This window comes from Falco cherrug, chromosome 8, assembly GCF_023634085.1.
Source record: "Falco cherrug isolate bFalChe1 chromosome 8, bFalChe1.pri, whole genome shotgun sequence".
NCBI classification, from domain to species: Eukaryota; Metazoa; Chordata; class Aves; order Falconiformes; family Falconidae; genus Falco; species Falco cherrug.
Window position 1 is genome coordinate 19,789,423 of NC_073704.1, and position 72,089 is coordinate 19,861,511.

Sequence of the window (72,089 nt, forward strand, 5' to 3'; positions counted from 1 at the left end):
TGTTCTCTAACGAGCTGGGAGGGCAGTTAGTGTTTCCCGATGTAAAGCTTGCCGTTGCAGGGACTTGGCTCCGGAGCTCACAGGAGGAAGGTGCGTTTAGTGGGCCAGGGCGGGGGGCTGGATTAAAGTATTTAACAGCTTGCTTGGGTTGACTTCATCTATCAGTTAAAAGCTGAAAGGTCAGTTAACAGACCCTAAAAGGGTCAGTTAAAAGCCTGCAGTCCTGTGGCAAGGTGCCAGGCTTGTCTGTCATTTTAAATTGAAGCTTTTTAAAGAGGTTTATGCATGTTGGGGGAGGGTTTTCCTTTTTGACTGTTTTAAACCCGAGATTTGGCCCCTATGTTGAAGGCATTGCCACGTGAGGAGGGAAATCTTGCCTGGCTTCGCTGCAAACCCTGTTTCCCACCGCTGCCCCCACAGCGCCCTCGGACTCCCTTTGCTGAACCTCAGCTCAGGGGGGGCTGGGGGGCTCCTCAGGGGCTGGGGTTCCTCCGAGGCTTGCTTAAACCTGATTTCAGCCCAGCTGAGGGTGCACGGGTGTGCCAAGGGTCCCGAGGAGCAGCTCGCCCCTGCCAGCGCACCAGGCACAGGCATCCCCACCCAGGTGAGAGTGTCCCACAATTGCCTTCCCACCCCTGTATCCCCTGGCTGATGTCCTCAAGGGCTGGCAATTCTGGGGTGGGGGGCACTGCCTTGTTTGGAGCACCCATTGCATCCCAGCTGTCTTTATCCTGTGCCCGAAAGCAAGGGCTGGTTACCGAGCGGCTGGAAGTCACCCGTGGCCCTGGGAACGTGGATCTGCTGTAAGGCAGGCTGTTGGACTCGCGTCCCCGTTCCCTGCCTTGGCCCTGCCAGGAGCCGGCAGCCGCTGCCTTTCTGCTCCCTGCAGCTCCTGGCTTTGTGAACCACTTGGCTACCAGAACACACAAATTCCTGCACGTGCCCTCTGCTTTGCAAGGCACAAATTAGAAAATAAGTAAAACTCCACCTGTCTGTTCCAGCCATCACAATAGCGCCCACAAAGCATGGATTTTTGTCCATGCTCACAAATATTAATAAAAAAACTCTCTTTCATATTTGCCCAGAATGCAAGCTGGAGCTCATTACAGCTGCATGCTTTATGGGAGCTTTAAAACTGGTAAGTACAAGATACCTGGCAAAACTTTAACAACATATAATTAGATCAGAGTTGCCTATTTTCTGAAAAATATATTGCATTAGTTGCCAGTTTTGGCCCTGAGATTAGATGTAATACAGAGTGCTGAGTGTTTTGAGAAAATTTAGGAGGGAAAATACAGAACAGCTCCATGCAGACTAATAGAAGAAAAATAAAAAAGGCTATCTTAAATGCTGGTGGCAGGCCAACACCAGTATTTAGAAATTAATTCCTAATTCTGATTCGTGGACTAGCAGCAGCTTGTGACGAGTGCTGTGGGCAGCAAGGGGCAGCTGCAGGTTCCCTGCAGGGTCCTGGCTCTCTGTGGGCTTTGCAGGTGCCCTCCTCGGGCCAACTCCGCGGGCACTGCCCCAGGGGTGGCCAGGGAGCTGGGGGAGGGCTGCTCTGCCCTCTGCGCCCCAAACCTCCCAATGGGTTGGACAAGTGGCGAGAAAAATGAGAAAACTGATGACACAGCTGTGGAAGGATTAAGGCGTCTGTTGATGCCCAGCTTGGCCATGCAGCTACAGCTCTGCTTTCAAAGCAGCTGAGGCTCTGCTCCACCAGCCGTGCTTCCCTCCACGGCTTGCAGGCACGCAGGTCCCACGGGCTCCCATGTGTCAGAGGAGGGTGAGGATCTTGGGTCTTGAAAAACCGATCAGGAAAACAATTTAGAGCACCCCTGACATGTATATGAGCCCACCTACAGCTGGTTGAGGGATGCGAGTACTGAGAAGAAAACTAACTCATCCCGTGGGAGACGCAGGCAACAGCAGATACAAGGCTATGAAAGCCGTGAGCGGGTCGCCCCGGTGCCCAAGGAGGCCAGTGCGGCTGGGGGCCTGGCACACCTGCGGGCCACCAGGCCTCTGCGTGGTGTGATGCTCCCTGAATCCCCCCCCTGCATTTCCTTTCACTTCCACCACTAATTGGCATTTTTAACCCATTTTTGCATGTGGAGTGTGTTAGTATAGGGTAGGGTTATCATCAAATTAATTAGGAGCTCCCCCAATTATTCCTGCTGTGCCTGACAGGCTCTCCCTGCTCCCCCCACGACGGGTGGATTGGCTACCATAGACTCTCCGGAGCGGTGCCCCGGGCTGGTTAAGGGCGCTGCCTCGCTGCCCTCCCCCACCCCGTCACCTCCCCATGGGTGGCCACTGCCTCTTTGTCTCCCCGGTGCCAGCAAAGCGCCCCCAGCGAGCCCTTGAGCCCGACGGGTTCAGATGCTGCTCCAGGAGGTGAGGGCAGCTGCCCCGGCTCTGTCCTGGGGAGCTCAGGGACAGTGCCGGCCAGTGAGTGACCCTTCCCCTTGTGCAGGCAAACAGGGTCTTCAGGGTGGTCCCACGCCCTGGCAGGGGCAGCTGAGCAGCATGGCTTCAGCTGGGGGATGTGACGGGAGGGGGATGGCAGGGGACAAGGGTGGAGAGGTTTATCCCAGCACCGGCATCACCACCACCAAGGGCCAAGCTGCAGTACCTGCTGTTAGGATCAGCCAGCTGCAGCTCTCGGGGAGGGGACAGGGGTTTATATACTGGATCTTGCGACGTACAAACCCACAAAAGCAGCTAAAGCCAACCAGGATGCAGAGATTTGCTTAATTGAGAAATAAGCACATAGTTGTAGGTCAGTGACTACACAGCTGATTGGCTGAGGCTATTTTATTTTGGAATAATTTACAGTTGTTAAATGGATTTGGAAAAGCCTTAATAGTGGTTATTAAACTATTGACTTAGCCTGACGTGTTTAGTGTAGTAATCCGTGTTTGTGTTTGTCGCTGTGACGCGGCTGCGGAGCTGGGGAAGGTGCTGGAGCGCTGTCAGCCCAGTCAGGGAGCAGTGCAGCTGGCGGCAGGGCAGCTGGGCAGGGCTCCTCCTGCGAGCCAGGGCACATGGCAAAGTGCTGCAGGTCTTATCTGGGGCAAAAGTGATGCTTTGCTTCCCCATAGTTACAAATTCATTATGTGCATCTCCATCATCACCTGCTGAACCCAATTTAATGTCAAAACCCCCTCCCCTACAAAGAGTGGCTTTTCTGTACCTGTGCAGAAGCAGTCTCATTTCTGACTCGTCTTTGCAATGAATAACTTCAAGTGCAGTACTGCCAAGTGGCCTTCTGGCCAGCAGTTCAAATGTTATGTCTTTCTTTATACCACGGTGCAGGATACGTCAGCGGAGGACTGCAGAGCACATGTTTTATGATGCATAGAAGAAATCCCTGCAAATGAAATAAGTATCTCCAGGTCATCACGTCTGCTGTCCACAGGTGACTGACAGAGCAATTCTTATTTTCTTTCGTTGTGTTTTCTTATTGCATGGTGGTTAAAAAGATAGTGGACAAATCCTCTTTTTTTGCTTTGTTTAACTCCTACAATGTGCACAGTACTAATGTTGGTCTCGCCTGAAACAGTGTTCTGTGGGCGGGTGGCTGTGTGGTAACTACAGAGGCTTTGTTAGGAGGAGTGGAGCTCTTGGATATATTGCAGAAAAGCTTGTTTCTCCAAAATGTCAGTTGGTGACTGAACTCCAGTAGATGTTAACTAGGAAGAAGGAATGCTAAGCGGTCAGATTAGAAAAAAAAAAATAATATGCATTTCCCCCTCTAGACTTTCATTCCCTCATCTCAGGCAATATTATTGTTTCATTAGTTGCTTGGTTAGCCAGAGCTCCCTTCAGGAGAGACAGGACCCACATTTCGAAATGAAAACAAACAAATAAACAAACCATCATGCAGAACGTCTCATGTATCCCCGCTAGTTTTCAAAGAAAAACATTTTCAAGACTCCTTTAAAATATGATAAAAGGGCAGGGGAGGTCAGAGGCTTGCGGGCTGCTGTTGGAGGTCACCTTTGAGGGCTGCTGCGCTGCTGCCGAGGGCTGCAATGTTTTTATTCCCCATCCTCTCTTAAGATTGCTGTTTTGGAAACATGCCTTCAGTGTGAACAACTCGCTGGACTGAAAGGGGATTTTTAGGTTGCAGGGGAGAAGAAAAAAACCACCTATTCAGTTACAATTACAGAAATGGTGTGAAGCCTGTTGTCAGGAGCGCTGCAGTGAAGTGCCCGTGTACAGCCATGTTGCCAGCTTCAGCAGACCCTGGCCAGCAATGGGAAACTCCCCGTCGTGGCCCATTTACAGCTGGGATTCCTACACCAGCCCGGACTGCCTGGCACGCTCATTGGCATGCCAGCGATCACGTTATTGCTTTTCCAGCCATTTCACAGGCCCAAGGTCAGATCAAAAAGCTCCCTTTCTGGCAGCATTCCCAAGTTTTCGTGTGTGCTTAGCAATGCAAACCCAAGTAACAGCAGCGACAAAGCTTGCCACAGCCCGACCTGGCTTTTGCACCTAAGCTGTCACATCTCGATGTGCCCTGGTGATGCAGGCACCGCCAGCTGAGAGCTGAGCACTTTCTGCAGTAGCTTCTGGAACACCAACATTTCTTGGGCTGCAAAAAAGTGGGGAAAAGGTGTTTTGGGAGTCAGCAGTGAAAGTGCGTGTTTCCTCAGCCCGAGCCCCCTTTTCTCTTAGTCATTTCCTGGCAGCATGGATGACAACTGAATGTGGGCTTTGGGAATAGTCCCGAATCTGGACGTTTCATCTTCTTTTTGCTTTTTGAGCAGTGGTCATTAGTGTTTCTACTTTAAAAAGCCCATGTTCTCATTTAAATTATGCTGCAATTGGTTTTTAGTCTTAGAGTTGAGAGATATTTCTGTATTTTTTATATTTAATGTACACACATACACAAGTATACCCTACAGATATACATACGCTACTGCAAATGGGAGCTGCTGTTTTTCATACATACTTAGCTGTTCAATAGTAAGGAACAACGTCATAGTTTTCTATCACAAAATGAAAAGCACACACAAATTTAGGGGCTCCATGTATTTTCAGAACTGTGTAATGTCATTGTATTTACCTCCAAGTACTCTGTGAAGTATCCTGTGAGAGAGCATGAATCTAGATAGTTTACATAAGACTGGAAATTCAATTCCAGAAATGAACCTTTGCATCTCTAGGAACAGCTGGAGAGGCTCAGGTCTACTCATTCTGCTCAGAACGGACGTGAGGAATTTGGATTAGATGCAGATGGAGTGGGGATTTCGTTAATGACAGAAAGAGGCAAACATGTTGAGGCATAACCGCCTGAATACAAATGCAAAATATTGTGTGTACATATTTCTGACTTTAAACTATGAACACCGTAAATATGCTATCATGCAAGAGGCAAAGCATATGCAAGCATAACAATATCCCATTACCTCTCCAGCAAAAAAGAATTTTCATAACTCATTCATACCCCATTGAATAAACGCTAAGATTCACTGCTGGCTGTTAATTATCCTCTACAAAGACCTGGTTATTGTGTTCAATCTTAGTAAAGGCGCAGTTGTTATTGTAATGTACATAGAGAGAATGGTACCTGAGGGAGTGGGGAGGAAATATGCTTGTGCAGGATTTTAACAAGGAAAGCTCTGTTGCACAGAAGGGATTCACAGGGTGGGATTTTGATATATGTTTCAGGAAATTAAGCTTTTTCAAGACAAAAACCTTGCTGTGACTCTCTGAATACATGATATCACTCAGTATTTGAAAGATGACAGCCACTTAAAAATTGCTTGCTGTTATTAAAAGGAATTTCTAAGACTACTTTGACTGAAGGGGTAGAAAGGAGGAATTGGTCTGCTTTTCCCCTGAAGTCTACAACCCCATAATCGTATCAAGGTAGGTGTATGCAAGAGTTCACAAGGCCTGTTCATCTCCCTGGGGCTTTTGAGGAGCACACGGAGGCCACCGGCCAAAGGCAGCAACCCACTTCCCCCACACCAGCACGGTGGAGGAGCTGGGACCTTACACGGGAGCTTTCCTAGCAGGTCCCAGTGCAACAGCACAGTAGGAGAGCGCTGACTGGAGCTGTGCTTTGGGCTGGGTGCAATGCTGAGGCCACCGGGACTCATCGGACTTCAGAAATAGAAGAGCTGGGAACAAAGGTGACTTCTCCCAGGGAGCGTGTATATTCTGCCCTGGACTGCTGGAAACACAGCAGCTGCTTGGCGTTCCAGCAGGTCCATGAGAGATCCACCGAAGGTCTCATTTTAATGGGTGAGTTCCACTACGTCCTCTGCTATATCTGAATGTCAGGCAGAAGGAGGCAAAGCCTTGTGACATTTGGGTTGCTAAAGCCATTGCTTATGGTATGAAGCGGGTTGGTGGCTCTAGGCTACTTGGGAGGACTAGCCTTGCTCAGGGGCAGCATGGCGGCTGCAAGGACATCAACCTCTTTCTCTATTTCTTTTTCTCATTTCTACTTGGTGCCCCTCCTCTCCTTGCTTGTGCTGGGACAAGTACAGAGCTCACACAGTTATGCTGCTTGTTCCAAATGTGCATGTTGAAAGGAGAGAACAAAATATGTAGCTTTGGGTGGAAATACTGAGAACAAGAGAACAGGATAGACAAAGCTGAAAAAAAGAGAAGTATAAAACTTCTATAAATACGAAGCATAGCTAGGAATGAAGGGAACAGAAAGAAGATATTGTAGGTCATGAAAGTGAAGCAAGAACTTCAGAGGTAGGGTATGAGAAACGATACGGCATCACGGGATGATCCACGGTTTGTCTGGCTTAGGCACAACCGCGTTGAGCTGCCCTTCCCTGCAGGGCCAGTTGGGTATGACTCTGGTAGTCCTGCCAGTGCTGCTCGACTGGGCTTGAACACAATGGGACACCTTCTTTTGCAGTCCCTAGTGGCTAAGCCAGTGCAGCCGTTAAGAAAACAACACCAGGAGACACAGTTCTCTTAGCAGATACTTGGATGATCCTTGCCTTGTGTTGAAAGGGAAAGACCTGCGTAGGCTGCCCCCAGAATCCCAAACTTGGGCTGACTGTAACAGTAAATGGATTGATTTTACCTTCTGCTCATCTGTTAGCACTGTGTTCAGCAGTAAACCCTCTCTGACCTTTGTGCAGATACTGGTTTTCTTTGCATCACTGTAGTTGAGAAGACTAGGATCAACTCATGCTCAGCGACCTCCAACTCAGAGCAGCTAGGAACAGTCATCAGCTAGAAACAGTTCATTAATAAGAAGCTAAGTAGTGTGATACGTTGCTTCACTCACTTCTTCTAAGTTCTTTGGAACCAAGCTGCCAGATGGCCAGCAGGTGCTGTATAGTGTCTCTCCTATGGTGAGACCCGATATTTAAACCTGATGTTTGCTGCTCGAATGGTGTGTGTGAACAAGTGGGATCCCAATGCGCTTCCACTATTCACAGCTTGGGAAATGTTGCAAGACCATTTTGTCTGTAAATGTTCTTGTTACCAGAATTATTTTTTTTGCATTTTGGCACACCCCTGGGTTAGAAGGGAAGACTATAAATATGGGGGTTTAGTAGTGTTACTACAAACTGTGTAGTGTTCTAATAGCTACTTGCAAAGTTCTTCTTTATTTGGGAGCAATTTGTATCACATCTGTATAACTTTTAACGTTTAATATTAAAACATCTTGAGGGGATTTAAAAGATTTTTTTTCTCCCTCTGTTGCTTTTTGTGATGAGTCAGAAAATAGTTTTGATGCCCCTTTGGCCTCTGATTTTCTTGACCCCCAGCTGTTGTCCTGCAGCTGTAACAGACACACTGCATCTCCTGGGGTCTCACTGGCAGCACAAGGGGAAAATAGCCCTCAGCAAAATTCCATGGAACACATGCTGTGCTCCATGTGTGAAGCTGGTGGATCAAAGATGGAAACTAGGAGTATGTGGGTTTTGGTTGTTTGTGGGTTGGTTTTTTTTTTCAGTTCCTGCAGGGGGGTCAGACTTGCCTTAACTAGATTTACCTTCTAGAAACCCAGTATCAATGTGGAAGAATTCTGGGTCTTCCTGTTTCCTCAATGTCCGGATTGTATTTATCAACTCTTTAATAAAAGGATACCTACCAAAATGAATATGCTAAACGTTGCAAGGCAGAAGCGATCAGCTGGCCAGCGTCTAAGGGTTGTATTTGTATTCGTGTCTCAGAACCGCGAGCGTAATAATGTTCAGGTACTCAGGCAGAGCAGCAGCATGGGCAGACTGTCAGCGCTCCGACCCCAGAAGCGGTAAGTGTTTGCTTTCCCTCCTCCCCTCTATTTTTTTCCTTCATTCAACCAAGCAGCATAACCACCCAGAGCTGCAGAACTTAAGTGCTATTTTGCCACAGATGCACACAACCCAGAGCACAGGCTTTTCTGGTATATACATTGCATCTCGTTATTATGACACTCCTAATCTATTCCTAAGTGGGCTACTCCCAGTGAACGGCTGCTGTTTTCTTAGGGCTCAGTTCATACTGTGGTTAAACATTACGCAACAGATGAACTGTCCATTTACTTGTGCAGCCTTCAGTTTTGGCCTGAATAGTGGCTTAAATACGGTTAGTCTTTACACACGAGGGAAAGAAATGCCAAGGCAATGTTATTGGCAAGTCAGAGAGCTGTTGAGATGAGCTGGGACCTCTGAATGTTCAAGCAAATGTGCATCAAAATACAGTGCTTTACACACCTTGTGTTGCAACAGCAAAGGGTATTTGCTCTAGGGTTGCTGTTTCCTGGGAATGTTGAGCCTTAACAGGATTCTGGGCAGCTTTGTTGGGAAGGAGCAAAGGAGCCCAGCTGGGACCACCAGCTCTGAAGGGTTTGGACCCCCACAGCAAAGCCTCCATCAGCTCAAAACACCCGACTCCTCTCCTGGAGGAGACTGTGCAGAATTGGAAGAAGAACTAGAAGGAGAAGCTGTACCCCTACTTGAAGAGTAGGGAAGGACGTCAAGGACACACATCTGAAAAGACAGAAGTCTAAGCAGGGCTGGCACACAAGGTGGGTGACTGCAGCTTCGGGCTACCGATACACAGCTGGTTTGTGCTGCATAACAGCTCGCTCAGGGCTTCAGCATGGAAACAAACGCCTGCTGAAAACAGACTTGTGTCAAATGCACAGGTGGTGGATGGAGTGAGTAAGGTGAGAAAAACATGGAGATAGGTGAGAAAAACATGGAGAGATCAGCCACAGCGGAAGCAGACCAGAAACTGGGTAGAACTGGAAAAGAGACAAAGGGAGGGAGAGCTATCCCTCTTTTTTTAGTATCATAAAACTACTTAGGTTGGAAAAGATCTCAGATTGAGTCCAGCCACTAATCTAGCACTGCCAAGTCCATCACTGAACGGTGTCCCTAAGTGTCACATCTATACATCTATTAAATACCTCCAGGGATGGTGACTCCACCACCTCCCTGGGCAGCCTGTTCCAATGCTTGACAAGCCTTTTGGTGGGGAAATTTTTCCTAACATCAAATCTAAACCTCCCTGGCGCAACCTGAGGCCATTTCTTCTTGTCCTATCACTTGTTACTTGGGAGAAGAGACCGATCCCCACCTGCCCGCACCCTCCCTTCAGGTAGCTGCATTGAGCGGTAAGGTCTCCCCCGAGTCTCCTCTCCAGGCTAAACAACCCCAGCAGTTCCCTCAGCTGCTCCTCATAAGACTTGTGCTCCAGACCCTTCACCAGCTTCATTGTCCTTCTCTAGACATGCTCCAGCACCTCTATGTCCCTCTTGCAGTGAGGGGCCCAAAACTGACCCCAGGATTCGAGGTGTGGCCTCACTGGTGCAGAGTACATGGGGACAATCACTGCTTAGTCCTGCTGCACACAGTTTTTGGGACTGAAACAACTGTCCAGTGTAAGCACTGCATCAGAAACACTTTTTTCTTGTTTGTGTGAAAGAGACTGGAATGTTTTTTAGATCAAGAACTGCCACTAAAATGCAAGCCTGCTTCCTGGAATGGAAAAAGGGAGACATACAGCAAGAAGGCGGCTAAAAAGCAGCAGGAGGAAGGACTTTATCCTTCTGAACATCTTTAACCTTTTCCTGGGAACTACTTTTCCCAGCGGAAGGCTCTATCATGTAAACCATGCAAATTGTTTTTTTGTATCACAATTTCACTTCAAACGTAAAAACAAACGTGCTGCTCTGGGCTCCTTCTGGGCTTCTTGGGCAAGTGTGTGTGCCTAAGGCACGTACCGCTGCCTCACCCGCTGCCCTGCAATGCTCGGCGTTGCAAGAGCAGCCAGAGAGCAACTGGGCAGAAAGGCAAGGGGCTGCAGGGACACTGGGTGCCTAGGTCTGGAGCCCTGCTGGGAGGGGAGGAGCTGGTAATGCTATTTTGGGACAGACCATTTCTGTGACAATCAGATACGATGACAGAGAGAAGCAGCAACTGTGAGACCCACAGTGCATCTGAAGAAGGGAATGTTAATGTCTTTGTTTTGGTTACTTTTAGTATCTTCCTGTTCTTAACAATGGTCCTACGGCATGCCCCTTCCTACATGCAAACAGGCTGCTTGACCGCAGGTGTGCCAGCGCCAGCGTAGTCTGTCACATAGCTGGTGGTGTACATGTGTCTCTGTGTGTGTGTGTGAGAATAAATACCCCCTGGCCCTGGAGGAGTTTGGTTGTATCTTGTTCACCTGCCTGGGTGAGTAAAGTGAAGGTTCCTATGGCCACCAGGTCAGGCTGTTGGGGTATTTTGATTTAATCACATCTCATATATGGCAAGGGGTATCATTGTATTTTTCAGCTTTGCTTTTTCCAACAGTTTTAGATACCTCATGTGGGGAAAGTAGTATCTTTTAAAGAATACATTCTATATTTGGTAATGATTCGAGGCACGAATGTGTCTGAAGGAGAAAGGCTTTTCAAGCAGCATGCTGCTGGCTCAAAGGTTCCTCAACAAATTCTGCCGGGCTCTGCCTCTGAGCCGGGCTGCCCTCTCACCAGCCTGAGCCTTGAGGGATCAATTCGGGAACTGCTTGAGACTCTGCACGATATTCTTCAATGGCCCCTTTCTTCTCTGGAAGAAAGATACGGGGAAATGTCAGAGAGAATTAACAACTTAGATGGGCAGGTGGCAAGGCTTGAAAACCATACAGAGGTGACAGAGAGAGGAGCACTGTCCCTCAACAAAACAGTTACTAATACTGCACAAGTGGACTTGGAAAAATTGGGTTCTTTTTGTTTGTTTGTTTGTTTTGGTTTTTTTTTAAGGACAGCACAATCTTTTTTTTAAAAAAAAAAAAAAAAAAAGTGGAAAACCAGATCTAACTAATCTCTAGCCAGTATCTTGGCGATAGTGCTAATGGGCAAAATGTTGGGAATGGCTTCTATTAACATCCAGGCTGAAAAGGTCAAACTGGCTATAATGCCCAGGGCCTGTAATGATACGCTTTCTACGCACAGGCATGTGTGAAATGGTCCAAAGCAGAGAGCCTCGGCCAGGTGGCGGCAGGATCTGTGTGGCTTTGCAGGATTCCCTGCCTGGACACTAAAGCACCCAAGAGGACCAAGTTCCTGCTGGATTCAGAGCCGCTCCCACCATTAATGACTTGTTTTCCTTCTGCATAACTACAGGTGCACGGAGCAGGCAGAACCCCTGCTGCTTGCCAGGGACGTTTGCTGATGCTGTGTGCCAGCACTTTGCAAATTGTGAAGGCATGTGTATGTGGGAAACCTACAACAGGAAGGAAAAATGTTTTCCAAAGAATAGAATGGAGTAGTAGTCAAATAATTAGGCTCTTACTCAAAGCAGAGGACAAGGAAGAATGTTGCTCCATTATTCTTCTTTGAGGTGGAAAGATGGTGAAAGGGAGGATGGTTTGGGATTAAAAAAATGGGAGTTTATTTCTTGGTTCTGCCATAAGACTTCATGTGTGACCTCTGGCAAGGCTCTCGATACTCCTGCATTCATGTCTGTGAAATGGGGATAATCTCTTCCATGATCAAGAGATTTTATGAGGAGAACATCCTCAACAGACCGAGTCCTCTGACAGGGAGGTAGAGTGGTATTGGAGGGAGTTGTCTGATTTCCTTCTGTAACAGGCATCACTGAATTAGATTAGCAACAAGCCAGGATTTCAAACAGTTTTGGAGTTGAAGTGTGTTGGTATCCAACAAAGAGCAAATGTTTTATATTGGGAGACAAGGATGTTTTGTTTCTCACAGTGTAAACATGAAAATATTTGTCTTTGTAGATTAGCTGCAGCAATGAAAATACTTTGTGTAGTCAGTAGTTGGAGGTTCCCAGAGTCTGTTAATACATCCCAAATGGTCTGGTACAGACTGGAAGAGGGAGTTGCATTATACATGATACTGGGCAGGTCGAGGCTATTTTGCACAGGATACAGCAGGTTATGTTGTCTGTGAAGTCACCCCTCTCCTTTTAATCATCATACTGACGCCCTGCATATCAGATGTGGGTAAACAGCAGACTGATGGGGAAATGGGAGAAAGGAGCATCAGCTCCTGTTGTCAGCTGCCTCTCACTTCTGATGCATGAGTGGCTGCCTCCCTGCCCCGTAGGAAACCATTAACATCCTTTTGTTCCTATTGATTTCTATTCCACAAAAGTAATACCTAACTTACGCTTTTTACAGAAGCCAAATTGAGGCTTTTGATGCCGATTTTGACCAATAACTTTCTTCTCCTTATGGAAAGCCCAAAGGCAGATTACAGTTTCACAGATCGTTTGGAAACCCCTAAAAGTGTTTTGGTGGGGTGCCCTTTTTTCTGTGGCCTTCAGAAACCTGCTTCCCAGCCTGCCTCCTTTGATGCCTGAAAATCATGGGAATAAGGAAATGTTTTCCGAGTACAACACTTCCAACTAGGAGCATTATCAGGAATTACAGAACTGTGAGGGCCTGGGTCCCAGAAACTCAGAAATTGAGCCATATGTGTTAACTTCTAGTTCATGCAGAGTCCCACTGCCCTGGGGCCTTGACTGCTAGGGAACAGTAAATAAGAATAACACAGCTTTTTTCCTCTGGCCTAGAATTAACTTGCTGATTTAATTGACCTGTTTTATTGCAGATGCTTATGTTGAATTGTCCTACTATGGGAATTATCATTCATCCAGGAAATAAAATTGCTCCAATGACTAACTTGAGTGTCACAAAAAAAAAGGTAAGGGTACCGACAAATTTCTAAGGTTTTATGATACTGTTCCCTTAGGCTGTTAAAGTGGAAGTCAGACTGTTACATACTTACTTATTTGACAACCATGCTATTCTAAGTTCTTCTCTATATCCTTCAGTAATGAATGACAGAGCACAAAAAGAAGGCTGCTTCTCTAACTTTAGATGAGTGTAGGAAACACTGGGATAATGTACTGAAGAGAATGGGTATTTATTTTCCCATAAAAGTGCAAAATGCAGCTAGTTTAGAAGACTGTAACTTGATTTTATTGCTCCAAGACTTGGAAGATTCTTATTACTGTGCCTGGTCATTATTATTCTCTTAGCAATGAAAGATTTTAAAAAAAAAAATATTAAAAATATCTCAGGCTAACCTCACATGTAGCAGCAATAATAATAACAATGCCACACACATCCTTTTGTCACACTGTGACAAGAATGGGCATTTCCGTTTTTCCGTTAACCTTTTTGGGAAGAAGAGGGGAATAGCAGGATTTGGCTGCTGAATTCTTTCATTATCTCTTGTTCCTTTGTGTGGGGTATGAAGGACTGTGAATCAGAGCACGGCTAGATATGGCTACAGGCATCCAAGGCAGCCTAGGTCCATTGATTGCCTCGGCACCTATGAGCAAGATTGCTGCGCTTGACAGCCAAGTTTCCTTGCTACACAACGTGAATAGAAAGTTCCTGGATTATATTTTCAGAGATGTGAACGTGCCTAGCAAAGGGGGGTCTGAAGTGTACAGTGCAGAAGAGAGGTACAGATAAAAGATGAGTTACTGTGACTAGGACATAAAAAGGCAGGCAGCCACCTGGGGGGGCTGTGAATGTTGGAGTACCAGAGTTTGTTCCTGGATGTGTGGCAGACAGGTGATGAACATGCAACCCTGGGGTGAAGCAAACAATCCTTGTCAAACACACCCGAGCTATGAAAAAGGAGGGAAATGTGACCCAGACAAGCACTGCAGCGGGTAAGTGTCTTGAAGATGGTGTGTTTATTGGTACATTATGCAGCACCTGGTTTGGACTCTCTCTCTTTCACTTTTCCTTTAACATCCAAGTGTGATGCCAAAGACACGTGGCACTGGCATATGTGTCTGTAGCAGATCAGCAGAGCTGAGGACCCTGCAATGCACCAGCAAGGGGCAACAGCGCCAAGAAGGCTGACTTACTCCTTCCTCCAGCTGTGTCTTCTGCATGGATACCACACCTGTATTCCTGAACAATCAGTGAAGTCAACAGACCCAAGATGTGTGTCCCTCACCAAACTTTTGAGAATGGTAAGATCCTTGGACATCAGTGATGTGACAGGTTAGGAAGTGGGATGAAAGGCTTTTTTAACAGCATTGGCTCTTGCTAACTTAAAACAAGACCAAAGTCCAGGCTGCCAGGACATGGAGTTTTTCTCCAGTTTCCAGGGTCTGAGAACCTGAAGATGCTGTTTTCTCTTTGTCTGGTGTGCTGCATGTGGATACTGGTGAGAATACCCCACCGAGTCTTTAAGAACAAATTCTGGTCCTTCCTTTCATCTTGGGTTTTAGCTCATCAGGTTTGAGAAATCTGTATGGAAAAAAATATAATCTTTTCTTCCCAAACTCAAAGAGCAAAAATTGAGTATGTCATCTTCAGGGCTAGACAGCGATGGATCAGAAATCCGGCACAAACCAGTAGTCTCATGAGCTACAGGTCTGATAGGGCTTGGTTTCCCTTGGGCGATCTCTTGTTTGGGTTCTCCTAGGTCTAGTATCTGAAACCCCTGACTGCAGCTTTTCCTGTGGGTGGGTATTCATAACAACTTTCATCTCTGCAGCTTTCTTGGTGTTTAATAAGGGTTTAACTGCATTGGGTCTCCCGTCTTTTACTTGGCAGCCTGTTTTTATGAAATGTATGGGAATGTAACATTTTTAGCCTTTTATTGCTCTGTCAGATGTGGTTAAAATTGGCTACTGTTTGTTCTTGTTCCCTCTCTTTCTCTTGCACAACATGCAAGTATGTACATGCACGCATGTGTGCACACATGCGCGCACACACACACACAGAGATTTATTATACATATGAAGAGATAATGATCTCCAAACCCTTTTAATTTCTGTAGGAATCCAGGCTAGGAAAAGAAGTATTGTAATGCTTTTTCTTTGGGAGAGGAAAAGGAGGATGAACCAATTTTTTTTTTTTTTTTTCTGTGCAACGGACAGAATATTCAATTACCACTCTGTTTAAACATAACATGTGCTGCTGAAAATCTGGCATTAGTATTGTAAAATTAAAAGATGTAGTGGGATCCTCATCCTAGAACCGCATACTCGTTGCTTACGCAGAGCATGCGTGCCTCACCTCCAGTGCCTGAGTGGTCCTGCTGAGACTGCTGCAAGGTACAGGGAACATAGGCTTGCCGTGAGATCCGGCCTCCATTACATCTTTTGGAGTTTTGCCACAGCAAGGAAGGTATTTTACCCTTCATTTGTAAGTAATTAAGATGATCTGAGTTTTCCAACTTAGTGAAAATAAACTAATAGCAATGATCCACTTCAATAATTCAGGTATTAATTGACACAAGAGAGAGAAACAATACGTTAAAAAATAATTAACTTTCGTTAATTAATTTTTAGAAATAGGAAGGACACCTGCAGCAAGTGCAAACGTTTGCAAGTATCATTAGATTAGGAAGGCTGTGCAGTAATTTTGAAATGAAAACAGGTCAAAAGGACCAAGAGTGATCTGCAGCATGGTCTGAGAAGTAGTGTGAACTATGTGATTACTAGTAAGCTGCAGAAAAGGTGATGAAGATGTACATTTTTTAAAGATGTCTAATGTCTGTGGAAGCCAGAGGTTAATTAGCAGTTAAAAAAATGTCTGTTGTTGTTTGTCAGCACCATCACTGTGTTAATTATTGTAATTTTCAAGCCTCAAATGTGCCTCTTTCAGACTTAAGCTGAAATAGACTGATGATTCTTTTACTGAGGCATTTCTTAGATGAATTTTAATCACTGCCTTCCCCCCCGAAAACAGTTTTTTCTATGACCAGCCAAGAATTGTAAAATCTCACTCAGTTTTCTTTTCCTTAGCATTTGTGATGCAATTCCACTTATCTGTGGTATCGCAGAATGGTAAGGTGAACATGTTACCATGGTCTTGCCCAGATTTTAAATTGGGCAAACACAGACACAGAAAAACCTGAAATGAATCCCAGAACTTTCCACCTCCTCTTTTAAAGTTAATAAGTAGAATGGCATACACCTCATTTGTTCCGTTGCTCTTAATGCTTTTGCCTACTTAAATGAAATTATGCTTGTAGGAAAAGCCGCAAAGGCTTTATGTGCCACCATGGACACGCCAGAACTCTGTTCCCACAACCGGGGTACCTCAGAGGGGAGTGAGAGTGGATCAGGCACCTCGGGGGCATCCAAGCCAGCCAGTCTAGAGTCCCCTACTGCCAGCTGAAACAAAATGCTGAGAACTGCTGCAAGGTCAGGTTGCTCCTGCAAACACCTCCTGGGAAGGTTCTCCTGCCACACATGGCCCTCAGCCCTCTTCTGGAAGTCGCTGCCCACAACTCCTCTTTAATAAAAAAGAGCCTGTCAAGGGTTTGTTGTTGTGCTGGGGTTTTTTTTAAAAAACAAAAAACCTCCCTCACCTAAAGATACCTACGAATTTAGAGCTGTCATCCAGGTTTACAAATCTCCTTAAGTAGACATACATTTGATCCCTTGCTGCTCAGACCACCTTAACCCTGTGGCCTTTAGGCTGCTGGAAGGAGGCTTGCCAGCGGAGCAGGGATGTGGTTTGGACTGCAGCCCCAGCCTTCCTTCTCCTAGAGGGAGCCACGGAGTCCTGCTTGCTCTTGCTCTGGTAATGGGAATTCCTTCCGAGATTCCTAAAAATAAGTCACTTCACCCCTCTAAAAATATTTCTTTTCAGAATATGTTAACTCCTGCTATCACGTTTTCAATTTTTCAGTAAACATATGTGCATGTATGTAATTTGCCAGTCTCTTTCATTTCCACAATGCCCTACTTTTTCTATCAGTACTATTAAAAGTAAAATGCCAAACTGGGAGAAAGACAGAATAACGCTAGACAAGAGTACGTAACAAGACACATTGTTTTTTCTTGCAGATGAACTTATCTATGTATCTAATTATTTCCATTCCCATTTTGTGACTGGCTATGGAGAAGGATCCTTAGATGCCATATTACTGATTCTGCGTGTCATGGTTATGCACTTCTTCCTCTCAGCAATTTTTCTAACCTTACCTAAAGGATCTATGATTTTTTCAATTATTACTATAATTAAACTGTATCTGTTGTGATGACCTTGAAGGGTAGGAATTCAACATAAACAAAGAGGATACGGAAGGGGCCCAAAGGCAGTAACTTTTAGGAAGCTTGAAAAAGAGATACTTATTTCTCATTTAAGCGAGGTGAAATGAAAGAGCTGTCTACAGTGATTTACCTGCTAAAGGGGAAGTTTGCAGCTATGTATGTGTCTGCTTTTTCTTGCCACCTCTCTCCAAATGAGAGAGATCGGATGAATTTGTTTTCTCTTTGTAAGAAACAAGATTTTCTTAATGAAAAAAGTTCTTACTTAGATGGAATAAGTTGCCAATTGAATAAAACCCACGTAAATTTTACAGGGAAGATATAACTAATATACTCTTTATTTATTTGTATACACAACTAAACACAAAACAATACAATTAATGGGAAAAAAACCTTGTGCAAGTACACTGAAATTCTTCCCCTCTTAGTCACGTAGTCTAGCATGAGAAAGAAAACCCAGCAGAATTAGTTTTCTCTAACATGTTATTAAGGAAAGAGCCTGTTTACCAGTTAAATATCAAGATGTCCCCATGGAATTTGACAATTTGCAAAATATACAAAAATATATCACCCAGGGAGAGTTGCAGCTGTAACAAATGAGGAAGAATTTCTGACTAAAAAGGAACATGACTTATTTTGCCTCAATTGCTTAAAAAAATTCATAAATACAATGACTAGGCTAGAAACAATGTTCCAGTGGACTGTCCTCACATACTGGCACGTGTAGAGCTTGGGCAGACTTTCTGTTGGCCCCATTCCTTGAAGATCTGTCATCTGTATTGGTGAAGAGTCACAGCCTTTAGATTTGTGCGCAGACTGGGCTGTTAGCCTACTTACTCAGACGCTCTTCCTCTTACTGTGGCTAGGTTGCATATCTCAGACCTCCAGTCAAGTGCAGAAAGTGTCTGGAGCTGGCATGTTCCTGCTGTGACTGCAGCGCTGCCCGTTAGTTCACTAGGCCTTTCTTTATCCCATGAGCAGCTTACACTGGACATGACCAGTTCAGTGGAATCAAATGTCTCCCTGCTAACAGCTGGATCCAGGTACCAGAGATTTCTTTGACTTCCTTTAGTGGAGCTGTTTCAGGCAGAAACTAGTATTTTTAGAATTGCTTTTCCATTTAAAACAGAAAAATTGCTCTTCTACAACCCAGTTTCACTTATAATACATATTGCCTTTTATATCATTACACTTGGATAGCATCGTATTTGTGCAGCAGACTATACAAATGCCTTCGTATTTCAGATGCTCTCGAGTACTGTTTGTGCTCTAGAGGCTAGAAATCCCAGGCTAGTGCCAGGCACTTTACACAAACATAGCCAAAAGCAAGTTCCAGTGCAGTCTAGCAAGCTTGACACCCTGAATTAATCTACTTGCTGCTGCTGAAGGGAGTCTTACCTCTCCTCATCTGCTCCCACCCATGGAGCCCGGTCCCCCGCTGTGTCTAGTTTGACTCAATTTAGCTTGCAATGTGGGGAACAGTACTTTTGCGGGGTTTGTTTTCCGGCAGTTGAGTAAGTTGATTAAATTATGGTGAGGTCAATGAGCTATTAGGTTGGCTCAGCTGCTTCTGGTCAAACCACACCCACTGCTCAAGCCTGCTCCCGCCTTGCAAAATTTGTGCTCTCATAGCCACTCATCTCGGAATAGGGAAGTGCTTTCTGGGGGATGACAACATGATGCCTGCCCACACCTTTCTCTGACCACTGCTGCTTCCTTGCTGATTTTACACCAGGTAAGGACTAATTTCTGTTATTTCTAAAAGGATGAACTCAAGTCATGCAACCATCTCCAACTGCTATGGGCTGATGCAAGAAACCTCACAGATCAAACTCCTGTCAGTCCTGCCCTATGTAAAGATCTCCCAGTATCCTTGGGCAAATAGGCACATAGGTGACGCAGAAATGAAGAGTGCAATGGCCAGGGCTAGCAGCTAGTTTATTTTTCCTGTTTCCTGAGACTTAACAAATTGGAAAGGAAGACAGAAATTCATAATGAAGTTGAATTCTTGTAAGTTGAATAGGTCTCATTCAGAAACTTGTAATTATCTTGGCTTTTGTACTACCAAGTAAATGTTTGGCACCTAGAAACCAAAACATATGGCCCTCCAGGTTCTACTGAAATTTTGAACAGATGACTAAATTAAAAGGTACCTCAAATTTAAAAGAATACCTCCTCTGAATTGTTGTCCTAGTTGCTTTTTCAACCATGAGATTTACAAATAATTCTGTTTGTTGCCCCTTCAGTAAAGACTGCATTTTAAGGTTGAATCGAATCCCTACTGATTCTTCGATGACATTTAATACCCAGCCTTTCAAATTAAAGTAACCTGAATCTGCGTTTTCCCAGTGGTATGGAACACACCACCGCAGAATGTGTTCCTGCCCGTCTTGTCCAGTTGCATTCTGGGCTTGGCATGGCAACACCACCACTCTACAGAGGAATAGAGTAACATGGATGTGAAAACTGAACCGGACCACATACCAACGACCCTTAAATAATATGTTCCTTTAAATAAACACAGGGTCAGCAACAGAAAGGGCTACAAAAGACAGAAATAATATGTTTTTAAGTTAGAAGTTTCAAAGGAGTATATAGACAGAAAAGACATTTCCAAGTGTAGCAGGCACTGTACTGGATGGAAGTTGTGTCAGGTGGTGCATTTCCTTCTGAATTTGTACTGAACCCATATCCTCACAGATACTGAGCTCCAAGACTTAAACCAAGGAGAGATAAAAGTTACAGTGACCAAATGCAGCATTAAGCTTACAACTGAACTACAGGGTCGATGTTAAGTTCTAGCGTTCTTTACATTTTACTTGATCTTTCAAAACCTTCCCTGAAGCTTCGTCTGAAGCTGTTAGGTGTCACTGCCTCTCCTGAACTCTACTGCTACTTACTGCAAAGGCAAAATAGCTGTGTTTTTCTATCTGGTGGAAGTAGTCTCATTATGTATAGACGAGTGTTGCTTTCTCTGCATCTACATAGCTCAAATTACAACACATAATTTTCAGCAGATGGATTGAGAACTCATCCTGGGACCTGCAGTTTACCACAAGCAGCCTAGAAGAGGCAAAGCTCTTTAATAACGAACGGGTCATGGTTAGTTTATTCAGATTACATACTGATACAGTACATCTGGTGGGTAATCTCAAGAAAGAGGAAACAATGGCTCCTCTAATTGGGCATGGAGCTCAATCTCAAAGGGGAAATCAACACAGTGCTAATTCAGCAGGAAGACCAACACCTAGCAGAACTTCCATCCAGTATGGATACAACGATGTTCCCGAGATATCCAGGACTTTTCTATTGAATTTTGCTGTTCACGTGTTCTTGATCTCCACTGGGACATGGTAAATAAACACATTTTATTATTATTGATCAGTTTAAATTTAACATTTCTGACCGAGTCTCTTCTTTACACCCCTTTTTCATAATAGCGGAACTTTTTTGCAACTTTCTTGTAATTTATCTATTTTTCAGAGTTATTTTTAATAGTCTATTAATATTCTATTATGGTTTGCTTTTTTATCTGAATTTAGAATTACCATCACAGTGTCCCCCTAATTTTAGGTACATGACTAGAAAAAGTGCTCCCCAACTAGTGTTGCGAAGCCTATTTACATCCAAGCTTTACTGCACTGAAAAACTCCTTAATGTTTAAAACCAATCTCATTATTGATATTTCAAATCCTTCTGTCCTAAAACATTGCAGTTATGTCCCAAGCCTGCAATCAGATCCATACAGGTAAACTACTCCATTGACATCATCTCACTGAAGTCACAGAGCTCTCAACATATATTTAATTACAAAAGAAAGACCATCTTTCATATTTGGTTCAAGTCCTAGACATTATCTTCCTAAAGCAAAACGCCATTGATGATAATTGGCAATACCATGCTAATCAGCAAGGGCCAAGTTTTTAATGTAATTCGCACCTTCCCAGCATACGAACAGGAAATATTTCTCTTATGCATCAATCTTTATACGAACCATTTCTAGGTTATCTGAAGCCCAAAGTCATCTGTAATAGCTCTGGTTCCAGGATGACAGGCTATCATATATTTCACTAACAACCTGTGATATTTGAAAAATAAATCACAGACTTTATACCAGGATTGGTTTTTTTTAGATACTATAGTAGTCTTATGGATTGTGATCTTGCATTTTCATTTTTCTCCTGAAATTTGCTTATGTATATAAACTGACTCATTTTAAAGGTTTTACTGGCTAAAAATTATTTCTGGCATTATTATATTATGTCAAAATAAATAGAAATTCTGTCCCTAGTTACAAGTTCTGCTTCTCTGAGTGTTCTGTTATTAAAATAAGAAAAGAATTGCAAAAAAGTATTTTCTTTTAAGATTTAATTTCCCAACAACTGATTCTAAAGTAGAATCACAAGAGACTATGGAAGTGAGGTTTGGGTTTTGGTTGTTTTTTGGTTTTTTGTTTTGTTTTAAAAAAAACGAGTTGTGATAAACAGCTCTGGGATTAATTTACTATTTATTATTAAAAGTCACCTGAAGGCACTCTCAACACACCAGCAAAAGTAAATGGGCTTAAAATAAGACTATACCTCACACAGTAAGAGCAGTCTTCTATGGACAGTAGAAGATATTGCAGTCTTCCTCATAACTTCCTGATACTAAATTCACATTTTCTCAGTCCATTTTTTTCCTGTTCTGTAATAGTTTCTAGGCTAAGCCTGGGCACTTACTGCAAGGTCATAGTCCTGGACTGATTAAAAAGCGCTATTTATCCTCTGCTCAGAGAGGCTCTTGAAAATCCTGACCGTGTTTCTAGGTTTCCTAGTTACTAACTTCTCCTGGGGTTTATCTGGGCAGCCTGTGCCCTCAACTACTTAGGACAGCTATGGACATACGAGACTAGGCTCCCTGTACCTCCTAGGTAATTCTCAGTGACAATCACATTACAGTTACTGGAAAGTAGGTTTGAGTTCTTCAGTCCAATACTTTTCAGCCTCATTCACAAACTCGCTGGAACACCAAACAGAAGGTAACTCAGAAAAATTCATTCATCTGGGGGCTTTACAAGCTAAGGGCCAAAATCGCCACCTCACCCTACGCATACCGGTCCTGCCGCCCTGCACATGCCTTTGGATGCAAGGACAGGCGGCCGTTCCCCTTCACCGGAACCCTCTGCAGGCCCCGTGGTGTAACAAAGAAACAGGTCCCACCAATAACCGTTTCTGTATCTTGTATATAATGTTTTAAACATATTTCCTGTCTTCGTTTAGCAACCCCAGGGCTCCAGCTTTCATTTGTGTTGCATAATGCGAGGGCCAGGGCAGCAAGCCGGTGGTGAGGGGAATCTCAGTAGCTCCCCTTAAGAGGGCTAAAATAAAACCTGCTGGCATAAACGCTCGATCCGTGCCAATGCTTGGCTCCCCGGCCCCGAGCACAGCACGTTGTCACCACCGACACTCCCGTCGGAAGGCCGGGTCGCCTTAAAATCTCACTTGCGGCCTGACTCTCCAGGGGTTTTGTTTCAGAGAGGAGGCAATGGCGCTTTTCAGCCTCGGCCCGCCGGGGCAGCCAGGTGCGAGCCCGCCGCAGCCAGCACGTTACGCAACGGCCGCGGGCCGGCCACCGAGGCGTGGCGCCGGGCCGGGACGCGCCGCCAGCCAGGGGCCGCCGCTGACCCCAGCCCCCGTCCCGCACCGGGGGGCGGCCGCCAGCCACGGCCTGCCCGGGCGGCCGGCTCCCCTGGGGCAGGCGCGCCGACATTTTAGCGCCGGCGGGGACAAAGCGCGGCGGCAGCGCTGGCGGCGGGCAGGGCTCTGCGCGGCCTCCCCCCCGGAGCCGCGGCTGTCGCCACTCGTGAGTGATACCCCCGCCAGGGAGATTTCAAACGAGCGCGGCTCCAGCCCGGCGCCTCCCGGGCACAGGCGCACCGCGCCGCCTGCGCGGCGGGGGAACGGGGGGGGGGCGGGGGAGCGCGCCGCCGCGCAGCTGTGCCTCTGCGCTGACCCCTGCGGCGCGGGCGGGCGGCCAGGCCCCGGCGACCGCGTCGCCCCGGCGCAGTGGCGGCGGCGGGGTAGCGCGGCGGCTGGGCCGCCTCCCCGCGGCGCGGGGGCCGCGCGGGCCCGGGCCGGAGCAGGCCGCGGGCTCTCGGCGGGTCCCGCTCATTGTTCCTCGCACAAGCCCTGGCAAACAGGAAGCCGCCTCGGCATGGGGCGCCCCCACCGCCCCTGGCGGGTGACTGGCAGGCCCGGCGGCCAGTGCGAGCGACGGCGGCGGCGAAGCGCAGCCAATGAGCGCGCGCGCGCGCGGGCGTAGGCGGGAGTTCCGGGCTGGCAGGCGGGCGGGCGGGCGGCGGTGTCGGCCGGGCCCCCTCTCCCGCTGCAAGCCCCACCTTTCGGCTTTCCCGCACCGTCAATCAAAATAGGAAAAAAAACCCCGGAGTAGGCTCGGGCCGCCGCCGCCGCTTCAGCCCGTGAGCACAATAAGCATGTCCCCGGCGGCAGCCGCCTAGCCCCAGCCAGCAGGGCCTGTGTGCGAGCCAGCCAGCCTGCCTGCCTGCCTCCCGCCCAGCCAGCCAGCCGGCCGCTCGCACTCACACCATGACCGGTACGTACGCACCGACCGAACCGCCCCGCGGGGCTCCCTGCTCCTGCTCCGGCCCTGCGCGTCCCCGCTCCGGCCCCGGAGCGTCCGTGTGCGAGCGAGGCGAGAGCGGCACTGAGAGCAGCAGCAGGAGGAGCAGGGGGAGGAGGGAGAAGAGGGGCAGGGGCAGCAGCACGGGGAGGAGGAGGAGGAGGAGGAGGAGGGCTCCGTGCGGGAGGGCGGGGGGAGCGCTGGGGTTAGGGGGGGGGGGAGGGAGGGAGGGAGAGGGAGGGGGGTGATCGCTCCCGTCAGTGACTCTCCCCTCCCCCTCCCCGCTGTGCCCGCAGCTCCCGAGAAGCCCGTGAAACAAGAGGAAATGGCTGCCTTAGACGTGGACAGCAGCAGCCACAGCGAATATCTCCAGCACGGCAACGGCGCCGCCTCGGCCTCCGCCGGGGCGGCCGCCCCCCAGGTAAGCGCAGGCCCGGCCGGGCCCCTTCCCCCCCTCCCCCGGGTGACACGTTGTGAGCGGGTGCGGGAGCCGGTGCCGCCGCCGCCGCTTCCTGTGTGCGCGTCTGCGAGGAGCCCGGTCGCTGTCCCGCACTAACCGCCACCCACTTTCTCTCCCTGAACCCGCCCATTGTGGGTAGGACGCTCAGCCGTCACCGCTCGCTCTGCTGGCGGCCACCTGCAGCAAGATCGGCCCGCCGTCGCCGGAGGAGGATGAGGCCGCCGCCGCCGCCGCTGCCTCTCACTCTGCCGGAGCGGTGAGTGCCCGCCCCGCCGCTCTCGCACGGCCTGCCGGGGGGAGAGACAGCACAGCCAGCCAGCCCGCCCGCCCGGGGGGAGGGACGGGACACGCGGCACTGCCCGCCCGGGGGGAGGGACGATAGCAGGGCCGACCTGCCAGGAGAGGGGTCCCCGGGCTCCCCTGCCTCTCCAGGAGGAGCCGGGCTCCCGGGAGGAGGAGGGAGCCTAGCTCCCCCCTCCCCCGCCATTGGGAGCGGCGCCTTCATTTACTTTCAAAAACGGGGGGGAGGCGGGAAACCTCCCTCCCCCGGCTCTGGCACCGGAGCGGCTCGCTCGGCACCCGGCGAGGCTGGGAGGCATCTCACCTCCACCTGAGCACACCCCCGGTATCCTCTCCTTAGCTCCCAGCCTGGAGCTGCGCACCCAGGCAGGAACACAAAATGAAGGCTGGCTGTAGGGAAGGATGTAGTTAGAAGTAAAATGGCTGTTTAGGAGCGAACGCGGTGGTGGAAAGCTGCTTCCTCTGTCGACGCTGTTTTTTCTAGGTGCAGTTATCGTGCAGTCCCTCGTATTGCAAACCTAATTTCTGTCCTCTCTCATGTGCTGTCGGCTCTGAAAGGAGCCTTGATGACCTTGTGACCTTGTGTGATGAGATGGATCTTGCAGACTAGAAATGTATTCTTGTTGAAGCGAGTTTAACAATCTCCATAACAAAAGCCTAATGGAAGCTCACATGTTCCTTAATCGGTCTAGCTAAACTCTCTTGTTGACATATGCTCATAAAAATAAGAGATGGTGCGTTTCTAAATAACTGATACCTAAAAATATCGGTATTTTAAAAGGGAGTTCCAAAATGTGTTTTAAAATGACATGATGAAGTCTTTTTTTGGCCTTAGTCTTAGATGAAGTCTTTTTTGGCCTTGGTCCTCGGGAGAGCACATATATTACATCTACAATTCTATTTATTTATGTATTTTTGCAAAAAAGTTTTAAAATGAGCAAAACCACCTTGTTTCTTGTTTGTTTGTTTGTAAATCTTGGTTTTTAAATTTCCTGTACAACCACCTTGTATGCTTTTAGGATTCTGCAAATAGAAAGAAAAAATGCAAAGCATTGCACTGGTGGACAAAGTGGCTTTGGCAAGCTTTTTAACAAGTGTCAAAAGGTTAATGTTAATGTTAAGTTCACTAAATACTTGACTGCTAAACTTTAAAATACTTTGCGTCTGTACATTTCATCTTACTTTACATAAAGGGAAGCTGAAGCGAAATAGTTGTCTAAGGTCACGCAGCAGGTTGCAGACTAATGACAGAGCTCGAAAATATATTAAGATTCTGACCCCCTTTCAAGTGTCTTTTTTGCGGAACACATTTATTAAGCAGTATGTTTTTAAAAATCTTTCCAGACGTTAAATGCCTGATACCTCTAAGATTTCACTGGTAATACCAGATACATACAGTGCTGAAAATTGGAATGTTGGATCTGTCTCTTGCATAAACATACACACTGAGAAATGAACAATGCTTAAATGATAGCTTGCTTTCCTATTTCTGCCTTAAGGTTCTTCTTGTTTTAAAGCTGGAATTGTGCATCTTGTGGATGGGTTGGTCACCGAGCATGAGCATTGCTAGGTCTGACAGGGTACTTGGGTGCTAGTACAGGACAAATGGTTCTTGATAGTTCAAAATGGACAAAGTGATTTTGAAATAGAACTTCTTTATTACTGTTAAATTCATCTGTTGTAATGTTTATTTATAAGGGGCTTTTCAGGGCAAGGCGGAAGCAATTCAAGAGAAGCCAAAATCTTAGTTAAAACAGAATATGAATATAAACTCACTACTTTTCATACATACAGCTAGGCCCCTCCTACATATCTGCTGTGAGTTAGCTTATAGCATTCTGGTAATTTTTACACTCTTACAACATAGCTCTTGAATGATTCAGAGTATTTAGGGTGGAAACTAAATATAAATTTTAGAAGATACTTACAGTAGCTGAACTAGACACTGGAGTTAAGATGACCTTAATAAAGGGAGGGAAAGGACTTAAGTCCCTGAAATATATTCCTTGTGAAAAACAGAATGCCAAAAGGGATTTAGTGCAATAAAGATATTTTTTTTTCTGGTCCTGTTAGTGTATCTTATCGGGGGGTGGAAGAAGGAAGAACTAAAAAGGTTTAAATTGGAAGTACCTCATAACTCATATGGAAAATGAAATCTATATGCCTGGACACAGGCATGTTGTCTTCCTGGGGTTTGTGATGCTCATCCCTTTCTCAGGAGTATAGCTGAATCAGTGTGATATTTGTGTATGGGTGATGGTGCCTAATGCAGTGATGGGGAGGCGGCCCTATCCCAGTATCTTCTATACCCAGATTGCAGTTCTGACTGCTGAACGTCTGGTAGAACTCTCAATCCATATAAATGGATAGTAGAAGTTAAACTAGGCATTTCCTTTTAGAAGCGTTTGAAGAGCTTGCATGTATAGGGGTAGTGATGCTGTGTTTTTCGGGTTATTTTGTTAATGCTTTACTGACATTTGCTTGGTAGGAACTGGCAGGGCTGGAGCCAGTATACTAGGCTAGCCAGTTATTGCATATTGCTCTCCTGGCTGAAATGGTATGCTGCAGCTGCTCCCCAAGGACCAGCAGTATGATTTAAAAGCAACAGCAACAACAAAACTCCCATAGGAACACAGGGAATATTGCATGTCTGGGATTTGGGGAAGAGCTGGAGCAAATCTGATTGTGTTTGCTGCAATCTAGTTGGCCCTGCTTTTAGCCCAGGGGTTGGGTCAAATGACCTTCAGAGGTCCTTCCCAACTGAAATTATTCTATGATTCTGTGTTGGTATCTGAATGCAAGCCTGCTGTTGAAGTGGATGCCACTTTATGCCAGTGAAAGTATTAGTGTGAAAATAAAAAGAGTAATGAAAGTGGCAACTGCTTGGTATGGAAAGCAAGTGAAAAAGGCTGTTGACAACTAAACTCAGCCCTCTCCTTCCTTCCATCCTGTCAATGAACTGGGCGGGCTGCCTGTAGTCCACAAGGTTTTCAGCTTGGCTGTGGATTCTAGTTAGAGCTGTATTTACTTTTGGATGACAAAGTACTAGCAGCCATTACTGCTGATGTCATCTATGTATGTTGATGGAGATTGCAGTCTTTTAGCTTAGGCTTTGACACAGTGATTTATTTGCCTACAATTACCTGACAGGTGCTTTGTGTTTTGCCTGCTGGTGTTTGGTTTTAATGTAGGTGGCCTTGAGTTTATGGCTTCCTTAGCTGAGAATCTTTTCCTCAGTTGCCATACTGCTGCATCCATGGTTGGTTCAAACACTTGCCATGGAAACTTCCCCTTGAATATTGCTGCCAGATGGTATGTGTTAAAGCCTTGCTGGGATGATATGACCTAGAATGACTGCTCGTATGTTTTGACTTCTCTGGATGGCTTTCTTTCTCTTGGGAATTTAAAGTCTGAGAAGTTTTAGTTTGGGTCTTGCTTTTTCATTGTTTGCCATTGACTAATAATTCTACTTTAAAGTTTCATGTTTAGGATTCTTTTTCGTCTAGTTATAAATATTCTATAGTTTCATTCCAGTTTAAACATCAGCAAAGATTTTAGCATTTGGTAAAAAGAAGCAAAGCAGAAGATGGCAGAGCTGTGCGTAGGGGAGAAGACAGAAGAGGAGGATTCTGAAATTTAGGTCAGAGTCTTGATGGTCAGTTATACGGTTGTCTCATGGTCAGATGACTGTTTAAGAAGCTACAAAGTTGAGATGATAATCAGTTATTTATGTTCTCTTCATTGCAATGCAAAGCTAAAGACACTGTCTTAACTATCATGCTCCAGGGGCCATTCTTGTGCTGGGCATGACTTGCATAGGTGAGGATACAGTGCAAGACTGATGTGAGGATGGGGTGGGAGGGCTGGAAGGCGGGTGAATTGTGAAAAGTGGCAGGCTGGCTGAGAAAGTCGAAGAATGGGAACTGTCAGAAGTGACTGCCCCAGTTGTAGTATGTAGTTGCATCTAGTGCACTGCAGGCTGCACTGATTCTTTAGTCTTAAAAAAAAAAAAGTGCAAAAAAAGCAGGGGGGAATGAATATTGCTTACCAACTATATGTGGAAAACATTTGGAGAGGTTAATAACTAGCAATGCGCGGGGAAGATGAGTATCGTTTCTCTGCTGTAGACAAAGCATTTGTATCTTTTACAAATAAAGGTTGAGTGTTGTAAAACTGCTTTGGCATATCTGGAGCTTTAGAATTTAGTTTCAGTGCTTCACGGAATTTAATGAAAATGTGGGATTCCAGTTTGTTTATGCTTCAGAACAGTGCTTCAACCATCTGAGATGCAAGTAGCTTAACCTCAGTTTAGGTGGAAATGGTAATAGTGCTGATAGGACAGAGAAGTATGAAGGCATTTTAAATTCCATGTTTTCTGCTAGGCAAAAATATGGATGAATGCCATGTGTCAGGGTTGTCCATACTTCTCAGTTCTCTGGCCTGTATGATGGTTTTGAGGAAGCTCAGAGTTACTCTGACATCTTTTTTCTCCTTTATGGATGATAATACAGCTTCCTGATGCTACATTTCTGGATGTGAACAGATGCACCAGAGTGTGTTCAGCCACCATAGAAAAGTCTGCCTGGTATTGTCTTGCTTCTCTGTTTTATACTTTTGCAGAACAGAGAAGTTTCAGGTTGAATGTAGTGCCTAAGTATATTTTTCCTGCTGCTGTCCAGAAGCTCACCTTTTAAAATGTTCTTTGATTTTTGCATTCCAATTATGTCTTCCTAGGGCTGGATCAGAACCAAGTGTAGAAGTTCTTTTACAGGTGCTTTAAGAATGTCCTTAAAAATTTCTGTTTGATTTCTTGTTACAGTTTTAGAGAAAGTAAGAAAAATATATGTTTTAAAACACTTACGTATGTAAAGACAGCATAAACCAAAAAGTTCTCTTTCTGATATTTAAACACTAGTAAGTGTAAGATACCATGGAACAGTTGAGGCTAGTAAGAATCTCTGGAGATTGTCTGGTCTAACCCCCTTGCTCAAAGCATGATCAACAAGAGCAGGTTGCTCAGGACTTTGTCTTGTGGGTTTTGAGTATCTCCAAGGATGGAGAATTCCACAACCTCTCTGGGCAGCCTGTTCCAGTGTTTGATCACCCTTACTGTAAAAAAAAATAATAAAAAAATTTCTTCTTATGTTATGGGGGCAGGTTCAAAAGCCTGACTAAAGTAGTAGTAAATAATATCCCCTGTCTAACCCCATCTACCAAGTCAGTCATCTCATCGTAGAAGGTTGTCAGGTTAGTTAAATAAGCATTATTTCTCCTTCCCAAGTCTAGGCTGACTGCTTCTGATCACCATCTTTTTTTTCTTTTTTTTTTTTTTTTTTTCCCCAAGAGTATTTGGAAGTTATTTTCAGGGTTATTTGTTCCATTGCCTTCTCAAAGATCAAGTTGAGGCTGACTGGCCCCAGGTTCTCTTTCTTGTTCTTCTTGATGATTTGGTAGAGCCTTCTGCATCTGACTTGAAGGCACAAGGAAAATGAACCATTTCACACAAAAGTCTATGCAGAATTATAGTTTGGTATGCAGTTATATGGGGATTAATACACATATATAGATTAATAATTAATAAATGAAGTTACTTACAATACAGTTAAAAGTGCCCCCTTGTTTTCATGTCTCATTCCTTAATATTGCATCTTTCTTGTTTCTACTAATGTCAGGGATGTTTTATAGTCTTAATTTATAGACATGTTCTGAACTTCTGATTAAAAACAAGCTATTAAAGTTTTGGGTCCAGTTGTCCATCTCAAGCAAAAAGATGTAGACATTCCTTAAATGAGACACAACTAAATTTTAAATATATTTCACTGGATTGGAATTGTCTTGTAAAATAACATTTTAAGCAGCCCCAGGTAATACTTTTTACCTGAAACATTCTTTGATTCTCTCTAAACTTTTGATTTGGGCAAGTGTATTTCTCTGAATTAAGTGGCTTCATTGGCAGAGGACTGAAACATGCAACAGAGTTAATTTGCCTTAACAAGCAGCTTTGTGTCATCTGAACCACAGTGACTGATCTTGAACATGTTTTTAACTTGTGGCAAATACAAGATAGAATGTATTAGCTCATACCTTAATGAGAGAGTTGAAGCAAGTGCATTTTATCTTACATCTGTAATGACCTAAGAATGCACAGATAGTTTACTGTAGCTTAGTAAACACATGGTATTAAACTCATGCATTAGAGCCCTAACTCTTTCATAAAACAACAATTTGGATGAGACACTGGCCAATCTTCTTCATTAGGTATGTGATTTTTAAATGTTTAGGAGCTCGTGACTCATTATCTGGCCACCTCTGCTTGTTTTGCTGATGCTTTTGCTCCAGGACTAAATGGGGCAAAAGTGACTTTCTGAAAAGTGCAGCAAAAAGCAGTCCACAATAGACCAGCACAGATAAACGTGTGGTGGTTCTTTAGCAATAAAATACTGATGGGTAATGGCATGTGTCCAGTTGATCACATCTGGCATGTTGAAATGTAGGTGCCTACAACATATACCAGTTCTTACAGGGGTGTTTCTCCCCTTTCCTGTTTTGCTTTGGTGAAGGATGTTTTATTTTTTTCAACCCAAGTCTCATCCCTCAATGTGGTTTAGATCACTTTTTAAAGGTATTTTATCTTCTGTATGCATTCCTCTTATATCCTTCCACATTTGACTTAATGTTGCTTTAATTTTCTCTGAATAAAGTGAAAAAGACAATTACTAGATTTTTTATTTATCATGACCCCTTATTCTTCAGGGATGGGAATTTTGGCTTAGAGAGATCTTATTTTACCCACTGGAAATTATACAAAGCCTGCTAAAGAATCAAAAGACAGGCTGAAGGGAGGTGGTTGTTTCCACTCTTTGGTGGTACTTAACTGTTCTTCAGGTGGTGGTATCATTTGATTTTAATTCTTCCCATGCCTTGTGCCAGCTACTCTCTTTGCTTTGCTCCCGTCTCTCTTGTTTCCTGATACTGCTTCCAGTGAATTCCTCATTGCTTCCTGTTCTGTCCTCCTTGGCTGAGTACTGCTAAAGCTGAACTTTCCTCAGATCTTTGTCCCCTCCTCTTGACACAGAGCCTTTGGATTGCAACTGTTAAGCCATTTCTTAAAGGAGCAGTTTCCAACTAACTGTTGTCTGAGTATCAGTTGATAAGGAAAATAGCTGTTGCTTTATCTCTGACCTCTTAAGTATTTTTCACAGATGGCTGGGAGACAGCAAACAAACTCTGGTCTACTACAACTGTGCTTTAAAGATCAGTAAGTGAGTGGGCTGTAGATGTTGCTGCTTGTACATCAGTGGTAGAACTTCGAGTTGCTACAGCAATGCTTAATAGCTTGAGGACACAGCGAAAGGTTACTGCTTGTTTTAGTAGGAAAAGGAGTCTAAGAAATGTCCTACTAGCTCAGCAGACTTTGAGAAAGAGTGTAACAGTCAAGCTTGTTATGACAGGTTGATGAGCAGTTTAGGTTGAGACCATCTTCAAATATTCATTACCATACAGGGGTTTTCATGCTTTAATACTAGTAATTTTGATAGCTGCCAGATAGCTTCTTGGAAGACTCACCCTCTTTTTGCCCCTCCCTTCTCATGATTCATCTGGTAGTGTCTGATACAGCCAGCTGTAAGAGCAACATGTGAGTAACAGGCATTTCACGTACCATGTGTAGCAATAGCTTCATATCCACATGCATGACTACCCTGAACTTCTCCATGGACTGGCAAGTGCATGTACTAAAAGAATGGTCTGTTGAGCTAAAACCCTTACAAAGCATGATTTGAGGGAAGATGTCATTAGATCATAAAAAGGTGAGGAGAGATGGGTGTCTGACATGAAAAGGGCAAAAGCCATTGAGTGGCAATATGGAAATCAACATGTGTTTGGGGAGGGAGGACAATAATCATGTAGGTCTATCATGAAGGAGACAGGTTGCCTTTGAACTATTTCTGTGGAGGATACTCATGTATGTATGAGTAGACATACTATTGCGTATTAGGTCAGTCCAGGTATAACCTAAACATTCAGCATTTGCTTGTACATAGTCTTAAATCAGTGAGAAATTACATCAGACTTGTAATGGTTCCCATTACTTTCAATTTCTCTCTTGTTCTAACAGATACTATCAGCAAATTATATTATACATTTATAATGACACACATTAAGCATACAACAATCACATTTTTGCTTTTGGTATTTTCTGATTGATGTTTACCCATGACTTTTATGGGTCTTTTGATACTTTATAAAACCTTCAGTTAATAAGTATTTATATACTAGTGAATTGAGTACTTAACGAACTTTCTTAGCAGCATTTCAGCAACCAGTACTTATGTGTAAACAACATTAAACACAAGTGTCTAAAGCTAATGTGGTAGCAGAGGAGAATGGAATTTTTTGCCTTTTACTAGGTAAGATGGTATGATATGGAATATTGCATTTTTTTCTAATCTCATAAATTATAAGATTGAAAGACTGAAGGATTTAAATATGTTATTTAAATCGAAAGGCTAAAGAGGAAAAGAAAATAATAAAATGGAATTACTGTTACTCCTTTTTATCTTTCTGATCCTTGAAGCATTAAGGCCATACAATTTGTTTTGTTCTGGTGATGCTGTATCTATTCACTAATAAACTCTAGCTGAAAGATTATATCTTTGAGGGCAAAAGAAGGCTAGCATGCTTTTTTTATTTGCAATTTTTATTTGTACAGCTTTTGAGAGGAATTTAGAACCAAGATATGTGTTTCCTTATTGGAAATGAAGCTTGCCAAGCACAGTAAAACTTTCTCTAATTAAGTACTCAGACTTAAAAAGAGTATTTTTCTTGTACGTGTAAACATTTTCATGTCACAGTTCCTAAAAGGAAAGTGAAACTAGCAAAGTCCCAGCCTACACTGTGAACTGAATTCACTCAGATGCATGCCTCAGGATGGATTCATTCAGGCTGGTTACGTCTCAATGCCATGTTAGGGAAGAATAAGCTGTGTGCTGTATTTTGCATATCCAGGTTTTATTCTAAAGGAAGTCAGAGTGCGGAGTGCAGCATCAGAAGGAGGCTGCGATATGCTCCTGTAACTTCCCTGCCAGGAGTGATCACAGGATCAGTGCAGAAGGACAAACTAGAGCTTTTTCGTGTGTCCTGTGGACTCTGCCAAAGAGCCAAATCTGTTTCACAGAGCTGAATGAGTTGTAAGACAAGTTACTTAATTGTTGCTAAATATCAAGTTTATATCAAGTATATCAAGTATTCCATTGGTTTACTGTAGTGCCGTTAAACAGATAAGGAGAAACTTAACTACATCTTTTTTAGATTGATGGTTATTTACAGTACGAGGTTGGCTGACTACACAAATCTGTGCTAAGCATTGGAAGATGTTAAATCTAATTCTTAACACTCTATTCTGAAAAAGCTTGCTTTGGTAAAGAAAGGTAAGTGCAATTTACCTTTTCTTTACTGAATAAGAAACAAGCATACTACATCAGTCCTTAGATTCTTTAATCTTTAACCGTCTGGGGGGTCTATTCTGAAACATTGACCTTTTCTATTGTTCCAACTTAATGAAGATAGATTCCTGACCCCCCACCCCCCCACCCCCCAGGTACGTATGACTAATACAACTGTGTAAAAATCCTTCGTTTAGAGGTCATCTTCTGTAGTGAAACAGTAACTCATATAAGCTTATAAATACTAGGACTTTGTATTATGCGTAACTTAAACTGAGGTATCCAGTCTTCCCAACTGTGTGACTAAGTGACCTCTTAACACTCTCTGTACTGCTGAGAGTCACTACATATCTATACCATATATGAGTCAAAAGGCAGTGGAGCTCCAGGAGATACAGGTGACACTAACTTCATGGCGATTCCTCCACTTCTGTGCGATAGGTGCCAGGCTAGGTAAAGAGCATAACTGAGTTTCAGGGTAACCTGGTAATGAGAGCTCCAGCAGCCTCTGCCAGCTCCCTTCTTCCCACTACCAGGGATTTGGATTACCCAGCAGCCCCCACACCAGAATAACCCTGCTGCTGGTCACCTGACGTAGCCATGGCACAGGAGCTGCATTTGACCTGCTTGTGAGCAACATGCAGCTCTCAACCCACAGGTTGGTTACCCTGACTTAGGCGTTAGCTCGCTTACAAAATCCGTATTTCATATTTCTAATCCAGTTGCTGCTGTTCATATGGGCTCCACTGCATGTTTTCCAGTAGTACATCAATCTCTAGCATTGAATTGCATGACTGTTCTAGCATATAGTCTGTATGTCTCATTTTAATTTTCTCTTGTCTTTTTTCTTTTTATTCAGACAGGGGATTTGGCTTCTGTGCAATTAACAGCAACTCCAAATAGATGGGAGGTCTTGTCTGCAGCTCCTGCCAGTATAAAGGATGAAGCTGGTAATATAGTACAGATTCCAGGTGCTGCCACAGTAACTTCAAGTGGGCAGTATGTCCTTCCTATTCAGAGTTTGCAAAATCAACAAATCTTTTCTGTTGCACCAGGATCAGATTCGTCGAATGGTACAGTGTCTAACGTACAATACCAAGTAATACCCCAGATCCAGACAGCGGATGGTCAACAGGTTCAACTTGGCTTTGCAGCCTCTTCTGATAATAGCAGTATAAATCAAGAAACTGGTCAAATTCAGATCATTCCTGGCTCTAATCAAGCCATCATTGCCTCTGGAACACCTTCAGCTAATATTCAGAATATCTTATCACAATCTGGTCAAGTCCAGGTTCAGGGAGTCGCAATTGGTGGTTCATCTTTCCCTGGCCAAGCACAAGTTGTTGCTAATGTCCCTCTTGGACTGCCAGGAAATATTACTTTTGTACCCATCAATAGTGTTGATCTAGATTCTCTGGGACTTGGCAGTGGTTCTCAAACCATGACAGCAGGCATTAATGCAGATGGGCACTTGATAAATACTGGACAGGCCATGGATAGTTCAGATACTTCTGAAAGGACTGGTGAGCAAGTTTCTCCTGAAATTACAGAAACCGCCACTGATAATGACTTATTTGTGCCAACATCATCTTCATCACAATTGCCCGTTACCATAGACAGTTCAAGTATATTGGAACAAAATGCAAACAACTTGACCACAACTAGTGGTCAAGTTCATAGTTCTGATCTTCAGGGAAATTACATCCAGACATCAGTCTCTGATGACACACAGGCTCAGAATATTCAGGTCTCCACAGCACAGCCAATTGTACAACACATACAGCTTCAAGAGTCTCAGCAGCCAACCAGTCAAGCCCAGATTGTACAAGGTATTGCGCAACAGACAATCCATGGTGTGCAAGCAAGTCAAAGCGTATCTCATCAGGCTCTTCAAAACCTTCAACTGCAGCTGAATCCTGGAACTTTTTTAATTCAGGCACAAACAGTGACCCCTTCTGGGCAGATAACCTGGCAGACATTTCAAGTGCAAGGAGTTCAGAACTTGCAGAACTTGCAAATTCAGAATGCACCTGGTCAACAAATAACTCTAACCCCTGTGCAGACTCTCACTCTTGGTCAAGTTGCAGCAGGTGGGGCGTTGACGTCAACTCCAGTTAGTCTAAGCACTGCTCAATTGCCAAATCTACAGACAGTTACAGTAAACTCTATAGATTCTGCTGGTATTCAGCTGCATCAAGGAGAAAATGCTGGCAGTCCTGCAGGTATTTATTTTATTCATTTTTTTGCAGAAAATTTTGTTTCATTATTGCATGTAGTTGGTTTAGTGATAATTGTAACATTATTGTCTTGCTGTGGAAGCCTACAAAATACAGGGGGTTAAACATAGTGATGATAGATTTTATTTTGAACTACTATTGCATTAGAAACCACTGTAATGGTAAAACATAGTCCCACCTCACTTCTTTTAGTGTAAGCTCCTGTAACTCCCAACTGGTCATATTAGTTAACAGCACTTCTAGTACAGGGTTTATCAGCACTTATAAGTCTTACCATGCAGAAGATCTGCATACTAAATAGAGAAGGGGGAAATCTATCAACTACCAGTCTTCTAAGGCAGCAGTATCATTAGCATTACCTCATTGTTCCCAGTTCTGAATAGATGAAGTTTTCATGGAAAATACAAATATTTCTGTTGATACCATTTTTTTCCCTCTGAAGATGTTCAGGCCCCCTGAGGTGGTATTCATCTGCTGTTTTGTTAAATTTGTTTCCGACTGAATTAATATCAGTGTAACTACAATGTACAAAATGCATAAGTGAAACGAGCATGTAAATATCAAAATGGAGGCTGTGCTTAAGAACATATGTGAATTTCCAGTACTACTTAATTACATTGCGTTTCAGAATGTACTGCTGTTAATGATAAACTTCACAGTGTGTTTTATCTCTGTAAGCAGAGAAGAAAGGCAGTTTTCTTAAAGTAGGTGTTTCTTAGTGTAAGAAAAAATAAATGTGCCTGTTTATTTTTGGTAAATTTGATACAATGCATTCTAAATTTCAGGGCGTAGCTACCTAAAAGAAAGAGTAAGGGGTGATTGAGGTTCAGGACGTTTTGCTGTACCAGAAGCCATTTAATCTCATCATTGTTGGGTTGTGCCCAGGCTAGTTAGAAGAGGCTGAGTGAGCGGTAGAGGTGATTTGGGAAGGATCTGTTGAAAAAATTAGCTTGGGACTGACTGCTTTACTATAATCATGTGATCCAAGGTTCTGGTTCATTAAGATACTGAAGCATAAATGTTTAAGTAAAACATAAATGTTTTGTATTGTGTGCCTATTTAAGCATGTAAGAGGAATGCAATGTTAAGTGAAAATGCCTAGAGGAGCTGCTGAATTGGGTTTGTTTCAAAAGCCTACTGATTATGATACTTACATAGATATTGATACTGGTATATTCTATGTCAGGAAGCTTGCTTTCCCTTTTGAATTTAAAATAATCTGGGATGTTTTTTTAGTTAATCTTGTTTTGAAAGTTACTTCTGTATTAGGACTTACCAAGGCAAAGTTACCCAGACCTAGATCTAGATAAGCCTGTTCTTCATTGGCTTGTAGGCAACATGCGCACCAAACAGATGAGTTGCTGCTCACAGCATTTGCTCTGCTGAGTAGTCTGGATTTTTAAATTTTTTATTTGCAGTGACCACAGAACATCTGGGTTTGTTTCCATCACGTGTTGTTACCCGTGAGGACATCATTAGGTAGGCATAGACATCAGTAACAAAAAGCATGTATTGTACATGATAATACAGCTAAACTCAGATACAGAATCTAACTCTTGGAAAAAGGGCTCTGCGGCTAATGTGAAATAAGAGATTGAGAGTTTCTTATTTCTGAGATTTATATTTGGTGTAGGATCATGTAACTGATTTTATTGCTTGTGGAGTAGCATAGCAGAAACTTAAGAAGAAAGAAGGAAGGGAAAAGGAGAGAAGAACCAAAAGATAAGATGCATGAAAAAGAAGTTGAGCTTGTTGTGTGTATTAGTTTGTCTGATGGTCCTTGAGAGTATTTTAATGGTGGTTCATAATAAAATGCAAGGGAGTTCCATCAGGCATTCCTTAACTGTATTTTCCTGTGAGGAGTTTCACATGGGAAGGGAAGAGAGTAAATGGAATATATGAAGTGTGATTAAATAGGCAGAAGCAGTAGATTAATATCAGAAACTATTGCCTGAAATGAATAGCTATAAACACCTGGTTGTATTAAAGATAGGGTGGAGATTTATAGTGACATTTTTCCTACTTGTCTAGGAGTAGTAAATGGACTGGAAGGTATTAAAACTGCCATCCCCTAGATTTGGGGAGAATTTAATTGGTCCCTCCTTTATGTTACAAAAAACCTCACTTTTCCAAAGTAATGATCAATGTGAAACTGCTTCTAACTAACAGAATCAGACTGAATTTTCTTGATTGACCTTTGGTGTCTTTTCCATATGCATCTCCTATTTTGTCTATATAGAAGTTGTCTGAAAGAATCTTTTTCAGTGATGTTCCTCCCCTTTTTATTTATAACCCCTTACAATATGGTATGGCACCCTTTCTTCAGGTTGAACAATAATTATGCAGTTGGAAGCAGATAATGAAATTATAGGAAAATCTTTTGCAGTCAAAGGTACATTGCTCTTCTGATCTGCAAATGAGGAAAAACAGTTTAGTCTTAAACTGAAAGAGGAAGGTATGCGGAAGGGACAGCAGAATGAGAGAAGTTAAAAGCTAAAGGCTGAGAGGTAGGCAAGGTAAGAAGGGTTTCCCTGTATTTTCTCGCCCCAACCCAGATAATGCACTTCATAACAAATACAGTTGGGTTGTATTTCCTGTTTTCATTTAGCAAAACTTTTCTACCTGAGGCAAAAATAAAAATAACATATTCCTAGTCTTGGGTCAGAGATGGGTCCAAATACATAGATTGCTGTGTTAGCTGTGTAGCTGTGACGACTGTGTGTTAGGTTTTAGATTTTGGTAGCTACAGCCCATTGTGTGAGAGGTGTTCTTCCAAACCTCACTTCTGAAGTAAGCAGCAGAGGATATCTTTACTGTTCTTGTGAGTATGTGAGAGGAAAAAATTTCTTTACCTAGGTCCTACATTTTGTTTACATAATGGAAAGTCATCATAACCCTAATACAAAGCTAATAGCTTTGTCCAGTAACTGTACAGTTTTCTTTGAAAAATGTCCAGTAATTGTGCTTCTACCAAATTGTCCGCTTTACGAGGTGGACATACGCAGACTTCCACTGCACTGAGTTTGTTCTGAAAAGCATTGGCTGAGCTTACCATAGAATGTTTATTAGACTTCATATTCCTCATTGTGCTTAGTGTTGTCTTGTGGTGCAGGGAAGGGTATTGGTTAGTCATAGCCAAAACTTTCTTCAGCATTGTTTTTCAAAACGAAAAGCTAGATCAAATAGTATCTAGGTGTTAAACATGGGCAAAGAAGTATCTTTCTCACCTGTGTTCTGGCTTCAGTCATCTGTTCTTGAGAGGAAATTAAACCTGAGAAAGCTCTCTAGTAATCTACTCCTCTTGTTGGCATTTTGTAATAAAATACTGCATTGTGTGTGTTACAAAAAGAGCCATTACACACATGGCTCACATCACTTTTTAGCAGCTTAACTGTTCAAGAAAGGTATTTAATTTTATTAGCAAGTTTATAGATTTCTTCTTCAAACATTTCATGTAAAATAGCATTCCTTTTGGAGAAATACAGGGTACTGAAATGTATTGACTTGGTTTTCAGGTGGATTCTGTAAGTTTTGTCAATTTGAAAGAACTATTAAGTTACTGGATTATTTTTTTCCCCTAAACTCATTGTCCAGACAAAAGAGACTTAACAGTGTTAATCAAAACCTAATTGTAATAGTGTCTCAGCTAATTTATTACTGTACTGAATCATAATTTTGGATTGATTATTTCTTGAAAAAAAGGCAATTTTACCAGGTCTTATCTAGGTTGCTTAACTTTTTATAAGATGCCGGATACATTATTATTTTTTTTTAATACTACTTTTGGCTATTCCAGTAGCATCTGAAGAAACTAGCGAGTGAACTGAAAGAAGGTAGCATTGGCTCAAGAAGGGGCTTTGCTGCTTATCAACCTGGAAACACTCAGCTGGAAGATTCATTTACTTAAAAATAAAAAACCCTACAAACACTTTTACAGGTTGGTCTGCAGTTGGAATAAAGTCAAAGGGATTCCTTTCAAGAGTTGACGCGATGTGCCACTGCAAAATCGAGGATTAATTCCTAAATCTTTATTCCCAGCTCCTCCTCTGCAGGAGTATTCACAGCTACTTAATGGACTCATGGGCCTGCTACCACTGAAGTTTACAATCACGCCTGCTGATCAACTTATACCAGCTTATGGACAGTGGGAGTGGTTGGTTGTGGTGGGGACTTCATACCATTCCTGCCATAACCTGAAGTCTTTGTCATGCTGAAGTAATTCAGCTATTCTAAATTTGGCCAAAAAATTGGCTGACAATTTTCAAGGTAAATAGTTGCTCAAGTGACAGCTTGTCTTTCATCTGCTGGCATCTTGTGGGGCTTTGGCCTGACATCTGTTAGGTAAAAGTCTAAACCCCCAAACAAACAAAATTAAAAATGGAACATTTACAGTTCTACTTGCAGGGCTGGTTTTTTCAATGTTTTAATGCTTCTGGGAAAGTAGTGCAGAATGCTACTTAAAGCATAGCTTTCTTCTGCCATCTAGAACTTTATAAAAGTTTTGGCTGGTTTTCAGTATTAGACAACTTAGTTTTTTCTCTTTCTTTCTGAGTTCCAGTTTTTAATCTTATTGATTTTAATTTCAGGTATGCAGCTCTCCCTTCTAAGGCATTCTTTATACCAAGCTTTTGAGAGAAGGGCATGGTATTATGAAATTGAATCTGATCATTAAATAAAGTCTTAGGAAATGCATGAAGTAAACTGAAGCAATGATGTTAAGTAAATATTTTCATTTGAGAACATCTGTCTTGCACTGTCCCATTTACACCTGAGGTTTAGTTTGCATGTTGTAAAGTAATAATAGTTAAAAACTTCCCCAGTGTTTTATTTTTGATACAAAAAGTTAAGTTGGAAACTGGCAAATTTTAAGTGAATGCAGAGATTAGAGCTATTTATGTACTAATCTTGTGTAAACAGTTTGCTCATGCTTAAATTGCATTCCTTCTCTTCTCATAATTTTCAAAGGAAGTTAAATTGTGGAAGAATTAGACGATCATGCTTGTATGCATTTTGCAATCTTGCTTAGAACAGTATATAGTAAACTGTTTTACTTCAAGTGTAAAAAAGTTTGCATAACTTTAGTTACCTACTCTGGTTGGTTTTTTTTTTTAATGCAGTATCTACTGCTGTGGAATAGAATTGCATTTTTTTCTTCAAATTCTTGACAAGGTTGAGCTGTTGCATCCTCCCTCTGTGTCTGTACTTCATGTGCTTTTCTGCTCTGTGTTTAGAAACAGCTCATTTTCTTACAGCCCATGGTGGTGAGCAGAAACTTTGTTGTATGTATGTCATTCTTCAGTGAATATTCTGTCAGATATGGTTAGTGTCTGGTGATGCAACTTAGATTCTCAAGGTTAAGGAGGTTAACCTGAGTTATCTTGGGCTCAGATATCCTCGGTATGTTCACAAAAGAATACATTATCCAGTTTCAGGTACTCATTCCTTTTTCAATTTTTCAAATACCCTTCTTACAAGATACTCCTGAAGCAAAAGGAAGACTCTCACACCTGTGGGGATGTATGGCAAGTATCCATGAAGTGAAAGAATCAAGGGATTTTATTTCCAGTACAGCTTCAACTTAAAAAGAAGGCTGGAAACTCATCTTCTGTCTTTCTGCAGTCTCAGCACTTTAGGTCCATTGTTTCAGGTTCTGTGCAGTTTTTTTGCCTTTTGAACCTCCTGGCAGGATCAGGTACTTTGGTTCTGATCTCTCAAGCTAACTTCTCAGTGTATCTCGCTCATAAAAAGTATCTGAAGTTTCTACGAAGGACAGGGCAGTCTTTTCATAATGCCAGGAATGCTCACCAGGATCCTAGCTGTGATTGCCCTCTTGAAGATAAGGCTAGGTTGTAGATGGGTTGTCTTTCACGGCTTGTAGAAGACGTTTTTTTCAGAAGGTAGTAAATTTTAAGGACAAAAGGGGGAAAAATAGGTATCAGTGACATGTCCTCATTATTTATCAGGCAGAAATGATGGTTCTCAATCTGCATTCAAACTTCGTGCTAGTTCTTAATCCATGTATTCCGCGTATGTTTGTACTTCACTTTTCTTAATCAAAATGTTTTACTGTATCCTAAGAAGTCACTTGCTGTGCAGAACTTTCAAGTATATTATATCAACAATGATGTTGTATTTGATTAAAAAAAAATACTTTTGAATCTAATTGTTCCCATAATCCCATTTTGAGTGGCTTTAATTCTTTCCCTACTTGTTTGAGTCTTTGTTTACGCTTTTTCAGTATTATCACAGTGCTAGTTTTCACTGAGCATTCACATGGTCAAAGGCTTGCAGCATTAAAACTGCAGAGAGCTCTTCAGCCTTCTCTTAAAATTACTGAATGGAAATTACCCTAATCTGTTGATTTATTAAGTGTTTATTTCAGTAGCTGTTTTTACATCTTCCTGACTTACTGACAGTGGGAAGCTTTTCATTCTCATCTAGTGATAGGACCATTATTTGGCTTTTACCTAAATAAACAGAGCAGAAATACTTGTTTAACAGTTCTGCCTTCCTGAATTACTGCTGACAATTCTGTTGTTTGACCCTAGTAGCAGTCTAATACTCTTTTATGTAGGAATACTTAACCCTGCTGGTCACAGAATTCTGTGTCCTCTGGCTTTCCTTACTTATTTCTGCAGTTCCTGGCTTCTTCTGTATTGATCGTGATCCATCTTCTTCTCCCTTTCTAGTTGTCCCCTCTTATATTTTCAGCTGTAGTAGAAAAAAGGAAAATCTAAGGGCATGCTGTGGCATTACTGTCCATGAGAATACAAAACCTCGAGAATCCACAGACAACACATCTCAAAGAACTGCAGTTCCTGTAGGGTAAATAACTTTTTTGGTACATAATATGTGTTGTGGTAGCACTGCCTTAAGTACTTCAGTGATTCAAATTTTTAAATAATTGGCTTACAATAACGCATAGGATTTATCTTAGAAATAGAGTATGTGGCATTTCTTGCAAGAAAAAAATACCTATAGCTCTATTTTTAATCATTTTTCTTGTTCTGCTTTAAATATTCAGTACTGTGAGGTCCTGCTCTTAGACTTGTACACAACTGTTTTCGTCAGAAACTTAAAGTCTGATTTAGAGCTGTTGAAACTAGATTACAGTGTTTCTTCTGAGTTGAGGTTCACAGGTATTCCAAGATGACATTCTGTAGTGTATCTTCTGTTGCCTTGTATTTTATGACATAATAAAAATGCCTAAATTCACATTCACGTTTTGGGGGGCAAATCAGAGTGGAAATCGTTAACCTTTTTGAGTTTCCTGTCTGCTGGACCTGCACAGGTGGCCAGCTAGTAGGGAGAGTTTAATTTAGATAGTTTAGTTGAGGAAGTTTAGTTAGATAGGAATGAACAAGGACAGTGTCTTAAGAAATGTGAACATCTTTATTTGGACATCTTCCTCATATCCAGAGACTAAGGCAAGATGAGTCAAGATACTGAGGAAATGTGGGTTGCACTGTAGAGAAAACTGAAAGCAAAATTAACAAGAGAAGATGGAAGGGAGATGGGAATTCACATCTGTTTTCTTGGGAGGGGTGGGAAGGGAAGCATGTACTTGCAAAAATAAATTAATAGGTATGGCTGATAACAAGATGTGGAAACTATAGACAGTCAATTTGTGATGCTGTGAGGAAACTGGTGTGCAAGTATGTGCAATGCTGCAAATCTGTTTTCAGTTGAAAGACCATATTTCTGCTTTTCAGATCAGGAACTTGTAAAACTTAGCTGAGTAAAAAGGCAGGGTAGCTTTCAACATCTAGGAAAAGCCGCTAAACTAGAAGCCTGCAGTTTGGAGACAGTTACAGGTAATGCTGTGAGTGCCTTTAGGTGACATTCTGCAGAGGCAGACATAAAAAAAATTGGTAGTGGTGTAGTCCTCAAATGAAGCATTTTCGCACTGCATCTTCCTTCTCAATTTATCCCTGTTTCTATGGCTGTTGGGTAAACTAATAACTTTTGTCATAGTTGAAGAAAACAGCGTTTTCTTAAAAGTCCTAGTTGAAACAAATAAAGGTAGAATGTAGAGCTTAACTGATGCATTTGTCTGATACATGGTGGAGTAGGTAAATGACCTGGCTGTATCAATGGGCAGCAGGAATTCTCTCCACACCAGATTATAGTTGAAGAGTACTCAAAAATAGTTTAAGCTGCATTTGCATCTGTATAGTTTCATCCTGTCAGTTTAGTTATTCTTGTCTGAAGTGCTTTAAACAACTATTTTAGTTGTTTTTATTTGCCAAATACACTTAAACTTGCTTCATATTGTAGCCAGATCTGGGATTTCTGTCACTGTGAAATACTACCTTTGGAACAAAATTGTACACCAAGATCCCAGTTTCTATCCTTTAGAGGAATGCAAAACCTAAAACAAATCTAGCTCGCTAGACACCAAGAACTTGAAGAGAGTGTATGGTTTTCAGAATCTGTAGGTAGTTTGAAAGAGTATCTTAGTCTGAATTTTCCCCTTCATACTTACCTAGTACTGTCTTGAACTTAATTAAGAAGTAAGGGTGTATATAATTTGGAAGTGTGGAAATAAAAGAGTAGTAAAAACAACGTAACCTTCATTTAGCCTGTGTTTAGTTGGTAGAAAACAAATACTGCCTCAGATTTTCCAGTGTTTGCATCAGCTTGTAATGATTTTAGGGATTATGTAAAATTTTTTTAGGCCCAATTTTTTGCAGAGTATGTATGAAACCTAGTATTCTGTCAGTTGAGACTGAATTAGAACAGAGCATGCCCAGAGGAACACCAAGGGAGAAGAGTGGAGTCATTGCTATCTGCATGAATTTGCATAATCTCCAGTTCCATTGCATTGGAGAAGACTTATCTTTTTCTCTTCTCCATGGTTTACCTCTTCTGTTCCTTCATTTTCTTATTGTTGTCTAAATTACAGTCGTGCCCCCTCCTCCCTCCAAAAATAGTGATGGAATTTTCTCTCATCTTTTGCACTAATGTAAAACCAACTTGGAGGGCAACAGGGTCATTGCTGCTGAGGACCTTGTTAAGACAATCAGATTCACTATGGGATTTCACACAATCCACTCTCCGCTATACTACATCCCTGAAAGGCTAGATAAACACTTTGGTTTTGATATTTTAGATTTTGTTTTATTTAAAGTATAATCTATGTAATTAAGCATTAACAAGTCCTGTCTGTAAATTGCCAGTTTGCATTGTACTTTTCTGTGTGCCTGAAGTAGAGGATAGTCCTTCTGAAGAATACCTAAAGTAATAGCTGCACTTTATGCCTTACCAAGATAACCAGGAAGCACAACACAGACAGTACTACTTTGACTTCATTTCAGTTTTGCACTTTTTAAAATAACACTATAAACTATTGTATGTCCATGCAAATTGTTATTTTCTCCAGTATCCTCAACTCTTAGCATTTTTTCTGGCCCTCTTTTTTTTTTTTTTTGTCCAAGTAATTTGCTTATTTGTGCCTTCACCATTATAGAACTATTAATGATGGTGATTGGGAGGGACTGGGAATACAGAGATGCTGATGAAAAAAGTTTAAGGAACTCACAATGAAAGTTTGTGAGGTGGAACAAACATTGCAGGAGTTGAAGGTAGGAAGTCCTGGATACTGGCATGCAGTAATAGATATTCCGGACATGTTTCTATTGTTAGATGTATCTCTGTTATTAGAGTGTGACTTTGGGGTGTCAGTGTAACAGGAGAAAGCATATGTTACATGGAATGTTTGACTTCAGTAGTGGAGTTGGGTCTTGGGAGCACAGATCCATACTTTAATTTGATCCATTCATCTTTGCTAGGACATGTTGATACCTCTTTTGAAGTATGTGTATGCAGTGCTGACTGGATTCAGCTATTGTCTTTACAAACTCACTGTAAGCTGTTGTCTAATGTTAGTAAGATCATAATGAAATTAGCATCTTACTACAGTGTTTTATTTTTTTTAACATTACTCTAAACCTTATTTTAAATAAAATCAGAATTTATACAATTACATTTTGTGGAACGTGATTGGTAAAAGAATTTTGAGTATGGTGTGTAACATAGCCAGTCCTAAAGAACTGCTTGGAGGCTTGAATTGGCTTGTGCTGGCAGCCTTGCCACTTTGCTGTATTTAAATTCCTGTTACGTGCCCTGTTGTGTAAATCAGGCTTTTGCCTTTTTCTAAAGTCACTGTGAATGTATTAGTGAATGAGTGAATGTATTAGTACACTTAATATTATCCAGTTTGAAAGATTAATTCTGTAAACTCTTTGTATGCTGTGTAGTGTTTTAATATTTGCTTATGTAAAATGAGTTTTATATAAAACATGTATATACAAATTATCATGGTTAATAAAATTATTTCATAGGTGAGTTTCAGCAAATGACTTAATATGATAGGAAAGATAGTGGCTAATGCAGAAGACTAGAAGTCACCACAGGTTTTCTAGGTTTCACATGAAAGATATTTTTATGTTGCTCTCTGAAATTGTGAGCTTCTTATGGTGGCAGTGAACTCAGTGTGCAGGTGACTTTGGACAAGCTTCCCACAGCAGTTCTGCTAGGTGTTACCATATGCACAAAGAGTCAGCAAAAGCATGTATGTTAGCTCCTGGATTCCCATAGCTCAGAGTCTGTCATAGAGATACAAACCTAAATTTCTAGCGTTCACTTTTGCAGCCAAACCAGAAAAATATTCTAGACTTCCCTGTTTCTGACCTAGAATTCTCTTCCCAATGCAGTGGTTTCCTAGAGAATTATTTTAACCTAAGTTAAATTGACTTAAATTGATGTAGTTTACAGCACAGTCCCACAAATGGTTACGCACATGCAAGTAAAAGGAAGACAAACTGTGGTGTTGGGAAAGACTGGTCTGAGACTTCACTAGCACCAAGTAAATTTTGTGTGTAACTACATCCTTGTTATCCAGTAGATGAATGCTGGAGATTATTTGGAAGGGAGACCAGGTAACTATTAGTCTTTGCATGTTTTATCTTAATTTCTTTCCTGATCTCTGCTGGGACAGGATGCTGTTTATGATTTGATCCAGCACAGTTTTTCTTATATTTTATCATGCAATCTGTGCAGCTTTGTCTTCATTATATGGATGATGGCTGATGCATTAACTCCCAGAAAGAATTTAGGGTCACCACAGTGCTCAGTTAGGGTTTCAGTGTTTGAGTTAAGGGTAAAAATCTACATAACTGAGTTTGTTCTGCAGAGAAAGCAGTGTCTTAAATACATCCAGAAAGGGACACAGCTTTTAGTTCAAAGCTTCAATAAAATAAAAAAATGAGAAGTTGATGGTTTGCTTATTAGTTTCTGTTAGTGGCTAATAATTTTCACTGAAAAAACCCAAAGTAAACTACTCTGCTGAACCAAAGAAGGGGCTGGGGTTAAGCTTTCTAAAATGATAAATAGAAACTTGTCTTTTTTTGAAATCCAGACTTACAGACTTTCAGATCCTTGGGAATCCAGAATAGTGTCTGAGGGGAAAAATGTTATTAAAATGTAAATTTGTTTAAATAGCTGTTTAAATAGTTTAAATCACAGTGTGCTATGATGCTGTAATTAGTTCTTGGATTAGATAGAATGGGTGCTCTGTAGGGAGAGGGTACACGTCTTGCAAATGTCTGTCCTAGGATGGTAACTTAAGAGGCATTTTTGCATCCATGAAACTGCAAAGACCTATTTTGACTACTGGCTCATCAAAGTGTTAAAGTGGTTCATGCAGTGCTTACCTCTCTCTAATGCTGAGTAACATTCTTCCCTAAATGTTTTCTTCTGTGTGTAGTGGAAAAGGCATACATTTGAGGTGGGAAGGAGAAATTGGAACAAAGACATGATTTTTTTTTTTTTTTGTTTTCCGTGGGTATTTGGGTCTTTCTTAGGTCAAAACCTTTTATTTAATTTATTTCTCATAGTACTTTATATATCACTGTGTACTGAACCCATTGAGAACGGCTGTTTCTGCTACATGTCATACTAATTGAGAAATCCCTTGGGAACATAAATGGCTACTCAGGATCATTTGAAACGTGCGCTTACGTCTTTTTCAATGTCTGCCCAACCTCTTGTTCCTCAGTTTTTCCCAAGTTTCAAGCAAGCTGTATTCTCCTGGTGACAGCATTCTCTACCAAGACAAGTTCAGACTTAAACTTTAATACTTTGTTATAGCTTGTCTTCAACTTTGAAATGTATAGTAACGTAAACTTTTTAAATACGTTACAGGTTACAAGGGCACAGAAGCAACGTCAGTATGCAATAAAGGATGTTGACTTTTGACTGACATAGTGCTCTCAACAGTAAAAAGATTTGATCATTCTGGTTTCCTTCTCTCTATTTAATGGGCTACTTATGGATCTGTGTTTGTTCTTTTCCTCAGATATTAGGATTAAAGAAGAGGAGCCTGATCCAGAAGAGTGGCAGCTCAGTGGTGATTCTACACTGAATACCAATGATCTAACGCATTTGAGAGTACAGGTTGTAGATGAGGAAGGGGACCAACCACATCAAGAGGGAAAAAGGCTGCGACGAGTAGCTTGTACATGTCCCAACTGCAAAGAAGGTGGTGGAAGGTATGTAATGTTCAGTGTCTTATAATGCGTGAAATGATGAAAACAAATAACGACTGCGGAAAAAAGGAGCCTTAGTTAACAGCAGTTGTCTGCAGTGAGAGAAAACTAGATGCTTATGCAAAAAAGCTTATGCAGTAAAGGACTGCCACCTTTACTTCTGGGTTTGCAGATGGACGGGCAGATTATTTCATCCTCTGGGAGTTACTTCATTGAGATTAATTGGAAAAATCTGGAGTTAGATGTCACCTAATACAAGTGAGGGAGATAGAACATTGCCCTAAATAATGCAAAAATGAAATATTTTAGAATATGCACATTTGTGATTGGCTTCCTATCATATGTCGAGGACGTGATTAAATCCTGTGTTCCTGCACTTCCTCACTGATTGAGCATTTTTTTCCACGATTTGATTGCTTTACAGTGTTACGAAAATACAGTTATCCTAGTTTTCTTATTTGCTGGCTTCCTAAGAAAACCAAGGTTTGTATCATAACTCTAAATACTGAATTTTGAACTGGTTGATTGTTTTCAGTTGAAGTTAGAGGAGGTTTAGCTAACAAAGAGGTACACTAAGTCCCAATTCTTATAAAATTTCAGGGCTGCATAGGAAGCCATGTTTTATTATTCTACATCTCATGAAAGTATTCTTCAGCTTTTTGTTATTATAAAGATTTTATTCTATTACAAAACACTACATTTTAAACATCTCTGTTATGGATATGAGAGGAAATAGGGATGATAGGCTGCCTTTTACAATGAAAATATTTAGGTGTGTTTGTGTTTGGTATAATTGTGCAGGGGCTTCTTCCCAGTACACTAAAATTTATCTATTTTGATAGTAGCTGCTTTTCTAAAATGGAAGTCTTTATTTATGTGAGAGCTATAGTGTAAATTGCCAAATTCTCTTTAAAGAGCCTGTCAGTGTGCTATGGCTCTAAGACTGCTAATACTACAGACTCAACATGTCTACTGTAAAGTCTCTTGTGGGATTTTGCTGTATGTTCTAGATATCTTCTTTGCAAACGTGGAGAGGTAATACCATAGGCAGCTATGCCAAGTACATGTTAAGTGGTTAAGACAAAAACTCATACATTTACGTCATAAATGAAGCTAGTGATAATATCTTCAGTTAAGATTATACAGCATCTTGGTCCATCATCTTCCTCATTCCTATGTGTATTTCACTGAAACCTGGCACAGATGTTTCTGAGTTCTTGGTGAACCCTGGCTCTGCCGTGAAGATCTGCCCAAAGTACACCCTGGATTGAGATTTGCTTCAATCTGGGAGAAAACTGAAAATGTGATTTGCACTGTGGCTGTACTCTTAGGAAACACAGAGATTTCATACATTCCATCTTCTTGTGCTTTATTCCAAACTACAGTGGCTTTAATTTAGAGACATCTTTACTTTAAAATCCTCCTCTTTCTAAGAGGAGACCAGATCTTAAAGTCAAAGCCCAAGAGAGAAACTTCTTGAGAGGTGGTTTTGATCAAGTCAGGAGAAGGGTGTGGTCTGATGGAAACTCAGATATGGGAATTTATAAAGCAGTTCAGATAATGAGCTAGAACAGTTTAGATAGGTGAGAATCTGAAATGCACTGTAGAGGAAGGACTGGACACATCAAATGTGCAGAGTAAGTAGGGAAAGTAGGACAGGAAGTCAGGATGTGAGAAGAATTAGAACTGGAATAGAAACAGGATAATGAGGGAGACAATGGTGGGGAAACAGAAAGAGTGTGAAAGTGCCTGCAGTTGCTAGAGCAACTTTCCCACCAGAATGCAGAATTCCTTCAGAGCCTTAACAAAAAGCAGTAAGCCTACTTGGAGGAATACTTCTCTTCTCCTCTGATACACATTGGTCATGTTCCATAGCTGCTACAGTTACTTGTTTATCTTTAGTGCTGTAAATCTGAGTTTTGATTTGTCTTTCAAGTCTGCCGATGTCTTGCGGAGTTTCAGATAATAGGACATTTGCTTTTATAAATTTTTTCAGATAACGTTCACAATTCTTAAAATGATGTTACGGTTCCAAAATTAAAAACTTGGAAGTTGTCAAATGCTGCAGTTAAGATACACTGGGCAACTTTAATTTAATCCCTTGTGTATATGCATTATCATTCGGTTTCTAATTACATGACTGCATACTACTTTTTTCGTACAACCCCAGTGCCATTCAGTGGATGGGGTGGATGATGCACAGGGTTCGAATCGGTGCTGTGTAATGACTGGCATCTATTTCACCTACTGCAGAAACTGGAAAGCATTTAGGGAGCAAGATATGGGACTGCAGCAACAAGGCTCTGAAGTTTTAGAGGTGTTTGTCTGTTCACCTCATCTTTTCCACTGCAGAAGTATCAAGTTCTTTCCTGTAAACAAGTCAATTGAGCTGAATCGTTTACATCTACAGTACTCTAAGAAAAGAATGCTTCTGCTATGATGAACTTCACACCTCAAGCTGGTGGATGTTTGACAATTTTGGCCTTAATCTGTTTCTACCTTATATTTGGATGTATGAAATGATTGTACTAGTTCAAGTTGACTACACAGGAGTGTTGCAAGATGATAAATTCAGTAATGTTTGTGCATCGCTTAGACACTGAGTATTGTGAGTACCCATGATGAGGACAAAAAAACCCTGGGGAAATGAATAATTCTGTATTTAAGAGAGTACTTAAATAATATGTAACTAGTAGGACAAGAAAAGCACATTAAATCAGTATGAAAAAGCTGAGTAACATTTCACTCAGTGAATACTATCCCTTCTATGCACTGAAGGGGGTAGGAAGAGGTAAATTCATGGTTTCACATATGCAAGCTTCCTCATAATTTCATATTTTGTGTAGCCTTAGTTTTGGCATTTCTTTTCTGTTTTCTGGATGCAAAGGAGGATGAGGTGTTCTTGCTGGGTTTTATTGGGGTTTTTTGACTCTAGATACAGAATTAGACTACATCGCAGTCTTTAAAGGATTTCTATTTGCACCAGTCCTATGAACCACTGTTATCTTTACCTTACTTGGCAGGGAGGAAGGTAGGAAAGGAAGAGGATGATTTATTAGATATGTAAATTAAAACTTTGTAGCCTCAAGCTTATATAGTAAATGGAGGATAAGCAAGTGTGTGTATGTGGGGAAGGGGAGTGGGGGAGAGAGGTGGACCTCAAAGGATGACTCTGATCCCAAACAGACTGTATTAGGTTCCTGGCTAGGGTGTCTGAAGTTAGGTGGAAAGTTCATCCTTCTCTCAGTTATATCTGGAGGTTTCACCCTTCTCTCAGTTACATCTGAAATGACATTGAGATGTAACTACTACTGTCTGGATCTGTAGAGGAACAGTGCTTCTGAGTACCATTTCAGGTACTTAACTCTAAAATACATGTTCTTAAAGTGACTAATAAGTGTATGTTTTGCCCTTGAAATACTTGATGTTCCCCCTGGAAGTACTGCTGGACTGGAAGTCCAGTTTCTCAGTAGATGGTGTCGCCTGCTTAAATCATTGCATTCTGCATGGTTACTGAGAAACATGGTTTCCAGTCTTTATAAAGCTAAAATGTACTGTGAAAATACTTAAATATTAATTGGAAGACTCCAGTCAAGGAGTAGGCCTGAGTCATATCCTTTACTCAGTGATGATGGTTATTGGCCAGTGCAGCAAGAAAGGCCTCTCAGCATGATGTGTTAGGGCATGGTGCCAGCGTGTCACAGATGCAAAGCATCCAGACAGAATTTGGCTCGCATCCAGTCTGTTTAGAGCACACATGAAGCAAACATGCAGATGCCTATATGAAGCTGTGTAGAATAAATACACATAGTTACTCATTCACAGAAGTCTTGCGGATTTCATTCGGTGAATCTCTTCACTTTCATCTCACTTTGAACTTCGGAGTCTGTTAAGAAATTTTGTCACCAGTTAGATGAGGTGCTTAGAATTATGTGCTACACCACCTATGCACAGTAAGCTGACCAAGAGTTGAACCTTGGTTTCTTTCAGTCTAGACTAAAGGTGCAATTAAGCAACTTCAAGTGATAGACTTCAGAATCTTAAAATTATTCTAAGGGAATTTTTATGTGATTTCATGTCACTTGTGTCACAACTATGTACTGTATCATGCAAAGTTACAAAATATTTGTGCTGGTTATTGTGGAGGGGAAGGCTATAATATGTTTGGAGAAGATGTGAGGATGAAATACCAAATACATAAAAATACTCTATATACAGAAATGTATTCTCAAATACAGAAATACATTTTGTTATAATAAGCACAGGCTGAGCACATCTTAGGGTTACATGGAGTTGGACAGGCAATTAAAGACATAGGATAGTGGGATCCTGTGGAGAATTCTTTCAGTTCCCAAGACTGTGTAACGGAGAAGAGCCATGGGTGTTCCTTTACCTTGCACTGCAATTGCTGGATGCCTTGAGCTACCAAACAAGAGGACCTGAGGAAGAGCTGTCTACAACTGAGTCATTAGATGAAGGTGAAAGCAGAGCCTGAGAACTGTGGAACTGGTTGCAGTAAGGGAAAAGGAGGAACACAGAAAATTTCTTCCTTGGAATCTGGGGAGCTGTGTGCTTTGTGCTGATAGATGAATGCTACTGGAACTGTTACAGGTACAGTGAGTTTTCTGTGGTGGCCAAGACATCTGCAGAGGCTGAGAAACTAGAGAAGGAAGGGGGCAAGCTAAACGCATTTTGCTAAATGCTGTTGAGATTGGCTGAATGTTCAAAAACTTGCAGAGTATTGGGCTTTTGTGTAGGTGGTATAGTATGATGTTAAATGCCTGACATTACAGTTAATTTTGCTTTTAATCTTGGCTTGAGGGAAGGCCATGGAAGAGTCTGAACCTGACAGTTTAGATAATTTATGTGTGTAGTAAAGGTTACCAAAAATGGATGTTTTGGCTGAGGTAGGAGATGTAAAAAAGGCAATGTTTGTCTTGGTCCAAAGTAGTAATACTCTTTTGGGACATTTGAAAAAGGAAAATTAAGTCAGAAGTACTCTTGCCAAGATTAATTGTGATGAGAGAGCTCTAGATGTCAGGTCAGATGTCAGAGAATTTTTTGCATGTAATTTATAAACAAGTTGGATAAAACAGGTGAACTTTCTGTGAGGCTAAGGACTGAGTGGTGGCAATAAAACCAAAAAAATTAGATGGATCAGACAGAAGATCTCTTCTGTCACTATATCCATAGGCTCATATGAGTCTACTGCTGCCACAGCAGGGTCAAAAAACTTCTGGACTCTACTACTGCTGTTGAATTTGTTCTGAAGTAAAAACCCCATTGTCAGGACAAACCAATTAGAGTGTGTGATAGTTTTTTCTTCCAAGACAAAATGACTAATGAAGCACTAAGAAGATCACTCTATATTGAGACTTTTCAGAAACATTTTTTAGGACTTAACTGAATTTTATCTCCTTCCTTTTCTGGACTGTCCAGAATGTTTTAGGTGCATATGTACTTAGGTTGGAATTCCCTTTAGGTGCTCTGAGTTTTTAGAGCGAGTTAATTTCTGTGCCTGTTTAGAAATGCTTGCTCCAAGGGCTAGCTCCTTAAAGTATATGTGCATTTTCCCCTGAACACTCGTTAGAGGTAAACCAGAATTGTTCTGAACACAGGAATGAGAATCTAGGTTTAATAGCTGCTTGGCAAATCCTTCAGCAACTGGACAATTAAGCAGAAGTTGAGCACCCAATTTAAGGAAAATAATTGCCCTGGGGAGGCAACTGGAAATTGTATAATCAGTCATGGAGGATGGAGTGCCCAAGACTGTGATTTCAGAATCCACTTAAGCTGTTCTAAGTTAACATTGCTGATGAATAAGGTGGCCTGATGCTTGGCTGCATTTTCCCATCTCCTCCCTTGTACCAGCATTTGCCACTCATACAGCTGCGTTGTCAGCCGGATCTGTTCCCTGGGGTGCCCCTTTCAGCAGCAGCAAACACTTAAATTGGCTAAAATCAATCATGATGCCCTGTGCTGGCCAGACTGGTCTCTTTCTCTGGGTCTTCAGAGGCTCTTACCTCTGGTGATTTTATTTAAAAAAAAAAAAAAAAAAGAAAAAGAAAAAAAAAAAAAAAAAAAAAAGGTTAGGCTTTTTTTGTTGGATGCTTCCCCTGAATCAGCACCTGCCATTTTGGTGAGGCAGCATCTTAAAACAGGCATCAGGCTCAGTAGTCTGGATTATACTATCTGTGATCTATGTGTTCATTTTGATGGATTTTTTTATTCCCTGAAATACCAAGGAATTAATTTAAATGTCAGCAAAATCGGTTGTTTCATTGCCACTCTTTTAGGGGAAATATCAGGTTAGTATTCTTGTCCTCCAACCCCAAATGTTTTCTTAGGTTTCCCCAAGATGCCAGAATTCCCATCTGTTCTCTTCCTAGTTGCCAAAACCCCCAGTTTCCGTTTTGGCAGTTGTAGTCATTTGTGGTTTTCTTTGCCAAAACTGTCTTTGGTATGGTGGAAACTGGAACTGGGAGAAATTTAAAATATGGGCACTTCAGCATCAAAGTAATACAAGCTGCTGTAATGACTGTTATTTCCAGCTTCATATATGTGTATGCTTGCTAAAGAGTACACTTCTGTCTTTTAAATTTCATATGCTGTTGAATTTATAGGTTGTTGCAGAATCAGGATAGCATTATACAATTTAGTTCCAGCTTCTTATGGAGTGTACTGGATTCTGATTGTATTTGAAACAAAAATGGGAAGCTGCTGAGGTTTGTTTGCAGATCTGTTGGTATATGTAACCCCACTTATATGTATGACCCGTATTTAGGAGGAATATATTAAAAGGAAAAACTTTCTCTCTCTCTCTCTCTTTTTTTTTTTTTTTTTTTTTTTTTTTTAACAGAGGCTCTAACTTGGGAAAAAAGAAGCAACACATTTGTCACATACCAGGATGTGGCAAAGTATATGGGAAAACTTCACATTTGAGAGCTCATCTCCGCTGGCACTCTGGAGAGCGTCCATTTGTTTGTACTTGGATGTTCTGTGGCAAAAGGTTCACTCGCAGTGATGAGCTTCAGCGACACCGAAGAACACACACAGGTTTTCAGTCTTTGATTCTGGTGCATTTAACTAAAGACATGTCACAGAGAGGGCTTCAATAAATAACTTTTAAGAGGAGAACAGGTCTTGGATTGATTTCAATGTTGTGTGACTTTTCTAAAATTGGCTGATACTTAGAGCTGTGTAATACACTTTGGTTTCTTTGGCAGGTCAGTGGAGGAAAAATAGCCACCTTTTTTGATTCAGAACTGACATTTAAGCTAATAATTAATATAGCTTAAGTAGAATACTTCGATTCAGGAATGCATTTAATTTGTTTGAACCAGATTAGAACTGTTGTTCCAGCTTAAAACTTCAATAGTTTTCTCTCATTTTAAAAAAGAAAAATAGGGGGCTAAATAGCCAAGAGATCAGAAGTCATTCACAAAATCAAGGAAGAGCATGTGATGGTGCACTGTTCTGCATCTTCTAGTTTCATGGTTAGACCACCTGTTTGGGAGTCCAGGTTCACGTCTCTCCTTTTGTGTAATACAAAGAAAAGAAAGTAGTCTAGACCTTCCACCTTTCCAAGGAGCGTTTTGTTTCAAATCTGTTGTCTATATTACCTATCTTCTTACAAACTAAACCCTTAATTACATTCTACAGGATGCTTAACTTCTAAAATTAGACTATTTGAAAAACCCAGTGACAATAGATTAATTTATATGCTTATCAGTATTTACATTACTTAGAAAAATGTCTTTGCAACGCCTGTGAAAAATATCTTGTTTTGTACCTAATGGTGTGTCTTTGTTAGATGTGTTGGATACTTGAACCCAGGCTGGGATGTTACAGTCTGTCTGGATGGACAGCCAGATGGGTTAAAAAAAAAAAAAGAGGCCAGTTGAATGATCCAGCTCAGAGGGTATTACTAGTGACTCCTAGTCTGCCTGTGTAGTAATAAAAAGTAGAGAATTGCAGGCATCTATTGTTTGACCTGTTTTAACATGTTTATCACTGACCTGGAGGAGGCAACAGAGTGCACTCTTCTTGGGTTTGCAGGTGGCACCAAACTGGGGTAACCAGTCAGTGCATTTGAGGGCAAGGCTGCTATTCAGAGGGACTGAGGCTGAAGGAACGGGCTGACAGGAACCTTATGAAATTCAGCAAGGATAAACACTTAAGTACTGCACCTGGCATGGAGTATGAACCCTTGCAGCAACACAGACTAAGCACTGAGAGTCAGGAAGCAGCTCTACTGAAAAGTACCTGGGAGTCTTGATAGACGTCCAGAACCATGAGCAGAAGCCAGCAGGCAAATATGGCCAGGGTGGTATCAACAGAAGCAGAGACGCTGTTTCGAGGGAAATGATTATCCCCTTCTTCTCAGCACTGGTTAGACTGCATCTAGAATATTGCATCTACTTTTCAGCCCCCAGTATAACAAAGACATTGATCAACAGGGATAAGTTCACTGAAGGGTGACCAAGATGATCAGGAAGCTGGAGCTGTATGAGGACAAGCTGTAGGAACTGAGCTTATTCAAAAGCTGCACGAAGAGAACAGTTAAGGGCAGGAGGGAGCTTAACAGCAACCCTCTAGTACCTGCAAGACCACCATTGAGAAGACAAAACCAGACTTTCCATGGTGGTGCATTGGTCGGATGATGAGAGACAACAGACGAGAGGTTCAGACAGATCCAAATAAAAACTTTTTTCATTGTGAGGACAGCCAGACACTGGAACAGGATTCCCAGAGAGTTTCTGCGGTCTCCATACTTGAAGTTTTTCAAGACCAAACTGGATAAATTCCTGAGGAACTAGGTCTGACCTCATAGCTGACCCTGCTTAGAGAGGCATCAGACTAGAGTCCTCCAGGGGGACTTCAGACGTGAATTACCCTATGATCTTGCCCGTCAGTCTCAAGTGTGGTCCTGCAGGAGCTCATGTAGTCTTCCCTGTCCAGCATTTGCAACTTTTGTTTTCCTCTTAAGAGTTATTTATTGGTAATAATTGCAGTGAAAATTAGCAGCCTGAGGATATGAGATGGCAATATTCTTTAGCTTGCCTGAAAGATCTCCCCAAACATTGTGGGACACAGAAAAATAAATCAGTTCTCTTAAAGGATTTATAGGAGTGTATAGAAATTTATATATAGTGTATAGTTTATAGATTTATAGGAGTGTGTAGAAATGTAACACACATGTTTATCGTGTTGGATTGCTTTTTTCTTCAGTATAGATGTTAGAATTCTGCCTCTTAAAGGCAGTAAGTTATCCCAGTTTTTTGTGTGCATGTGGTATTTTTAACCTTCTTGAAAACTTTTTTTCTTATCTTCTGTGACAGGTGAGAAGAAATTTGTCTGTCCAGAATGTTCAAAACGCTTTATGAGAAGTGACCACCTTGCCAAACACATTAAAACACATCAGAATAAAAAAGGTATTCACTCTAGCAGTACAGTGCTGGCATCAGTAGAAGCAACACCTGATGATACTTTGATTACTGCAGGAGGAACAACACTTATCCTTGCAAATATTCAACAAGGTTCTGTTTCAGGAATAGGAACTGTTAATACATCTGGCACCAGCAATCAGGATATTCTTACCAACACTGAAATACCTTTACAGCTTGTCACAGTTTCGGGAAACGAGACAATGGAGTAAATATTACACAAGATACCTATTAATTGTGGTTATTTTTATACAGTAGTGAGAAGAATATTGTTCCTAAGTTCTTAGATATCTTTTTATTGATGTGCAAAAATTTTTGGATTGACAGTAACTTGGTTATACATGACACTGAAATGCCTTACTTTGTATGATATTCCATAGTATATTAAAATGGTAAAATTGCATGGGTTTTGTAGGTACTTTTGGAATCTAGAAGAGATGAAATTTTACCAAGTTATATTAAAAAAAAAAAGAATTTAATGATGGAAATGGTAGTCTAACCAAATGCATCAATCCTGTGTGGTTTAGTGTAAAAAAATGAGAACATGTTGGTATTTATCTATTGTAAGATAAAAGAAGTTGATGGGTGAAAAGAAATCATGTTATGATAAAAGAAATTTTGTAATTTTCTTGATGACTGGAATTTTTATTATGCATAACTGACAAATCAAGTTTCCAAGCAAATGTTACATAGTGTAGGCTTTACTTAGCTCATCAACTTGTCATTTTGAAGCTAATTATTTTAATTAGGTTAACTATGTACAATATTTTAAGCATTACTCTTGTAAGATTTTGAAAACTACATTTTAACATGGAACTCTAGGGATAGTCACCTTTTAAATCCTATTGAAAAGCCATGTTTAAGATTTAATTTGCCAAAACGATGTCTTGTTAATATTCTTTCAATAACCAAGGTGGGCAATATAACCAATGTTTAAAAAGCTTAAAATGTTAAAAAAAATAAGTATGTATAGGTTGAGGCATTTGGGTGGTAAGGCAAATGTTATAGTGAAGTATATCCCTTCTTTTGAACATTGGAGGACCAAAAATAAGGTGTATTGCGTCTCAGCAGTGATTTTTATCAGATCTTTTTCCAAAAACATCTGTCTGCCAGGGCCTTAAAAGCCATCGTGTAAATTACCAGTAAAATATAACATATGCAAATACAACAGAAAAATCACTTCCATATTGACAGTACTCCCAAACATATGGATATAGTCATAGTGAACTAGGGGTTTTATGAGGCTTTTATTTGTTTGTTGTTTAGTTTTTGGTTAGTCAATCTGCATTTAAATATCAGCCATCTTTCCTTTTTTGCTTCTTCCCTTAAAAATTGTATGTATCCAGTACATTTAACTGATAAACATATATGTTTTTTATTATGCTGAATTTTCTTTTTATTTTTTAATTACTGTTTATATTTTCAATTATAGAAAAATGTACAAAATGAAGTTATATAGCCAGTCTGTAAGTGCTATACCATTTTCAAAAAATGTACAACAATAATTACTGCAGTTCACCTATTTACAAACATTTGGAAATCTGTTCATTTGTTATTCTTAAAACCACCTCAAATTTAAAGGCTACCTTATTGTACGTTTAAAGTGTATTATAACAGTGTGGTAGTTAATAAAACACTATTTTTTTTTTCTTTTGACTTGAGTTTACTGTACTTCTTGTTAACTAACAAGGTGTAATTTCATAATACATCTTGATTGCCTGAGATGTTTTGTTATTTTGCACTGGATGGTGGGAAGTAGAAATTGTGTTTCTTTTCCCTGTGGGCAAGATATATATGTGGTAATATCCCACCTTGCTCTCAAAAAACCCCATTTATATGTGCACAGGCATGCATGTGCTATATACTGTGTTGGTGTAGTGGTAATTTTTTTGGCCTTATGCTGAGCAGGGCACGGAGGAAACATAGGCCCTATCATATAGAATATGAAAATAAAGTTGCATTTAAGTCCTGTGATACTTGCATGCCACAATACAGACGGTCTTGATAGGAAACTGGATAAAAGGGATGTTTTAGATGGAGTAAGAAAGACCAGTGAGAATTGTTGAGATTAAAGAGTGACGGTTGTATACGATATTCTAATGAAAGTGAAAAGCTTTTATTTGTGAAGTTTAAAGTCTTGGAGTATCAAATGGCCAGAGGACAGACCAGGATAATTTACGATAAGCCAGGTAGATTTTAGCTTAGAAAAGAGAAAACTGGAAAAAGTCAAGGGAAGATTTTCCATGTTTGCAGTTTAATGGAAAAAACATTAATGCAAATCTTTTGAGATCCAGAGCACCAGGAATTGACAGGTAAGAAAAAAGGGAGTTAAGTCACCATCAGATTAATCTTCTACTTAAAATAAGAGAGTGAAATTGGTTGGGAAGTCACAAGAGCAGCCGCTTGGAGAGAAGACAGTACTGCTTAGACTTGCACTGTTCCATGGATATTGTCAGTATTTTAACATACTCTTGAATCCGTTTCCTTTAGACAGGTAGTTCACAGAGTGTGTTAGTGTAAATTACTTTGATTTCTAATACTTGGGTTCTGTTTCTCATCTCTAGCTATTTGTTTTTATTTATATTTATTTATTATATTTATTAGCGCATTATTTTAAGAGGGAGGGAAGAGGGCTACTTTCTTAATGAAACTGCTTTTCAAAGTTTTCAAAGGAACAATACATGCATCTGTAGATTAAGGTGTTTTGGTGCCAAAGGTTTTGATGCCTCGTTGCTGAAGATGAGATTATTTTGAACTTTAATGTTCAGTACTGGTTAATTAATGTTTAGGCTTTTTTTTTAAAGGATATTTTTGTTAAGAAGCTTCAGAAGGTAGAAGTTTTGGAAGAAAGTAACTTTGGAAATGTATAGGAAAAAGTCTGATGGAAAGCCTGCAGTCTAAGGGCTGTCTGCCTAAAGGCTCACAGCCATAGCATTTCTGTTATTTGGGAACGCTGCTGCATGTGTTCACGTTGCGTGACAGTGATTTTTGAAAGATCTCTGTTCACCTCCAGGGCAAAGGTTCACAAGCCCAGGTATTAGATCTTTGGTATATCTAGGACTGTTGCTACTTCATGGCTTACTTTTGTGGTCACTGCAGCAGCTCATACGATACAAAGACAAAACTGTGCATTCTGTAGAAGGCTTTCTGAGTTTTATGTGGGAATCAGTTCTTCAAGGGTTGCTTGATGTGCCTCTTGCTTGTTATAATCTGTAGCATTTTACACATTTATTTTGACATTGGGCTTCCTTGCTTGTATGGTTTCGTGCTGTGGTAGCCATTAGATCCTTGGGTGGTTGGCATCTCTTGCAGTCTGATGTAATCACTAATTAAGAAGACCTTAAAACTGGTTCTGCAAGAGAGCATGAGCTTCAATGCAGCCCATGTTACCAGTTTTAACAGCCAGGGTACTTATTTTCAGTAAGTACAAGGCCTGTATGTATACTTGCTATAATCTAAGTGTTCTTGGGATGATTTGTGAATGAACTAATGGTTTGATCTCTGCAAGTTAAAAGCTACTTACTACCCATTCTTGCAGAGAACAAGAGGTTTTAATCATCGCTGCTTAGGAGGCCAAGGGGCAATATGACTAAGGAGAATGATACAATCACTGAAACACTTGTGAGGAGCAGGATTTCTGGTTTGAAGATACAGATTTTCCTCTGGGAAGAGACTCCACAGAGCTCCTCTTTCAGCTTGTCTGAACAAGAAATATCAGGCTTTGGTTTGAGGCATTTTGAGATGCTGGAATCGGTAAGATAAGCCTTCCCGAAGGCTTTAGGAAAGCTCTGATATGTTCTCTAACAAGTTGTTCTGGGCGTTGGGGAATGAGGGAATGGAGCTAATAGTTGCCTGTCAAGTGGTTCTTAGTTCTTTTAAGTTAAATAACTAATGAGCAGGTGGCTGTCTTTCCTCTAGCTTTTTACTACCGCCATTACCACCAGAAGTGTGGAGCAGGCACTGTAGAACAGGGAAGAAGAAGCTGACGCGGCTGACTCAGATCTTATCTGGCAGGTGATATTTTCTATAAAAAGACCACCTCCCTTTGATGCTCCAGAATTGCTGTTCCTTACTACTTCAGTGTATTCTGGTACATTGTTCCTATAGTCCGTGTCTGTTGGACGTCTGCTAGAATTTTAGTCAGATGTGTAGGTGCTTTATGCAGTCTCAAGTATTGCTCCAAATGTAATTTATCACAAGAACCTGCAACCACACCTCTTCCTGGCAGGGAAACAGTGGTCTGTGGGAGCCTTCCACCCCTCTTGTCCAGGTATGTTGGTCCTTCACAATTCCTGAGATGTCCAGTAGGCCACAGACATAAAACAACAACAGCAGCAACAACACCCTCAAAAAAAACCAAAAGAAACCCCCCCACCACCCCACCACCCCCCAAAAAAAATATTCTTGAGTGTGATTTTGGGGTATTGCAGCAGTCCAAAGTTTCAGGTTGTCCCTTTGCTTAGAATTGTGCTGCATGCCTTTTTTTGCAGTGTGCCTTTGTGCTTGGAAAATAACTATAAAATTTGTACATAATTTAATTTTTAGATACACAATACGTGATGTTCTGTGATGTATATAGTATTTACATACATTAAACTGTATCTGTTGTATGGGGAGATAATATGTTATTTGAAGATTCTTCATTTTCACCTAGAATCCAGAAATGTTCTTGCCAGTGAAAACCTACCCTTCACATCAGTGGTAAGTCTCCGCTATCTCCAACAGTCATAGCTAGCTGCAAAGTATGTATAGTATCCCATAGTTTGGTGGTCATTGGGACCTCAAATTGCCCAAAGTTTAATGTTTGCATATTTTGAAATTAAGGAAAACATAAAACAAAGGTAGTAAGTTATAATACACAGCTCTGCTTTGAGCACCCAGCAGAGAAAGACCCTGTGCTACCCTTAGTGTTTCTACTAGACAAGAATTATATCTGTTTTCCACAGTGGTGGTTTGCATCAGTTATTCTGTGCTCTAGTTTCTGAAAGATAGTTTTGAAAGGAAACATTTTGTACAAGGGCTTGTACGTATGTTTCCTTCTTTAACCTTGAAAGTAAGGAAAGAAGAGTAATTTCTGACTCAAACCAGAGTCTCTGCCTAACTCCAGAGCTCACTTTTGCATCTTGACACTGACCAAGCCCCTGGCCAGACAAGTTGGTACACATTCTCAAGCCCTATCATTGCTGAGTAGGCAGAAGTATGCTCTGAAAATTACCTGTAAGGAAATAACCTTCCCTCCTCTGCTATGCTTTCTCTTTAGATGAAAAGTCTGATTACACAGATTTTGAAATCAACATGAGATGAACACCACCAGGAAAAGGTTCCAAAGCAAGACTGGGAACTATTTGTTGTTTGTGCACAGCTTTCCTGTTGCCTCTGAAAGCTCAAATCTTGGGCATGCTGGTGGCCTGCCTACAAATAGAGCAAGATTTACTTCTTTATACGTCTTAAAGCGTATTTGCATTTTCACAAAACTGTTTGAAGAACAATACCTTTGTAAGGTTTATATGCTGCTGGATCACTGTAGCAAGTAGTTTTCAAGCACCAATGATTAGCTGGTAAGTGGCATCATACAGTCCGACAGACCTTTCTCGAGAAAGGTCTTTCAAGTAAGGACCTCTTGGCCCCTGACAAGAGAATTATCAGAGAGATGGTTGATCCAGGCATGGATGAAATATCACTGAAATCTTATGTTATCCGAAGGAGTTCCTGACTTTCACATATGTTGAGCTTCCCACCTACCCACATTCTTAAGTTCTCCCTTCTGTTTCTATAGCACTTACTTCCCTGTGCAAGGTATTCACAGAATTTTATTAATAATTCATGCACAAAAGCCACAAATGGCTGCTTCATCACAGATGTTTCCTAACTGGGATTTTTTTCCTCCATCAAGTTGTGTTTTGATTTGACAGACAAACACTTAGAGGAGAGTAACAGTCTACTCTGTTATATTGTAAGCAACCATTGCTGCTGTGTTAAGAAATGGCACCATAGTAGATATTTGCATGGAAAATCACTGAGATACTCTGCATGGGTTCACCCCATGGTGGAGAGGTCATGATGGTGTTTCTGATGGGTCTGATCTACATTTACTGGTTAAATTGATTGCTATCCTCTGTGTCCAGGCCAATGCATGAGTCATCATCAGTACTAGGGAAGGTAGATGAATACAAAAAAACCCTATTGCTTCTGCTCACTGTGGGTTTTGGAGACCTTTTTTTTTTGTATTCTGTGGGACCATTGTTTTCCCTGGTACTAGAGTCTGGTTCTAGTACTACAAATCATAGTGCTGGAAGGTTTAGTGGTGAAAACAATGGCTTCTGAAAGGGAAGAAGCTATGTCTTAATTGTTAGCTTGACTGCAACCTGTTCTGGGACCTTCCACCAGCCCTTCTACTTCTGTGAGCTCCTGCTGTTTCTGGTCATGCTCTGCCCATTTCGGAGGTGTTGAGCACAAGCTGATCTGGCATGGCTGTATCCCTTACTGTGCAAGCCTTGGATCCCTGTTGGGACCTCTGCTACAGCCTTACATAAAGAAACAATTAATGTTCAAGTGTGGTTGGAGCCAATAACAGGGCTGTATAGCAGCACTTTGCCGTATTTTTTAAGAGCAGCACTGGGGAGTGGGTAAGAAGAGCTAAGTGAGCTGGTAACGAGCAGCTTATTAGTACCGGACACTAAACAAGCAGTTAACAAAAAGTGTGCTCTTGTGGCACAGCTTATGGGCTGGTAAGAAGACTTGTGAACATGAGAATGAAGTGAGGGTGGTGGGAAAAAGGTAGGAACAGATGGGTTGGACAGCTGACCTGGGGCAGGGCTGCAGAAGTCTGTGGAGACATGTAACGGTAAGAGTTGATATAACGTATGGGGTCCTAGTCGGTGGTCTCCCCACTGAAACCTTTTTGGGTCCAGGTTCACAAGAGTGAATGCAGCTGTTCAGGGGGGCTGTAGATGGATCGGACGAGATGTGGTAAAGTGGGAAAAGGGGGGCAGAAGGCTAAGTTTGAGTGCTGCATAAAGCTTTCAGGCATTCATGGTGTTTTCATAGCAGTCCTCACTGTCTTTTGGTTCTTTACTGCTTTGTACGCCTCTTTCCTGTCATAATTCTCCCCAGGTCACCAGATACTATAAACCCAACAAGAGAGCACATGCTAGACAGGTTTGCCATGGAGATGCATTATTGCCTGAGGACTAATAAAGCTTGTATCTATCTGGCAGTATGCACTACTGAGACTGATTTATGGTGCAGAGAAAGAGATGTACACTGAAGATTGAAGAGTGGACTGCTGTTTGGGCAGTGTCTTGGCTGAATCCCATCCTTTCATTTTAAATGCAGGGACACGAGGGTTTGGGAACTGGATTGGAAACTAAGAGAAAATGAGAGAGGAGCTTGGTCCTGTGGCAAAATGAGGCTTGTTTGCCTCTTCGCTTTCACGGTTCTTTGGCATGTTGGCTTTATTTGCTATGTGAGGAAGAGGTTATTTCTCAGTTCCCCAGCCACTAAGCTGTGTTTGCCTGCTGTGGTTAGAGCCGCTCTCCACAGCTCGCTTGCCAGGCGGGAAGGCCGCAGCCGGCCTGTGTGGGTGCTGTAGGCCCAGGTCCCACAGGGACCCTCCTGCCTGGTGGAGGACCCACAGACCCCCACACACCTCCAGAGCCCTGTGGCTCCCCAGCCAGCTGCTCCGCTGTGCCTGGCCCTGCAGGTGTGCACACACACACAGAGCACGATTTCAGTAACATTATTTATTTTGGAGACCAGTCCAAAGGGCTGGCGCAGGTCCCGCTTGCAGCGGGTAATCCACGGCCTAGCGGTAGGGCAGGCGCTACGGCCCCACGCTGTTATGAGGCGGCACAAGCGGCATGTGGGGCTGAGGGAAAGGGCAAGCAGGTGCTGGAGGTGGCATGCGTCTGGTGGGGGTGTGGGCCAAGGGTGTGAGCGTGTGGCCTTGGGCTTTGTTTTTAAGCAACCTTTGGTCAGTGTTGGGCTTTGTTTTTAAGTGACATTTGGTCAGTGTGCTGCCATGCCCGTGAGAAGTGAGGAGGGTCACTGCGGCTGTGAGGGGGTGTCATACACTGGTCAGTGTTTTACGTTCTTGGCTTAAATCCGTAGTTCCATTTGGGGTTATTTGTGCCAAAGCTGCCATCTGAGATAAGGGATTTAGTCATAATTTTTCCATGTACATTTGTAGATGTTTTTACTAAATGTAATGTATCCTAAATACGTAATTATTTAACAGCTTGAAATACTTCCAAAGGAACTATTCAAGTCTTTCCTGTAAATAACACATCTTTTAAAATTATACCAATACTTAATGTCATTTGGGAACTTCTTTTACATTTGCTTAAAACAATGACCCCCCCAATTAGTATTTACCTGAAGAATTAGAATAGCACTATTTTCCATAGTGCTAATTAGCTTTTTTATATGCCCAATTATGTATTTGCTCATCTGAGATTTGGAGCGGGAGGCATTTTCTAGCTTCCCTGGAAGTCTTAACAGTCCTCAGAGGAAGGAATAGAAATAAGAAATATTTCAAATGCAGGATTGTAGGATCTGGCATATTTTACAGTTTTCCCTCTCAGTACATGTACAATGCCAAACACTAGTGGATGGGAATACAGAGCAATCATGGATGAGCTCCAACTTCAGCAGCAGAGTAATGGAGGTGAACTGTCACTTCCCAGTGTTAATCCTCTCACTGCCTTAGTTTTCAGCCTCACATAACGCACACCTCTTCTGCAGCTCTGCAGATTTCTTAGAAGCCCCTTTGCTCTTCCTGCCTCTTTGAGCGAGAGCAGCAGATGTTTCCTGTGTGTTTATTTGTGGGAGGCAGACAGCTTTGGTGTACAAATGGTCAAAACTTTGTTCCGTCCTGCTTATGAGAGAGACAGTGTGGAAAAACAGAAGACCCTGTTCTTGAATATTGAACATGTAAAAAGGGAGCAGAGAGTTAACTGTGGCCTGATGTCACTGCAAGGAACCTTTATATCTGCAAATATAAAGGTAAAAGCTATTTGTGAATGTCCTTGTCCTGTCATCACATAGGGTTTAAAATCTATGCAAGATCATATTATCCCATCTATATAATTCCATACAATGAAGCCTATATAATTAGAAAAAAACCCCTCATTCTCACTTTTATAAAAAAATGTAGTCAAATATTCATATTCATAAACAATTTATTGCTCACAAACAAGTTTTATGCTTTTGTTTTGGTAAGCCTCACATCTCCTTTTGTGACAAAAGCAACGGATTGCCACAGGAAAGCTTGGTTCAGTGTTACACTACAAAAAATGAGTCAAGTGAAACACTTATATTGAGTAAGGGCTGTAAATTTTCACCTGATGTTCATGACTTTTTTCATACTTTAGAAACAGGCTGGTTTTGAAATTCATTACCAGATACTTATAAGAAGGTTGCAGATTTCAGGACCAGAGCATATAAACAGCTGTAAAAGATTGCAACAATTTTATAAAAAAGTAATCAAGTTATGTAAGTTAAAAAGAAATATCACCAAAACCCCCATGCATTTGACATGTCAAATATAAACAGTCTGCAACCTCTATTTGAGTATATTTTAACCTGTGCTTAATTGAAGGAACACTTGAAGTAGCAATAACTGGAAAAGATCACAGAGATGGAAAGTTTTCTGCTCTTTTCTTGTTTAGTTTCTATGTTTGGCAGCACACTTTATGATCTGTCAGTTTAATGTGTGCAGAAGATTTGTGCATAGCAGACAAGCGAAACATGGTCCTGAAATCCCAAGACTTAAAAAACATCTGAAATACAGGTATAGTATTTGATGCTTATGGGGTAATGTGGGGCTTCACTCTTAAAAGAAAGAAATTTTGTATCCTTCACTATATAAATCCTTTGTATATGTAAACTTAGTGAGGCAAAGAAATATTATTGATTGTTATCTTAAGATTCCTACTTTTTGGAGCATAAAAATTTTGCATGTTCTGAGGAAGACAAAGGTAGTGAAAGGGTCCAAGACTAGTCAGAAGCAAGCATCTGAGCTAGGAGAACATGCTTTCCTGCTTCTCTTCAGCCAGGTAAGCATAAATACTTGCATGGAACTCGTAAACTATTTCCGTGCTCGTCTCTCATTTTTTTCATTTCAAGACAGACTACAGAAAGCATTTTAATGGCAGTCTTAAACATCTATCCAGTTATTTGGTTTTACCTCAAAGATTGGGTGGAATCTTGTCCCCCTTGATGTTCAGTGGACACAAAATTTCGTTCAAGGTGTTAATTTGAGATAGCTGCTTTAATGGGAAACGTCTGCCACATTTGGGTCAGAAGCAGACTGCTTCTTTCAATCATTTCTCTGTCTTAACATTTTATTTCTCTATCCCCTCTCTATTCTTTATCACACATTCTCTTTATCTCTCTGGAGTCCTTCCTCTGTCCTCTCTCCCTGTTATAGAAAGTACAAAATATAAATTTTTAGCCTTTCTGTGCAATTTTTAGCTCCTAGAAATAAAAACTGTTGTACAGTAGATTATTGCCTTTTGCTAGACTCCTCTTGATGCAATTTCTGCTGCTACTATCTGGAACTTCACCAAATTCTGGAATAATTGTCTTTTCCATTTTCAAAGTCTCTTGTACGTTAGAATGTGACATGAACATGAGAGCATATTTGAGAATGACATGGTTCAAAATTTCTAGCTTACAGTGCACACTACTGAAAATCCAGGTATTATCTGTGAGAGATCAAAATCCATCTCAGGCTAAGCTTGGCTTTCCAATTACTCAGCTGTATGAAATGGCCATTAATTTGAATGTTGTGGTCATCTACGAGAAGAGAGATGGCTTTGACTGCCATAGACTTTATAGTTGGAAATTTGTTAAATAAATAAAGCTGCACAGAGGAGTACTGGCTACAAAGGCAGCCCAAAAAAGCAAACTGTAAGCTACCAGCTTAGAAATCTGCTAATTACTGTTGCAGAATGGGGCTATTTCTGAAACCGTGAAAGCACGATTGGAGGTATGGCAAGCAAATAATAGATTCAGTACTGTTTATGGAAATAATATATTGCTGAAATGGAGGCTTCTGTAGCCATACAGAAGAGAATGAAAAAACAGGAAACTGCACAATGATAGCAAAACTCTTTAATTCGTTTTAAAGGAAATCATGTAAGAATCCTAGTCTTCCCTGATAGAAAGAAGGAAAAAAAGCTCTAAGGTTTCTATATGATTATTAAGAAAGAGAAAGTAAATTGAAAGGAAAGTACTCTTCTGTATAATTTTGAATTCCTTATGTAAGAGGGTTCTTTTGGTGTTTTTTTTTTCTTTGTTTTTTTTTTTCTTTCACGCTATATCTTTCTGACTTCCTTACACTTGGTTTGGCCTTGCTGGAAAGAGGTTAAATGGCATGGTCAGCCCACACATCTGTTATGAGGATTCACTTAGACTGGAGTAGAGGCAAATAGCAAAAATCTTCTGACGAAACCTTTTTAGAACGTATCAGAATGGTCTTTGAAAGAAAAGGTGGAGCTACAGGGAAGACAGTGTTTCTTTTGACAGCACTGATGGGAGGGAATGTTTACAAAATCTGATGAGAGAAAAAATGTATCAGCTTTGTCTCTGGCAGGGAAAATGGGGAAAAGAAGCTGATAGAATAAATTGCTAGATTAAATAAAAAAATATTTGGCAAAGAAGCAGAGGAACACAGATTCTGAAAGAACTCTCAAGCAGCTTACTATCCTTAGAGGCCAATTAAACCTGAATCAGTCAGGAAAGACAGAAAGAGCCCTCCTCAGGCTTAATGAAAATTTATATCAGGCAAAATAAAGCCCTGAGATTATTGGCATATAAGGCGTAGAATGCTAAAAGAAACAAGCTAGCTTGGCTATTAATGATACCAGGGTGTATTTACATTTAAAACAAAATATATTTGTAAAGTCTTTGAAGGTTTTCTGTGTCCATCTGTATATTAACAAAAAATCAGCTCCAGCTGACAAAATAATGTATGTAATGAAGCAAATATGCCCCTAGGTTCCAGCTGCCCAAATCACCATTTGAAGCCATCTGAGTAAGAAAAAAAAATAATAGAAAATATCTCCAGAAAAATGCCAGCTAGCTCAAAGATCAGGTCTTTTAAATACTTCTAAACACATTATTTAGCAACTTGTAATAGCAATCACTATGCTTTTAAACACAGGTCAGCTTTTGCTTTTGGGAGTGGATGCATTGCTTTGCAAGAGCTTGCTAAAGCATCTCTATTAAACTTCACTGTTGTACAGTATATTAGAAGGATATAATAATCATATTTAATCTAGTTGATAGTAAGGGTGCCAGTTACTTGAAATGGTAAAGAGAAGAGAGACAAAGTTATGCCTCTTGCCCTTTGTCCCCATACCTTGGCCTTCCTGCAGCCATTGTAAGTGTGACAATTGAAGGCTATTTTACTAGTATACCAATTTCCATTAAAAGAAGTTTGAGTAGGCAATCTGTGTTTTCAGTTTCTCTATAAATCTCCTGCAAGAGTAAAATAGAAAAATACATTTGAGAGATTTGTAACTTAGGATTAAAATCAACACTTCTCAAATCCCCAGTTTTCAGACATATAATTTTAGCATCTTCAAATGAAGCATATACCAAAACCCACGTGACTGCCATCTGGGCTGTCTTGAAAGTCAGTTGTAGTCTTGGTTGGTAGACACTACCGGCTCTCTTCTTTCACAAAGTACTCATATTGTGGTGAAAAGTTTCAAATAGGCTCTGCATTTAGAAAGCTTAAGTGCGGGATCTAAAACCTCCAAATTACAAAAGGTAAAAGGAACCAAGTAATAATTCAAACTTGATCTAAAAAGAAATATCCAAACTAGATTCCATATCTCATTGCTTACCTTCCTTAGGGGTAGGGAAAAGCCTCTGGATATGGGCTTAGTAGAGAAGATGAGTCCTCATTCACAGGATTTTTTTTTTTGTGGTTTGCAGAGGATTTCCCATATTTGCTTATTGTTTTTTTCAGAATTCAACTGCAGGATTTTGAAATATCTCTGCACCAATTCCTGAATGCTTTGGAGTAATCCATTTTATCCCTGTTTTTCTATATCTATCTGTTGAAATACTTCCTGTGGATATACAGTGTGCTAATTATTTCCATGCTGTACAGTTCCTGATGCCCGTAGAAGTAATATGTAATTTCAAAACTGTTTTTAAAGATTGAGAATGTAGATATATAGATATATATGTATCACTGTATACAAGTAAAAAATTCAAAATTGGAATGAATTTTATTTGTTTCTCTATTTCTCTACAGCAAAAAAATGCTATTCCAATCCTTTTTTCCTTTACTGGTAAGAACTCTCAAGTATGTGAAAGTTCAGGGGGAGGCCCAGGTGCGCTTTAGGCTCCTGTTAGTATGTTTGATGATCAGCAAAACTTTGTTCCTAATAACTGAAGCTGTTTCTCAAACTGTCTTAAATCCTTATAGAGAACACTGAATCAGCTTTCTCCTTTTAACAGCTGGCTTTCCATATGTAAATACCTCCAATAAGCTGCAAGTCAATATTATCACTGGTGGATATTTTACTTTCAGCCCCAAATGCTTCTGTC

At 41.4% G+C, this 72,089-nt stretch overlaps 1 protein-coding gene across 4 annotated transcripts; it reads left to right on the top strand.

Annotated features, from left to right (window-relative positions):
- The first annotated feature begins 23,167 nt into the window (after positions 1 to 23,167).
- Positions 23,168 to 60,179, top strand: SP3 (Sp3 transcription factor). 4 transcript variants are annotated; one of them, XM_055719429.1, is made up of 8 exons: positions 23,168 to 24,062; positions 24,386 to 24,510; positions 24,689 to 24,805; positions 35,152 to 35,242; positions 35,348 to 36,514; positions 48,888 to 49,080; positions 55,937 to 56,133; positions 58,419 to 60,179. In XM_055719429.1, the coding sequence occupies exons 1-8, from the start codon at positions 24,056 to 24,058 to the stop codon at positions 58,733 to 58,735; spliced, it is 2,214 nt and encodes a 737-aa protein (XP_055575404.1). In that variant the 5' UTR covers positions 23,168 to 24,055; the 3' UTR covers positions 58,736 to 60,179. The 4 variants fall into 4 exon arrangements, with proteins under 4 accessions (XP_055575404.1, XP_055575403.1, XP_014138466.2 ...); XM_055719428.1 differs by having other exon boundaries at positions 35,152 to 36,514; XM_014282991.3 differs by lacking the exons at positions 23,168 to 24,062; positions 24,386 to 24,510; positions 24,689 to 24,805 and adding an exon at positions 29,703 to 32,657.
- The last annotated feature ends 11,910 nt before the right edge of the window (positions 60,180 to 72,089 follow it).

What these genes read in the sequence shown, in the direction of transcription:
- SP3 (XM_055719428.1), top strand. An exon ending in AAATGCTGGCAGTCCTGCAG is followed by an intron (nt 36,515 to 48,887) that starts GTATTTATTTTA and finishes TCTTTTCCTCAG; the next exon opens with ATATTAGGATTAAAGAAGAG. An exon ending in ACACCGAAGAACACACACAG is followed by an intron (nt 56,134 to 58,418) that starts GTTTTCAGTCTT and finishes CTTCTGTGACAG; the next exon opens with GTGAGAAGAAATTTGTCTGT.